General features: G+C 50.8%; 1 protein-coding gene and 1 long non-coding RNA gene across 8 annotated transcripts; one reads left to right on the top strand and one right to left on the bottom strand.

Annotated features, from left to right (window-relative positions):
* Positions 1 to 13827: 13827 nt before the first annotated feature.
* Tmcc2 (transmembrane and coiled-coil domain family 2) lies at positions 13828 to 52595 on the bottom strand. Of its 3 annotated transcripts, none has more exons than XM_052736899.1 (5): positions 51927 to 52595; positions 41771 to 42295; positions 18086 to 19026; positions 16239 to 16374; positions 13828 to 15328 (listed from the first exon to the last, which is right to left on the bottom strand). In XM_052736899.1, exons 1-5 carry the CDS (start codon positions 52134 to 52136, stop codon positions 15017 to 15019), a joined length of 2124 nt encoding a protein of 707 aa, XP_052592859.1. In that variant the 5' UTR covers positions 52137 to 52595; the 3' UTR covers positions 13828 to 15016. The 3 variants fall into 3 exon arrangements, with proteins under 3 accessions (XP_052592859.1, XP_052592860.1, XP_052592861.1); XM_052736900.1 differs by lacking the exon at positions 51927 to 52595 and adding an exon at positions 50871 to 51277; XM_052736901.1 differs by lacking the exons at positions 41771 to 42295; positions 51927 to 52595 and adding an exon at positions 27475 to 29053.
* On the top strand, positions 51478 to 59838 carry LOC128109678 (uncharacterized). 5 transcript variants are annotated; one of them, XR_008217887.1, is made up of 7 exons: positions 52030 to 52139; positions 53139 to 53244; positions 55572 to 55685; positions 57292 to 57422; positions 58103 to 58211; positions 59079 to 59167; positions 59613 to 59838. It is a non-coding gene; the product is annotated as an uncharacterized LOC128109678 (long non-coding RNA). The 5 variants fall into 5 exon arrangements; XR_008217889.1 differs by lacking the exon at positions 55572 to 55685; XR_008217888.1 differs by lacking the exon at positions 53139 to 53244 and having other exon boundaries at positions 52034 to 52139.
* The last annotated feature ends 1110 nt before the right edge of the window (positions 59839 to 60948 follow it).

Consider the following 60948-nt stretch of genomic DNA (forward strand, 5'->3'; position numbering starts at 1 on the left):
TCTTAACATAGTATGTGGGGCTTGAAATGACCTAGAAAGAGAGATGGCCTCAGGAGCATCCCAAAGAACCGCCAGAGGAGGGGTTCATGTGGGTCTCCTTGGGTCACCATAGCGAGCTCTGGGGCACTCAGTCTGCTAAGAGAGACAGGCGTGCCCTAGAAGTCAGGCTGCCAGGGAGGTTGTCAAGCATGCCTTGTTTTCTTCCTCATTTAGTGCATATTGGGTGTGGCGCTGAGCCCTGGGAACTAAACAGAATATGGTCACTGCTCTGCAGAGCCCGGAAGTCCAGGGGAGGAGAGATGCGTAAAGCCCCTAGGAACTCGTAACTTATTTCTTTTTAAAGATTTCTTTCTTTATTTTATATGTCTGAGTGCTCTATCTACATGTACACCTTTATGTCAGAAGTGGGCATCAGATCCCATTATAGATGGTTGTGAGCCACCGTGTGGGTGCTGGGAATTGAACTCAGGATCTCTAGAAGAGCAGCCAGTGCTCTTAACCCCTGAGTCATCTCTCCAGCCTTGTGAATTCATAACTTACAAGAGAGAAGACTTGTTGATGTTTCTCTTCTTTTTCTTTCTTGCTTTTTTTTTTTTTTTTTTTTTAGATAGTCTTACACCTGGGGTCAGCCTTTACCTATTCTGCAGCTGATAATGACCTTAAACTCCTGATCCTTCTGGCTTCCCCTCCCAAGAGCTAGGTGTGGATTGTAGGCATTCACCAATCATGCCAGGTTTATACAGTGCTGGGAACCAAATCTAGGGCTTTGTCCCACTAGTTAAGCATTCTAACAGCTGAGGAACAGCCGCAGTCCAGGCTGGACTTGAACTTGCCACCATCCTCTCACCTCTGCCTCCAGAGTGCTGTGCCACCAACCTAGCCCAGCCTGCTCACTGAGTCAAGAAGGATGGTCACCACCTGCCCCAAAGCACCTACCTCTCTGGCTCACAGCCCTGTCCCCACCCGGACAGCTTGCTTGCCGTTTGGAGTAAAGTAAAATAAGTTGGCTTGGGGAATGACTTAAAAAACGATAATTTTCGTATCTTTGCTGTTTTTTGAGACAGGGTTTCTGGCTGTGCTGGAACTCACTCTGTAGACCAGGCTGGCCTTGAATTCAGTGACTGACCTGCCTCTGCCTCCCGAGTGCTGGGATTAAAGGCCTGTGCCACCACCCAGCTAGTTTTCCTTTCTTATCTCTTCACTTACCTACCACAACCTGGGAAAGATGCTGGGAGCTGGCCAGGCTGGCCTGGAACTCTGGATTCTTCTGATCTGTCATTACAGGTGTTCCCTACCACCCCAGGCTCCTTGGGTGATTCCTAGGAGCCAGCTTTGACCTGAACCCACTGGGACAGAAGTAGGGGGAGGCACTAGGAGTGAAATGGATCCCTGATAGGCAGACAGATGACAGAAAGAAGGGCCAAAGTGAAAGATGATAAAGATGGTCAACTTTGGCTTCCTCCTCTTCCTCCTGACCAGAGACAAAGGCCTTAAGCTCTGCAGAGGGTCTTTGTGGACCTAGCTCTCCCGCCCTCCCTCCCTCCCTCTCTCTCTCTCTCTCTCTCTCTCTCTCTCTCTCTCTCTCTCTCTCTCTCTCTCTGTCCCTTCACCCCCAATAAAAGCCTCTCTTTACCGGTTGGCTCTGCTGTATCTGAGGTCTCCCTGACCTGTAACTCTCAAGATTTCCCCTGCCTAGTAATTCTTTAACCGGCAGAGAAAATGAACCCACTCGATACCCCTAGATGGTAATAGGAGCGTTGGACTCCCTCAGGCCACAAAGGTTCGAGATGGTGGGATGTCGAGAAGCCACAGAACAGGTGGAGACAAAGGACAGCTCCTGGCTTCTGGTGTGTGGCCCTCTCACCAAGGAAGACCCGGGTAGTAGTGAGCTGAGCTCAGGGCTCCAGCCTGCAGCTTGCACAGTCATGTGAGTCCACTGAGGCACAGATAACTCCCAGCAGGGTCTAAACATGAAACTTGGGGGAGGGAGGCTGTAGGGATGACATCTGGACTCTCTCTAAGAAAAGCTTTACCAAGGAAGGGAGTCAGTGAGTGACCCAAAGCCAGTGGAGAGGATTTTAGGGAGCAGGCATTCCTTGGAAACTTGATAACTGTCAAGTTTGAGCTTGTGTGTAATGCTCACACCCACAGATGGGCTCCACACCCTGCTCTCTCCACCCCAGGCCACATGTTGTCCTCGGGGTATGTGCTCCTGCCAAGTATGGAGTCTGCATCCTGTGGACAGGCCACAGCCAGAAGCCTATCTCTTTTCTCTGAGATTCTGGACTGCAGTCTCCACACTCAGGCCTTTTGGAGGCCCTCAAGAGGTAAGAAAATCTATGTGGCTGCTCAGACTGGCTGTGTGACCCGGGGCACACAGCCTTCTCTGGGCCTTGGTCTAGTGCATGCTGGCAATCCCTGCTTCAGAATCTGTCCCAGGTAATATGAACCCGGACAGCAGGATTGAACCCTGCTCTGGTGTCAGGACCCATGCAGGCAGGAAGGTGGTCTAGATCTTCTCCTAACAGCTTTCAGATGGCCTAGCCTGTGACCCCCGGATCATCATCAGGGAAGCTGGTGCCACACAGAATGATGGAAGAGATGCATGTTTCAGAGGAGAGTGTGGATACAGATTTCACAGGCCCTCAAGGGACTTGGGGACTGAACACTGGGTTTCAGGCCCCTGCCAAGGGAGGCCTGTACCCTGCAGGCTGGTGACCTCTTCAAGAGGGACTGCTTTCTCCTGTGTTCAGGTGGCAAACCGCCAAGCCTTCGAGGTAAGCTTTCAATGTCCCCTTCCTGCTGACCTGGCTTCCACAGGAGCAATGGACTCCCTTCTCCACACCATGTGTCAGAACAGAGAGACAGGAGTGTTTCTAGAAGACAGTGGCCTAGATGTTAAAAGGCTATTGGTTTTTAGTGTATGAGCTCCTGGGGACCAGCCCAATGTCCTGCCCTAGCACGATTCTGAACTACGCCCCAGCCTGTCAAAAGTCTTGCTGGGTGAAGAGAACCTAGAATTAGTGGGCCCTGGGAATGGACATTGAGTCCTTGAAGTGCCGCTTCACGGATTCTACAGGAAGACAGATAACTGAGCAAAAGGACCTAAGCCCTGGCCCATCTGGAGGAGAATGGGATTCATCACTGCTTTGCATATTCAGTCTTTGTAGGAGTGAATAACTGCAGGCAGGATTTGAACCCTCTAAGAAGGGGATGAAGAAATGATAGTGCCATTCCCCATGGGACTGGAAGAGAGCAGGTGAAGCCTCCTGAGGCAGGAGAGTGACTCTGGTCCCCTGCGGGCTGTCTGCCTTCGGGAAGGGTGTTGCTCTCTCCTCCAGCTCCACTCCTTAAAGATAGGGTTGTGATCTATCCTGGAGCAGGCAAACCAGAGCAGGGCTTGGGGAAGGAAGCCGAGACCCCTCCCTCCCACGCATGAAAGATGGTCATTAGCCTGTAGTGAAGGAGCTGGACTGGGCTGGGCCAGGCCTGGGAGTGGGATGGGAGGATGGCTCCTGGGTGAGTCATCAGGCCACTGTCTCCCCTTCTTCCTCAGGGGAGGGAAGCTGGGGAGACAGGCTCTGGCCAGCAGCAGGGCTTGGAAATGCGGTTTATTCACTTGACCCTCCAGGTCTGGGGTCCACTGGGGTTCGGCTCCTTGCCCTCCCTGCCCACCACACAGGGCTGGCGAGTTACCTTATCAGGGAACAGGGGGAAGGGTCCATTCAAAGCCAAGCTGCCTACTCACGCCTGGCTAAAGGCTAAGGCAGCTGAGCAGCGGCCTGTGGAAAGGCTGCCCTGCCCTGACGGGTACCAACCACTGCGGAAGCTGCAAGCATGCTTCCTGTGTGATCACAGCTGAGCCTCAGAGGCCCACCCTCCCTCACCCTTCCTGAGCCTCCTTCCAAATCAGCTCTCATCCAGCAGGCCTGTCCACACCACACCCTCTCCCGCCCCGGGCTCCCAGGGAAGCCTGGGGAGACAGTAGGAGTAGCTCTGGGTTGAGGCCCAACCTACCCTCCATCTTGCCCCAGTCAACCTGATCCGGTGCCCGGTATGTCTCCTGAAGTAGGGATCACAGAAGCACAAAGTTATTAGACATCCGGGGAAACCGAGTCCTTATAGGACGCCTGTGACAGGAGTGCCCCGTATCCCGTCAGCAAGTGGAAAGGGACAGCTAGCAGGGTGTGCTGACACACCGTGACAGGCTTTCTCTTTGGGGACAGTTTAGGAACACCTTACAGTTCTCCTGGGGTGGCCTCTCTTGCTTCTCTTTGTTGGGGGTGGATAGAGATGTAGAGGGTGGGGACAGCCAAGGCAGATGAGCGTTAGAAACCCAGTCCCTGAAGCTCCTGCCAGCAGGAGCTGGAGATGTGCCTAGGCCTCTCTGAGCCTCAGTTTCCCCATCTGTAAAATGACAGTAATAACCATCTCCTAAAGCAAGGCATATTATCTCACTTAATCGAGGGGGAGCAGAACCAGCCAGCCTCCAATATGCACTTCGGCAGAGGATTGTGTGGTACAAAAGGCACTTGAAGGCCTGTGGATACGGAAGGACCTCTGAGGTCACCTTTTCTCCTTATATGGGAGAGAAGAAACCTTCTTGCTACAAGAAACAGGCTTGAGGCTGGGAAATATCTCTACAAACTGACCTTGTTGAGATAACTCCCTTCATCGGACTGTGGTGAGCATGCCTGTACTTCCAATACTTTGGAGAAAGAGGCAGGCATATTTGAGGCCAGTCTGGGCTCTAAAGTGACTTTTAGGTCAGACTGGGTTCTTTAAGACCCTTTATGTATATTAAAAAGAAAAAAAAAAGGCCCCTCCCTAGGCCTCTGGGCACATTTTAATTATCAATACACTTCACTACTAAGTGAAGATTTGGAGTGGGTGACTTTGGGTTCTTAGTGTCTTGGGGGTTTTCTGTGTACATGTAGAATGAAATCTGTACATTTCTCCTCTAGTCCAATGCTAGCTGACTTCTCAAGTCCTGCTGAAATCTCTATTAAGGAAGGGGCAGGTGTTGCCTCCTTACCACTCCCAGGAACCTACAATGCCATTCTTTTTTTTTTTTTTTTTTTTTTTTTTGGTTTTTCGAGACAGGGTTTCTCTGTGTAGCTTTGCGCCTTTCCTGGAACTCACTTGGTAGCCCAGGCTGGCCTCGAACTCACAGAGATCCGCCTGGCTCTGCCTCCCGAGTGCTGGGATTAAAGGCGCGCGCCACCACCGCCCGGCCTACAATGCCATTCTTAATGGGAAAATAGGTGAAGTTGTTTTTTTTTTTCCCCTCCCAAGACAGGGTTTCTCTGTGTAGCCCTGGCTGTCCTGGAACTGGCTCTGTAGACCAGGCTAGCCTCAAATTCAGAGATCTACCTGGCTCTGGCTCACGTGCACTAGGATTAAAGGTGTGCGACACCATGGTAGGCCAGAGGTGAAATTGTAAACATGCTGTCACTACGACTGATCCCAGGAACAGGTCTTGGAGATTCTGGACTGCTGCTGTCAGGGGTCAGCCGTGAGAACGCAGAGGTGAGCCGAAAGGTCATAGTGCCTGTTGTGGTTTGGATAGGTCATAGTGCCTGTTGCGGTTTGGATAGGTCATAGTGCCTGTTGCGGTTTGGATGGGTCATAGTGCCTGTTGTGGTTTGGATACAGTGTCCCCTGAAAAGCTCACATGCTGAAGGTGGGGCCGGTGAGGGGAAATCAGTCACTGAGGTGTATCTTTGGAGGCTGTGCTTGGTTAGGATGACCCCCTCTCTGTGCTCCCTGATGCCTCCCCTGCCACAGGCTCAAGACTCCACAATACTGCTCTGCCTCGCCGTCACCTCAGGCTAGCCAGCTGGTGGTTAGACCACCACTGACCAAAACCCCTGAAACCGTGAGCTGAAAAGGCCTTCCCTCCTACCGACGACCAGTGCCTGTCACAATAACAAAGCTAATGTAGTGCCCTTCCCTGGGTCCTGATGCCCCGCACTGGAGGGAGCACAGCTGGGTGGTGCCAGGGCAGGGGACCGTCTGGAGCAGTAAGGGTCCAAAGGAGAGGTGACTGAAGGCCGACACCAAGGGGCCAGCCTAAGGACTCGCCTCAGTGTTTGCTGGGACATTGGGTGAGGGAGATGGGAGGGGCCAGAAGTTTTGAACAACAAGTGTGACATTTAGAAGTAAAAGATTCTGCGGTTAAGAGTCTGAACACGGAAGTGGGAGGCGCCGACCGCCGAGGATTTAGACATGGGATGAATATGTGGCAATCGGCGGCCATGCTTCCTCTGGCGGGCAGCGTTGAGGCCACTTCATCTACACTCAAGCTGGTGATGTTTACATTTTTACCAATGTGTAGGCAGGCGGTGGTGGCGCACACCTTTAGTCCCAGTACTTGGGAGGCAGAGGCAGGCGGATCTCTGTGAGTTCAAGACCAGTCAGGGCTACATAGGGAGACCCTGTCTCAAAGACAAAACTAAATACATTTTTACCAATTTGCCTCTCTCAAACTTTTATCTTCTCTCTCTCTCTCTCTCTCTCTCTCTCTCTCTCTCTCTCTCTCTCTCTCTCCCTCTCTCTCTCTCCCTCTCTCTCTCCCTCTCTCTCTCCCTCTCTCTCTCTTGAGACAGGGTCTCACTACATAGCTTTGGCTGCCTTGAACTTATGGCAGTCCTACTTTCTCAGCTTTCTGTGAAGTATCATCACAGATTTTGGATGCCATGGCAAGACTCCATTTTCTTTTAAGGAAAGACTGAAACCCAGGACCTGCGTCAATGCCAGTGGTGTTCAGCGCCACCTGAGACTTGAGTTTCCTAGCTCAACTTTCTACAACAAAGTATTTGAGAAAACCAAGGAAAAAAATTTATACATATATACACATATACCTAAAATATACATATGCACATATCTGTATACATACACATATAAACAACACATCGTTACATTCAATATATAAATAAGTAATAACAAATATAATTTTATTTTAAAAATTATCTAAAATATATAAATAATTAATAAACTGTATATACATATATAATTATATGTATATATTTTATTATATATATATTTTTTTGAGACAGGGTTTCTCTGTGTAACAGCCTTGGCTGTCCTGGAACTCGCTCTGTAGACCAGGCTGGCCTCGAACTCACAGAGATCTGCCTGGCTCTGCCTCCCGAGTGCTGGGATTAAAGGCATGCACCACTACCACCTGGCTCATTATTTATATTTTTAAAAATAATTTTTAAAATAAAAAATAATTTTAAAAATTATTATTATTACGTATTATGAGTATGGCTGTTTTGCTTACATGTATATCTGTGCCCCAAACGCAGGCCTAGTGCCTGAGAATTCCAGAAGAGGGTGTTGAATCCTCTGGAACTGGCATTAGAACAGTTGTGAGCCACTGTGTGGGTCTGGGAAGCAAACCTTAGGAGCTCTAGAAGAGCAGCCTGCTCTTAACCACCGAGCCATCCCTCCAGTCCTCAAGAATTGTTTTGAAGTGAGATTAGCCGTGTAAGGGGTCTGTCTGAATGAGCTCTTCTGCCATGATGGAATGCCATTAGCCAGGGCGGTAGGTACCTGCCATGCCCTAGGGCACACTTAATCTATTCAGTTTTGACCAATTTCAATTCAGATAGCCCTGCCTTGAGAAGGACCAAGAGATGGAGGTAAGGAAGCCGGGTTGGAGGCCGAGCTTCCCTCAGACACTACCTGCTGTTCTGCCCTCCCCGCCCTGCCCCTACCCTCCCTTCTCTGAGCGTATGCAGACAGTAGGTTCCTGGTTAGATGTGTGTGTCACGGTGGGGATGCTGCCGGGTGAGGGTCCAGGCGAGTAGACCTTCTTGTGGCACACTTGGTGAGTCAGTTCCTTTTCTGGGTCAGTCACTTCATCTGTACAATGTAGGCATGGGCCAGAAGCTCTGTGGAGTCTCCACGGTCCTTCACCTACTGGGCGAAGTCACAGGTGGGGTCCTTGGGTGCAGTCAGGCGTATTTAGGCACCTGGATGGAGGAGACAAGTGAGGTGACCGAAAGGACTTTCCAGGTGGAAGGTTTGGGCTGGGTGTGCAGGGAAGTATTCACAGAGCGGGAAGCGCTTCAGCTGACTATCTGCACTCTTGCCCTGCCACCCTCCGGCAGCCCGGTTTTGGCAGCTGGTAAGGCACGTGCATCTTTGGTCTCTTCCCACCTCTGTCTTCAGGGCGGGTTTGGGGTTCTCAGTCTGGCTCGGTCACCTTGTGTCTGTCATCCCTCACTCGGATGCTTGCACGGCTTTGATGAACACAGGGACAATTACTTCCTTTGGAGACTTAGCTTTGACCTCTGGCAGAGCAGACAGGCTTGGTGGCTAAAGGACCCCGCCTTGGGAGGAAATAGTAAGTCAGTGAAATGTGTAGATGGCTGTCTTCACTTTCTGCGTCTTCAAATATGGATGTTTTGTTTGTTTGGTTTTTTGTTTTTTTTTTCTTTTTTTCTTTTTTAGAGCTGGAGATGGCTTATGTGTTGAGAGCACTTGCTGCTCTTACATAGGACTCAGGTTCAGTTCCCAGCACCCACACAGTGGCTCACAACTACCTGTAATTCCAGTTCTGGGGGCTCCAATGCCCTCTTCTGGCCTCCTCAGGAACTGCACACAGGTGGTACATGTACAACCTTGTACAGGCAAACACTCATAAACATAAAATAAAACTGAATCTTTTTAAAAAGTGTTTTAAAATTATTATTTTTAGGAAACTATCAGCAGAGCAAACAGGCAGCCCACAGAAAGGGAGACACTTTATCAACTACATCGCAGGCAGGGCTAACATTTAGAATGGACAAGAGCTGCAGAAATTAAATACGAAGAAATGAAATTGCCGGTCAACACACAGGCTAACGAATGAACAGAGTTTTCAGATGAAGAGACACAAAAGGCCAGTAACTGTTTTTAAAAGCGCTCCAACATCTCACATGTCAAGGAGATGTTAATTAAAATGACTTTGAGCTAGCCCCTCATCCCAGTCAGAAGGGCTGTTGTTCTGACAGCAAACGATGGAGAAGATGTAAGGGACAAGGAACCAGCGAAGTCAGATCCAGCCTCTGAACTCCTCCCAGCCTGGGTACTCCAGCAGTAAGAACCTGTCTGGTGGTCCCAGGCTTCCCCCAGCATCCCAGATGAACAGGCTTCTGATCACAGGCTTCCCTCCTCTCACCTTCCCTGTCTTGTCTGAGCCTCCAGGGCCTGGTGACTCATTAGCTCAATAAGTCTCTCCCTCTCGAGTTCTCCAATCAAGATGGGAATTTAGAATCCCAGAGAAGTGATGTGTGTGTCCCCACTGAAAGAGACCCTGGGATGTGTGTTTGAATGAGAGCGATCTTGTACACATGCATGTGATTTTGGGGGTGTTTACATGTATGCATTTGTGTGAAGGCTAGAAGCATGCATCAGATCCCCTGGAACTGGAGTTACAGACAACTGTGAGCTGCCACATGGGTGCTGGGAATCGAACCTGTGTTCCCTGAAAGAGAAGCCACTGTTCTTAACCGCTGAGCTGACTATCCAGCCCTTCAGCCGGCTTTCTTATCCAACCCAGGACCACCCAGGGGTAACACTGTCCACATCAATCATCCATCAGGAAAATGTCCCACAGACATGCCACAGGCCAATCTGATGGAGGCAATTACCTCCTTAGTTAAAATCTCCTCAGGTAACTCTAGCTGTGTCAAAACTAATCAGTACACTGTGTGCATGTGAGCGTGCTGGTGTTCTTGTGTGTGTGTGTGTGTGTGTACGCGCCAATATGCCTGTGTATGTGCAATTGCATTCATATGTATACCTGTACAAGCATGTGTTCATGCACATAATTGTGTTCATATTGTGTATGCATTTGTGGATGTGAGTATGTGAGTGCATGTTTCTGTGTCTGCACATGTGTGTGCTTGCATGCATCTCTGTGTGTTTTGCATGTATTCACATGTTTGTGTGTTCATGTTTTCATAGGTGTACACGTGTGCCCATCTGTATGTTTGTGTGTATATCTTCTCATGTCTGTGAGTGCACACGTATATATATTCCCATGTGTGTGATTGTGTCTGGGTGTTCATGCATGCACACCGGTACTCAACATCATATTTCTGGGATTGAAGTGAACCTAAGGCTAGGCCAGGTCATTTGCTTTGGTTGAGGGGAACCCCAAGAGCCACAGAGGGAGAAGTGGAAAAAGCTTGGAACCCCTCTTAGCCCTTCCTCAGCTGTGTCCCTCAAGACTGAGACGGTGAGGAGAGATGGGTCAAAGTCGGCTGGTTGCAGCCGGTCTGTGCTGGTGACTTGTTTCTGGGATGAATTCAATTAGTGACCCATTTCAAGGGAAACTTTTTCTGCCTCCACCTAGAGTTGGGTGCTGGGACTAAATTGTCAGAAGAACACCTCCAATTACAGCTCAAGACCTTTCCAGACCGAGCTAGTGGCTTCTCAGCTCAAGTGGTGACAGGACAACCTGGCCCTCCTGTAGCCCAGCCAGAGTCTCTGTCTCGCCACGATGTTTCCTGACTCTTGGCTTCTATCCAGTGAGCCGAAATTCCTGCAAGGATGAGGAAAGAGGCAACCAAGACGTTCCAGATGAGGAGCCTAGCAAGGTGCAGAGCCTGGACCCCCAAAGGCAGCCCGGGGAATGGCCTTGGGGTATTTTTGGAGGCAGAGTCAACTGGATGAGTCCTTCCTGTAGGCAGGGGCTCAGCCGAGGTGGCCTGTTCAGCAATGGTGGGTCCAGGGTGCTTCATCTGGCCTGTCACCCAGGGCACTGTGTCAGGGCTGGGCTGCCAGCGTGGGAGCACTCTCCTGGAGGCTCTGTGTAGAGGAGGCAGAGTTGCTGCCACCACCCAGACTGCCCTTCGGGCTAACCGGGTGACTCAGGACTTACCAACACGTCTGGATATGCTGTGGCAAGCCCCGTCCTCCTCTCCTTCCTTGTCACCACCTCAGCAGGCCCTGGTGGGGCCCACTGCCTCCTCCTCCCGTGTTTATCCGCAGGTTGGTTATAAGCCTTCAGGACACTTGGCTCTGGCCACTTCTTAAGCTCTGCCCAGCCCTGATGGCAGATCTGAGTCTCCGGTGGAGTCCCAGATGCCTGCGAAGTCTCCTGAAAATAGCTCCCTAGGGGTCCTTTGGGGGTACTGGGAGACACTTGACATCTTTGTGTCTTGCCAAATCCTACTAGGTGGGCAGTGCGGGCATCGCTTCCACACTTAAAGTGGGGACACGTGAGGGAAGGGCTTGACAGTCCTAGTCCATACGCAGCAGTCATGTTGACATCACTTCCCACCCCCTTCCCTAGATGCCGCACCTGTTCGAAGAGGGAGGGCCCCACAGTGATACATTTGTAAGGCCCTGAAGGTGACTCAGGACAGGTGGGCCTCATCTCATCCTCTGCTGAGCTGAGCCGAGCCCTGGGGACTGGGCCTGCTTTGCTGATGAGACCGAGGGAGAAATGGAGGCAAATGAACAGGTTCTTAGTCCGGAGGAAAAGGATCAGGGCCTCTCCTGGGGCTTCAGGTCAGAGGCTTTGCGTCTGTCGCCCCGCGTGTTTCTACAGAGCCCACCTCAACTTCTCCAAGCAGCTCTGGACCTTGCCACCCAGTGTCAGTGTTCAGGTGAAGTGGTCACTCTCTGGATTATTTCCCTAAGTTCCAGGTACTGTGCCATTAAGTTTAGGCATGTGATGTCATCTACTGCCAGACTGTGCATCAGAGACTCCATTCTTTTTGTTTTGATTTGGTGTTTTGAGACAGTTTCTCTGTATAACAGCTCTGGTTGTCCTGGAACTCGCTCCGTACAACAGGCTGGCCTCGAACTCAGAGATCCTCCTGCCTCTGCTCCCCCATCCCCACCCCCACCCCCTGTGCTGGGATTAAAGGTGTCGCCCAGCTGGAGACTCCATTCTTACTGATGGGGAGCTGGTATGAGAGCAGCTGGAACAGGTCTAAGGCAAGTGGCTGTGTCTGGGTTTAAGCCCAGATCTGGGATTCACTCCAGGGCCTGCCAGTGCAGGGGGAGGCTAGCCTGCTCCAAAGATCGGGCTGCAGCTCTCTTTCTGCTCTCAGCTATGGCCTCAGGGGCTCCTCCCTTCCCTCACCGCACAGACAAATCAGCAGCACCCTACACCGTTCTGTGCTGCCTTTTGGGTTTGCCAAGCTTACACTTGATCCACAAGGATGCCGAGTGGGCCGGCTCTGCAGGATCCAAAGCATACCTGCTCTGAGCCAGCTGCCTGCCAAGGAGCCAGGAGGCACCGAGTCTTCTCTCTCATCTGCCCCCACCTGAAGGGACCCAGGCAGTGTGAGTCTACAGTCTGACTGAGTCCTGGAGCACCCTGGGGGTGGGACCAATGCTGGTGGGACGGGTGCTCAGGGAAGGCCCTGCCTCTAGGTCTTGTTGTCTGAAGGAGGCCGACTGCAAGTGGTAACCCTGACTCAATGTCTCGCTCTCTGGACCTCAGGGGAGAGCAGGAGGTGGTGGCCACTCACCCTCCTTTTCTACAGAGGCAGCATGGACAGACACAAACATGGATGCCTCAAGCTCCCGGATGGCGGGACAAAGGTGCTAGATGCACCTTTGTCTTTATGAGGAGGAAAACCAGCCTATGCTGGCTTCTACAAAGAAGATGTAGCTGGGGGCCCGCCACCTCCCTCGGGCTGTTTGCTTTGCAGCCTCAGAACTGGCCAAGAACGGCCTTGCCTTCCTTCCTCCTCCCTTTCAGTGTGGGCTGCAGCTGGCAGTGACATTTAAAGCCAATTCGGAGAAGGCATCTGACCTTGGGAGGAATGTAGGAATGTCTGTAGCCAGGAGCAGCCACCCCCTACCTGTGGCCCAGGAATGTGGGCTCTGAGCCACCTGTGGCCCCCAAGAGAGGTACACACACATATGTGGTTGGAAGAGGAAGGGGGTGCAAGGTCCAGGAATGGAATAGTTGGAAGGCTGTCTGGCGAAACTCCTACATAACACAGAGGGCAAAGTCAGATCATCAATGCCACCTTCCTTGTGGTGCCAAGACGGTGTCTTCCCCGGGCTTTGGCTCTCCTGGAGCCTGAGGCCACAGACACAGCTGCAATTTTGGTGTGTGGGATTCACAGAACCACATCATACCAGGGCTCCTTGACATGAACAGTGGCCACATCCATCCTACTTTACCGATGTGGAAACCGAGGCCCAGGGAAGGTGGGAGTTGGTTGCAGTGCACTAGTTATGGGCCGAGACCCAAGGCTCTTGGCTGGTTTTTAATCACAGTCCTCCCCCCCCCACCCCCCCCCCCCACCCCCCCACCCCCCGCCCCGACTTGTGGCCTCCTCCTTCAAAGGGCCTATTGTAAGTACCCACCAAGTTCCTGCCGGGAAGCGCTTTGGGGCTGCGAGGGCTGGGTGCTCCAACCATGGGGCAGATACTAAGTCCTGGGCCTTCTTGTAAAAGATCACACCACAGCTCCTGGAAAGCAGGTACTCCCTGCCCCAGCCGGACCACAGTGACAAAGCTAAGCTAATCCCAATGGATGGCGGTTTGGACCTGCATCTTGAGAGAGGTTTTGGAGTACGGACTCTGCTGACCCCTTGTGGCCACAACTGGTCATAACTGCTATGGGAACCTCTCCATGTCCCTCCTGGAAAGTGCTCCAGCAAAACTGGGGCTGGATGGGATGGTAGTCATATCATCTAAGTTGCTCAGGACAAGGCTGGAGGGTGGATATGCCTCACTCCATGCTGTCTCCTGAAGGAAGACAACATCAGCTCGACAGATGAGGCCCAACCTGTGCTACCCAGAATCCCTGAGTGTGGGGAGAGAGCCTGAGATTTTCACAGAGACAGCCAACACCAGACAGGATGGTTGGAAAACGTAGAGGATATTTATTTCTCAGGAAGGTCCACCACAGCTGGCAGGCACTGCTTCATGGGTTCCTCTCTCCTATTCTGAGAAATCCCCACTGTGCTTGGAAGGGCCCATGGGGAGGCTGGGCTGTACAGAATTGTACACAACACTCCAGAGCCTTAAAGGAGTAAGTCAACAAACATCCTCTTCCCCACAAAGACACACGTATAAAATAAATAGATATATAGAAAAGAGGCCATGATCCTCCTGCCCATCTGGTGGGGCTGCTTGGGAGAGCAGGGTGGGTAGCCACATACCCCTTCTTCCAGCCAGAAACACCAGGGGATACATGGTCTGGAGTGTGATGAGCCAAGAATAAGCCTGGGCTTCAGACAGAGGATGGGCAGGGCCTCTCCCTGGAGCCTAGCTGGGCAGAAGCAAGGGAAAGGTAGGAACAAATAAATAAGTCAATAAATAAATAAATAGAACTCAACTTGATCCCAGAGACCTAAGGGTTTGGGCTAGAGGCTCAGGGCCCTTGGGGCCTGTTTTTCAGAAAACAGTACACCCAGTGACAGGCAGAAAGATGAGCAGGGAAAACACAAATCCAAAGCCACGCCTCACCCAGCCTCCAGAAACCAGTCTCACATCAGCTCAGTGAGGAGAGGAGCAGGGGAAGGGTAGACTGAGCTCCCAGTTGGCTGCCCTCTGGCCCCGAGGCTGGGGACCCTCCCCTTCCTGTACTCAGTCAGCACAGCCTCCCACTGGCTATACCCAGGCCATCTCCATGGGAGGAAACTGTGGCTACCCCCAGGATGGGCTCTTCCTTAGGGAAATTGAGACTGGCCTTCTATCATAGTGGCCTTCATGACCTAGGACAGCCTCAGGTCGGCCCAGCAAAGTCTCACGTGACTGTAAATAATCACACACTGCAGCCCTGGCATCCTCCCCTGCTCCGTTTGGTCATGGTGTCTCCACTCCCTCCGGCCTGGACCCCCTCCCCCCTCTCAGCAGCCTTCAGGTCAAAAGAGAGATGGTGTGAGACGAGCAGGGCGGAGAAGAGGCAGCAGCTGCCCAGCGGGCAGTGTGGGCAAGAGGCCACACAGGACACATGACAAAATCCAAGGGACTCGGGGGGTCCCAGGCCCTCCTGGAGATGTGTGGCCAATGGAATCCGGAGAGCACAGGGCGGGAGGGCAGCTGCTCAGCTGGGCAGCAGCACGTGCTCCAGGAGGTAGGTGAGTGAGTCCCAGTGTTTCCAGAGGAGGAAGAGGATGAGGAGCAGGAGGGCGGTGCTGGTGATGCGGAGGCGTGTCTTCATGAGGGGCGTGATGAAGTTGGCAATGGTGGACACAAACACCAGCAGCACGGCCATGAGTGCCAGGATCACGTTGATGAACTTGCCCAGCAGGGCGCGTGCGTTGGCATTCTCCACACCTTCTAACTGCACCACCTGCTGCTGCTGCTGCTGCAGCTCCAGCTTGGTGACACGCGTCAGGCAGGACTCCACGGCCTCCTGCGAGGGGCAGAGCGGGGTGGGTGAGAGCTCAGGGTGGCTGAGGTCCAAGACTCAGCCCCATCTACCTGTTCTCATTCCTATAGGGCCTAAGCGGGATCTCCAAGGGTTGGAAAGCTGGAAGCTTGGTTTCTAGTGTGGCAATGTTAGGGTAGCAGAACCTTTAAAGTGTGTGTGTGTGTGTGTGTGTGTGTAATGTAAAGATTCAGATCCTGTGACAGAAAGTCTGACCCCCAAATCTCTCTGGCTTTCGGCCTCACTATGTGACCCCTCTACCAGTTCCTGCCTTTGGGAGGCTATACCAATGGGGTCCTTACCAGCTCCAAGGAGAGGATGACATCCTCTTGGGTCTCTAGAGGTGAGAGCTGGGTGAATCTTTTCTCTTTACAAATTATCCATCCTCACACATCTTGCTACAGCAGAGACTAGACCAATATGCCACTGTACCAAGAAGGTGGTAACGTACGGCCCTTCTTCAAGGCCAAGAAGGGTACAGGTTGATCGGCTGCAATTGGGGACAGCACACTTGACTGACGGCTGTCTGAGGAGGGTGGGAGGAAATGGGAGTCCTGCTCATTGATTCCTGCTCCATATTGAGGCAGGCGAAGGCCCGGAAATAACAATTATTCATTTGTAGATATGTCACCAAAGATGTGGCAAACGTAAGTGGTCCTTGCTCACTGGCCTGCCTCTGCATAGTGCATACACTTGGCCAAGGACTTACCTTGCTCTTATCTCTACCCTGGCAACACTGCCTCTTCTGCATCCTGTACTGATCTGCCCTATGGATAAACCTCCGCTCCTCTTGCCCTATGTGATATGTCCACCCCAATACTGTCACCCGCACCCTGTGCCTATGGCTCTATCAACAGATCAGGACCCCCTCCAGCGCGGCGGTCTGGGGCCGTACCTGGATGTCTCGGGCCCTCTCGTAGGACTGGTAGGCCACCTTTTCCTCCATGCTGGCTAGCTCCTGCTTCAGGTTGCTCATCTCATTCTGGTGGAGCTCAGTCAGGTCGTTCAGCTGCTCCTCCAGCCTCTCATACCTGGGAGGAAAAGAGGTGGCGACATCACTTCTTACAAACCACTCTCTCGGTAGTGACTCACGGCCTACCCATGTGTCCAGGCCTGCTCTCCTCTGTGCCAGCCCTGTGCTAAGCACGGACTGGCAGCGCCTCATAGGACCCTCGCCCAGCCTCACCAGACGGTACTGGGTCATCTGTATCGATGGGTGGGGAGGATGAGAACCTGTCTGGGATCTCACAGCTCATGACCGGGGCGTTAAGGATTGAGGGACTTGAACCTGACTCTCAACCCAGGCTAAGATGCTCCCTAAGTAGCAGGGACCCTGGGGTACAGAGGATGTGATCCCTCCTCTGAATAGCACCAAGTATCAAAAGGTGACTATAAAGTGAGGGTGGTTAGTTTTTAGGTGGGGTTCCCCTCAGTTTTACAAGCCATCATCTAGAAAGAAGAAAAGGTCCCCTGAATCCCAGAGAGGGAGGCAGGGAGGCAGGGGAAGGACCAAACTCCAGCCCATTCTTGACCTCAGGAGCCGCCTAGCTCCAACTGTCCATGCTATACATCTAGCTCCACTTTGCATTTCAATCTTTTTTTTTTTTTTTTAAACGGTATTACAATGTAGCTCTGGCTGGCCTAGAACTCACTCTGTAGACCAGGCTGGCCTCAGCTCCCAGAGATCTGACTGCCTCTGCCTCCCGAGTGCGGGGATTAGGGACATGCACCATCACACCTAGCCGACTCGTTTGCTCTTTATAACCACTCCATAACGTCAGGCCAGCGTTTTGCTCACTCCACAGACAGGGACACCAGATGTGGAGTGCTAACCGCTCCTTGAAGGTGCCATAAGGAGGAGCTGGGATTTGAACCCAGGTGGCTGCCTCTAAAGTTCTTTCTGAACCGGAGTCTCCAGAAGAGTACACATGGCGCTGGCCCTTGTGTTAGTTCTCTCCTTTGTGAGTTAAGCACATAACACCCTAAAGCAGTGGTTCTCAACCTGGGGGTCAAAGGACCCTTTCACAGGGGTTACATATCAGATATCCTTCATATTCAATGTTTACATTATGATTCATAACAGTAGAAAAATTATAGTTATGAAATAGCCATGAGAATAATGTTATGGGCCAGGCGGTGGTGGCGCACGCCTTTAATCCCAGCACTCGGGAGGCAGAGCCAGGTGGATCTCTGTGAATTCGAGGCCAGCCTAGTCTACAGAGTGAGATCCAGGACAGGCACCAAAACTACACAGAGAAACCCTGTCTTGAAAAAACCACACACACACACACACACACACACACACACACAAAAAAAAAAAAAAAAAAAAAAAAAAAAGAAAGAAAGGAAGAAAGGAAGGAAGGAAGAAAGAAAAAGAAAAGAGAGAGAGAAAGAAAGAAAGAAAGAAAGAAAGAAAGAAAGAAAGAAAGAAAGAAAGAAAGAAAGAAAGAAAGAGAAAGGAAATAATGTCATGGCTGGGGGTCACCACAACATGAGGAGCTATATTAAAGGGTGGCAGTGTTAGGAAGGTTGAGAACCACTGGTCTAAAGCATCCCAAGACCTGCAGAGCCTTCCTTCTAGAGGTCTGGTGTCCCCTCTTCCAGTCTGGAGAAAGCTCCTCAGGGGCTCCTGCTGGCACGGCAGGACCCTTCTAGATGCTTCTCCAGTGGCCTCCAAAGCTCAGGGTAGCTTCCTTACTTCCCACTGGCCCACCCACTGCGGTGAAGCCAAGAGGTACCGACCTGTAGCGCTCTTCTTGCAGGCACTGGGTCATGTAGGTATAGTCCCTCTGCAGCTGGGTCTTCAAGTCCTCCATGGAGTCCTCCAGGTGTGACTGACCCTCCTTTATATCCCGCAGCTCCTCCAGCAGAGTGTCCAGATTCCCAGGGGCACCGTAGAGGGTGTTGGATCTAGGGCTCCCCAGCGCACCTCCCGGACCAGCCCCCGAGTTGCTGCCCGCCCCAGCCGAGCTGGCACTGGCACTGGAGCACTCATCGTCACTGCCATACTTGGGGCTGGACACTAACGTGGCGCTGCCGCTCAGCGCCCGGGCTGCCTCTTCAGGGGGCCCATCTTCCATAGGGTCCTTCAGGTGGGCGATGTTGTCGGCGCTGCCGAACTTGTTGCGGATGAGGCTGGCGAACTCCCGTGGCTTGGACACCACTGCGGTGTGGGTTGCTTGCGAGAGGCCAGAGAGACTGCCCTTGACGCCCTCCACCACGCCACCCCCGAAGCCACTGATGCCCGCACGCATGTTGGCGCCCACGTCCTTCAGCCCTTGCTGCATATCGCGCAGCACATCCTTGGGCTGCCGCGAGGGCCCATTCTGCTCTATCTCCTTCAGGCGCCGGCGGTAGTGCTCCAGCTTCTTGTGCAGCTGGGCGATGGTCTGGGCTGACTTCTGGTTCTTCTTCTCAAATACCTGCTTGATGCGCGACACCTGCTGCTTATCCGCATTGTTGGCCAGCTTCAGGTACTCGGCCACGTTATCGTCCCGCGCCTCCTGCTCGATCTTGATCTGCTCGGTGATCTTCAGGATCTTCTGGTGCAGGTGGTCAATGGCAGCTTTAGTCCGCTGGGGGTCGGGCGCTCCATCTGGCACATCCAAGCTGATGGGGCCATCAGTGTCACCATGGCCAGGGCCCGAGGGGAGGCTCAGGGCCACAAGATCTCCCTTGTCACCCTGGGGAGGGGGCAAACACGAATAAATCATGAGACATGGGAGGGGGCTCAGCAGGGTTGTCCGTGCAGCCCTGGACACCCTTGGGTGTAGCTTCTCCACCTGGACAATAGATGCAGGATGAAGGAGAACTTCAGGGGAAGAGCCGAAGCTTCTACAGCGGGTCCCCACAGCTGCACGCCAGCATGACCCTCATAAAGGGCTTTTTTCTCTGAAATGAAGTCTAGGCAGGTCTACTTTGCCTTTGGAACAGGATGTTATAGCAAGTAACTTGGGGACACACATCCCTGAGACCAGAGATGAGCTCAGCTGTCTCTCCGGATTCAGTCTCTCAATTAGGCTCCTGCCTTGGGCATCCCTGTGAAAGCCTACATGTATGCCTTCCGGCCTCGTACCATGTTTTCACTAACACAGCTGCATGGGTCACTGGCCCTGTTGACACCCCCTCCTAGGCCCTTCTGTTACCTTCCTGCCCTCCGAGGGCACCAGCAATCTCCTCTAATTCATGATGGTGGGAACACTCGAGCTCTCCCACTCTCCCGGAACTGGGGGAAGAGAGTATACCCACCCACCCTCCTGGGCAGGTCCTTGAAGTCTAAAGAGCCAGAGGTAACTCAGAGGCCAAGAGAGGCCGGGAGTCTGGAAGAGCTGAGAAGGGAGAGAACGAGCAGGAAGGAAGGCAAGAGGCTCCCTCCCCATCAGACAGGCAGGCTTCCTGAGTGCATCAGTGTGGCACAAACTCAGAGAAACAGGGGGAGGTCTGAGAAACAGTAAGGCAGGGGTGGGGTAGGGGGTAGGGGGAGCGGAAGGAAGGGGCAGAGAAGATACTGAATACAGGATAGATGTGTTGGCAGGCCGGGAGCCCACTAACCCCAGGCTACTGTCCGCAGCGGAGTCCCTGTACCTTATCTCTACACAACAGAAGCAAGGCTGGAGCAGATCACTGGGGGGCAGGGGTGAGGTGAACCCCATGTCCTAGAAGGGATTAAATAAAAGAAAGCAGCCTAGTCACACATGCTGGAACCAGGAAGAGCCAGAGCTAACTATAGGAGAAAGTCATAGGAAAACATCACCCGTATCAACAGTGCTGGCCAACTCAGGAGGCAGGGAGCGGGCTCCTTCAGGGGCTCTCAAGTCATGGATGCTAAGAGGGCAATCTCCTGAAGTAGGGGCTTTCCTCCTGGCTTTGGGTGTCCCTTTATGACCCCTCACCCTCCTCAGACTCTGGCCTTTCAAATCCAAGCCATGTCCCCCGCCCCCCCCCCCCAAAAAAAGCAATCCATCCCCAGGTCTTTTTTTTTTTTTTTTTTTTTTTTTGGTTTTTCGAGACAGGGTTTCTCTGTGTAGCTTTGCGCCTCTCCTGGAACTCACTTGGTAGCCCAGACTGGCCTCGAACTCACAGAGATCCGCCTGGCTCTGCCTCCCGAGTGCTGGGATTAAAGGCGTGCGCCACCACTGCCCCCCAGGTCTTTCTTATCTTGTTAGACTTCACCCTCCTGTGCCTGTCACTCCCTGCAGTGACCCCACTGGTTTTCCGAGCCTCTGTGCCTCTGCCTGTACAAAGGGTGTAACTATACCTACTCAGTTTCATTTGAGGGTTACATGGATGGTGTCTCATAGGCACAGGAGAAATGCCAGATCTGAATCTAGGCAGATTTTTCTCCAGGGGAGTGATGCCCATAATCAAGCTGGGCTACATTTAAGAGATTATCAAAGCATATTTATTCAATATCGATGGACGGTTCTCTAAATAACACGTGGCCTTTACTCTCAAAGAACTTGGCCTTAATGCAGATGTCCAACCCCCTTAATGTCCTGGGGCAAAGCATATGCAGGCAATGGGCATTGATGGTAATGTGTTGGGCAGTCTGTATGCTGCCATTCACTCTTTGTGAATGGGGCCAGTGGACAGAGCAGATGGGAATGGATGTGGAATGCTGGGAAAGCTGCAATGCCTCCCTTAGGGAGAGACAGTCCGTTGCCTGCCTGCTGGGTTCCTCTCAGGAGATGCAGCTGTTTCCCTCACCACATGACATCTGTCTGGTTTACACAGAAAAGTCAGAGTGGATGCCATGCAGTGCCCAGGGGCTAGACATTTTTAAAAAAAGTTTAGTTTAATTTAGGGTTTTTTTTTTTTTTTTTGGTTTTTCGAGACAGGGTTTCTCTGTGTAGCTTTGCGCCTTTTCCTGGAACTCACTTGGTAGCCCAGGCTGGCCTCGAACTCACAGAGATCCGCCTGGCTCTGCCTCCCGAGTGCTGGGATTAAAGGCGTGCGCCACCACCGCCCGGCTTTAATTTAGTTTTTAAAGACAGGATTTCTCTACATAACCCTGGCTGTCCAGAACTCGCCCTGTAAACCAGGCTGGCTTCGAACTCAGAGATCCACCTGCCTCTGGAGTGCTGAGACTAAAGGCGTGCGTCATCACCATCTGGTGAGGCTAGACATTCTTGAGACCTGAAGGTTGCAGAGCCTTGTGGCTGTCTGTCCGCCCTCCCCTCCCCACTTCTCTGTCCTCTAGCCCAGACCCCAACCTGGGCGTCCTGTCTGGAGAACTCTATGTTGACAGGTGGGTATAAAATGTCTGGCTCATGCCGACACATCTGCAGTCACAGACCAGCATCCTCTGTAGACTCACTCTGTAGCCTGCCGGAGAAGTGGCATCATTCATCCCCTTGGCCCCTAGGGTCTTTGTTCCTCCCCAGTTTTCATTCTGATGTCTTCCACAGCAGAATGAGGCAGCACACCACACTGATCCTTCTGCTGCTGCGTGCCATGTGTGGCTCTCCAGGACTTCTACTTTCACCCATTCAATCCTGGGCATAACCCAAGAGCCGGGCAGCACTACCATTCCCATTCTCCAGAAGAGGAAATCAAGGGCTTGCCCAGGGGTAGACTAGTGAGTGCAAGATGTAAGATTTGAATCCTAGTTGGCACCTGGCCCCAGAGCCTGACCCTTCCCCCTTGGAGAGCTGGGAAGTCCCTGCAGATCCTCAGCTTGAGACATTTTAGCCTCGAGTAGTCTTATGAGGATTTCTGTCACTCTCCCAAGAAGCAGGATTTCTCTTAGTGGTTCCTGTCGACACCTGGCTTCACTCTCAAGCAATTAAGCTGGCATTTCCTATAGTGAGACTGAGGGGTCTTATATCCCACGTAAGCAAGGAAAGGAAGGGAATTATGGAGACAGGTAAAATGGTTTAGTATTGGTGAAAGGCACTTGCTGCCAAGACTGATGACTCAGTCTCCACATGGGAAGGAGAGAACCAACTCCCCTGAGATGTCCTCTGACCTCTGCCCACACTGTGTATGTGTATGTGCACACACATAAAAGAATTCAATATATACACTGAGAAAAGATAGACACACACAAAAGAAAAGTTCTATCCAGTCCTATCTTGGCTGAGGGTTTATAAGAAGATGCAGATCTCAGAGGAGTACAAAGAGTGGCCAGAGCACAGAAAATACCTCCCTCCTCTGTGAACACTCACCACCAGGACATCATCTGCTTTCCTCTCCTCACTAAGCTGACTTCTCATCCTAGGGGTCTCCATAGGGGCTTTCCCTGGCCCCTCTCCAACATAGGTGGGGGTATGCACGTGTAAGGGTATGAGAGAAGGGTGGGTGTGTCTTATGGGTTTGCTCCCAAGACTAAAGGACTAGACTTCAGCCGGAGCTCCAGCTCCCGTATGTCCCCAATGCCTGTCACCTGCCAGTGTGTCTTTGTCTCATAGTCTCCACACCCATTCTCCCCAAGGAGATGTCTGAGGAAGGTAAGTGCTCTTCATGGCCTGCTTTCTCCAAGTCCTTTTGTGTTAGCGGTGTTTTGAGACAGGGTTTCACTCTGGAGCCTAGGTTGGCTTGGAATCACTATGTAGTCTGGCCTCCACAGTGCAGGGATTAGAGGGATCAGCCACCACCAAGACCCCTTTAAGACTGAAGGGAGACAGGGCAAGGGATAGAGAGCCCAGGGGCTGGCGGACAGCCACAGAGACACAAAGAAGGATTATATTTTAACAAGGAAAGGAATGTTAAGGAAAGAAAAGGTGAGAGTTCTTCAAGAGGTGAGAAAGCACATGGGTGAGATTTGCTGAAGAAGAATGGGGACTGGGCGGAGCTCGGTGGCTCAGCGCTTGCCCAGCATATACAAGGCCTTGGGTTCAAACCCTGGCACACAGGGGTGGGGCTAGAAAGATGCCTCAGTGGTTAAGAACACTTGTTGCTCTTGCAAGGGACCTGGTTTGGTTCCCAGCACCTACATGATGGTTCACAGCCATCTGTAACTCCAGTTCTAGGGGATCCAGTGTCCTCTTCTGACCCCTGGGTGTACCAGGTATGCATGTATACATACACACATGTAGGTAAACACTCACATACATAATAAAATAAAATAAATCTATTAAAAATAGTGATAGGATACAGCCTGTGAACGGGCCCCAGTTTGCCGTCTGCTAGCCGTTTGGGGCCCTGGCTTGGTCAGATCTCAGTTGTGTGCCCTCTTATGATCTGAGACTTGCTTTTCTCACCTGGAAAAAGAGAGTGATTCCACTTCCTTCAAGGGGTTCTCAAAGGATAAAATGAAATATTAAGTAAAGAGCCTACGGCAGTTCCTTAAAAATACATACAGATGTCTCAGCAGCATTGGAAACTGCAGACCCAGGAAGTGGACCAGTCCTGAACCGGAATTAGTGCATCTCTGATCCCTCACCAGAGAAGCTTCTTTTGGCAGTAGACAGAGATTAATACGGAGACCCACAACTGGTTAACAAGAGACTGCAGGATGCTCAGCTCCACACAGCTCTAAGTGAGACATCTGTATGTCTCCCCATCCCCAAAGGCTCAGAGACAATCCTGGGAGAGGGGGCAGAAAGTAGGAGCCAGAGGAATGGACATCTGCAGGGAAACATCTGCTGGACACGACAGGACCATTGCACACATGAACTGGTCTACAGAGCAAATCCAGGACTGCACAGAGAAACCTTGTTTCAAAAAAACAAAAAAGAAGGAGGAAGAAGAAGAGGAGGAGGAGGAGGGAAGGAAGGAAGGAAGGGAGGGAGGGAGGGAGGAAGGAAGGAAGGAAGGGAGGAAGGAAGGAAGAAAACACCTCAAAGACATGCCCACAGGCTAATCTGACCTAGGCAATTCCTCAATTGAAATTCCCTCTTCCCAGGGGACTCTGGGCTGTGTCAAATTGACAGCTTAGGCAACTATGACATACCCAAAGGAACTGAAAATGATATTCAAATAGACACTGGTACAAGTTCACAGTGGCACACTTCACAATAGCCGAAGGGGAGGCACAACTCGGAGATGGCCATTTAAACCAATGAATGGGCTAGCAAAATGAGACACTCCATATAATGGAAGACTGTCCGGTCATAACAAGGAATGGAATTCGGATAATGCCCGAACATAGATGAACCTAAAAGCCGGTTTGCTAAGGAGAGGCTACATGCTGAATGGTCCCACTATGTGAGCTTTCCATTGTTCCTAAATCTACAGATTAGCGGTTGCTGGGGACTGGGGGAGGGGAGGAATGGAGAGGGAGAACCTAATGGGTACCGGGACTCCCTGAGGATTATAAAGATGATTCGGAACTAGGGGGAGATAACCGTTATGCAGCATGAACATGGAAGGAAGGTCGGGATCCAACCACATCAGAGCAGCCTGCAGGAGGGTGTCTGGATCTTCCCACTGCCTCATGTTCAGCAGAGAAGCTGCTCTCTCCTGGATGAGGTAGCTAAGAGAGGCACAGCACAGTGATTCAGTGCCTGCCATCAGCAGGTGGGAACTCCAGGGCCCCAGCCTGGAGCAGGGCCTGGCAACAAAGACTGTTCCTCTCTCCAAATGGTGTAGAGCCTCATACTCAGCTCACACCACCAGCTGCCAGTACCACATCTGGAGCAGAAGCCCCCATGGCATGGTTACCTTACTCCCCCGACTGAGAAGCTGGTCACTCTAAAGATACCTGACTTGGGAATGACTCCCCATGAATAGGCTGAGCAGACTTTAAGGGGTGATTTGGCAAGGAGGGGAGGGTCATGCGCATGCTAAGCCACTGGGGAGTCCGTGACATGGTCCTACTCAGAGAGCTTACTAGCCAGGGCTGCAGCTCTAGACTGAAGTTTAACACACAGTGATGAGAATGTTCTAGGTAAAGCAGAGCTGCAGTGTTTTCTGAGTCTCCAGGGCCAGTTTTTCCTGTTTCTGTCTTGGCTTCAGGGAGATCTCCCCACGGTCCATAAATAGCTGGGCACCCTGTCTACTTAGCTCTGGTAGTGTGCCACAGACCTGTCTCCCTACCCACTCCCTTTCAGAACACAAACTGCCACTGAATTAGGCACACTACCAAATCACAGGAGCGGCTGGAGCAGGGCTTCCCCAGCCTTGGCTCCCATGGCCCTCTGTGGTTCTCACCTCCTCCTGGATCCGAGTCCTTGTGTTAACCTGGCCATGGGACACTTGCCCTCCCCATTGCATGACAGTCCAGCAGTTGGAATCCTGGCAGTTGGCAGGCAAACGGTAGACACTATCAGGACAGAAGTGCCAGCTTAAGTGATGCTCTTGAAAAGGAGAGAAAGCTGGGTGGTGGCGGTGCACACCTTTGATCCCAGCACTCGGGAAGCAGAAGCAGGCGGATCTCTGTGAGTTCGAGGCCAGCCTGGTCTACACAGTGAGTTCCAGGAAAGGCGCAAAGATATAGAGAAACCCTAAGGTTGTTGCTACGTGAATCCTTTTTCTTTCTTTAGCAATAACGACCGCTTGTGAGGAGTTCATGCTTCCTGCTCGTGTTCCCAAGTGGACCCATTGACATTTTCCCACCTTGGGGCAGGCAGCCCAGGGTACCCACAGTGGGCTGGCATGTCTAGCTGGAAAGACAACAGTTAGGCTACTCTTAGGAGAGGGAGTGGGGAGGGGGAGAGGAGGAGGGGGAGGAGAACAAGGACAAAAGAAACAGACAGATCTTTGGGTCTCTGATTCCTCTCTTTAGGTCCAGGGTTTACTCTGATCTGCCTATGGGCCTGGCCAAACAAATGTTGCTCCCGAAGGCAGGATCCAGGCTTCCACAGTGTCAGAGCCCAGAAGGTGTGCAGGTTGCGGGTGGGGGGAAGGCTGTCAGGGCTAGTGACTCAGCAGTGACTCAGCAGAGATGCTTGGACCAGCTCCCAGCTGTCCTGGAGAAACTCTGATTCTGTAAACTCTCTTGGGATGGGGAGCACTGATTGCCTTTTAAAAATTAAGTCCCAGAGGGAAAGAGGGCAAATCCAGCCCAGGATGGAGAGGAAAGTCCATGGCCAGCTAAAATCCTCCAGCCTCAAAGAGGTGGTTTGGCCTTCTGACAAAACTGACCTTTCAGCCAGAGCAGTGGGGAAGGCCACCTCACCAGCCCCAGGTCCTGAGGTCGGGGCTGTTCCTCCTTCAGCACAGCAGCTATCACCTTATTTGGCTGGTGGCTCTCTCTTCCCAGTGGGGACATATGGGGCCCATGGAAATGTTTAATCCAGCTTTGGATCGGTCATCCTATTGACCCAAGCATTCCCAGATGGGCAAGGGGGAAGTGTGGGGGAAATACCCAGGAAGCCTAGAGTCCTGTCTCCAGAGGTCAGGAGGTCAGACTCTCAGCTACTCAACAGGGCACAAAAAGAGCATTTGTATATGTGGAGAGAGAGGTAGAAACATCCCCACAGCAAGGCTCTAGCCACACGAGGAGGCAAAGTATGCCTCCCCACTTCCCCGTGTCTCGCTTCTACAAGGGGATGGCTGGTGCAGACCGCACACAGATGAGGGAACACAGCCTTTCTGCATGCAGCACTCATCCATCTCAAGGTGGCAATGTAGCTAGCTGCCTTCCATCACCGTAGCTCCTGTAGCCAACAGGCTCGCCCTGCCCCTCAAGGACCACTCTCCAGGGCTGGTGGAGGGCCTAATCTCAGCTACACCTTGGTTGGTGACCCTTTCTGTTAGGGCTACTCCTTGGCTGTGGTCAGAACTACATCCTCCCTTCGGTCCTGGCCCTCCTGAGAACAAAGCTCTTTTGTCCACATAAATGTCCACTGTTCTCCTTCCATCTCTTTAGAGGCAAGGACTCTTGGTTGAGACTCTGGAGCTGGCCTTTCATTTTCCATCCTCTGATTCTCCAATAGCCAAACATTACGATCCTGAACTCTCTTTGGTCCATGGGGGTCAATGCTCCCAGAACCTCTCCATTTCCTTCTCCCTGCCACTGCTTCTGAATACAGAGCAGCCATGATGAGAAGCACCCCTTGTATTTAATTACATGCCGCCTCCCCTGTATCTGGAGTTCTCCATAACTGGGCAGGAGAGAGGTTATTTCTGGGGGAGCCCAGGAAGGGAGCTTGCTGCCTGACAAGCTCTAGAAACGGCTCTCCTCCATTCTGCAGCCCCACTCTATCTCCCGGGTGGAAGTCTTTCCTTCCCCTGACCCAGCGCCTCACCTGCGTGGATACTGTTTCCCAAAGCCGTGCTGGCGAAGAGGTGCCAGGAGCTTTAAGGCCCCAGCTGTCAGAGGACAGCGCCTGGCCCCCACACTCACAGTCCCTGGGCAGCATCGGGCTGGCTGTTGGGAATCGGGGTCTGAGAGCAGGTATGCCAGAACTCCCAGGCTCCGAAGCCGCCATCTCCAGTCTGAGTGAGGTCCAGTCAGGGATTAGGGGCGGATTGCTCTAGATTTCCTCCTCCCCCAGGGTGCACGGCCACTCTTTCCCATCTGGCAGGATCCTCCAGCGGGAGGATCGGGTGGTGACTAGGGACCTCTCCCCAGCCCAGTGTGTAGGAGAATGCCCTAGTGTGACCGGCTTAGCTGTGTGCAGGGGGGTGAGAAGCCACAGGAAAATATAGGACAAACAACTGTTCACCCACCAGACAGGCACTGACCAGTTCCTCCCATTTCCGTGTCTAAAAATGTACGCGGTGATCAGAAACCCTCTCACAGCGGCTCAGCTGCACCAACTCCCGACTTCAGCTCATAATGGAAGTCAAGTCTCCCAGAAGGGGTCCCTCTCAGAGTTCTCACCCTCTCTCCCTGTTCAGTGGCTGAAAGCATAGTCACTTCCAACCCAGACTCCCCAATAATGGCCTGGAGATGTCAGCCAGCTTCAATAAGGGAATTCCTCTGTTCCGAGACTGTGTCCCAGGAACCCATTCCGCTCTGGACACCACTGTGGCTCCCTCCCAGCTTCAACTGCCTACTCTCCACTTCCTGCCCCCCAGCACTGCCCAGGCAGAAACCACCCAGGAGACAACAAAGACCAAACTCACAGCAGTCCCTTTTTCCTTGGACTTCATCTGTGCGTCCCAGTAGGAAATCCTATTGGTCAGCAGAGGGGGCCAGAGGGCCACGGTCGAGGACAGCAAGTGTTGAGGAAGGAGATGGAGAAGCCAGCTGAGTCCTGGGTCCCCCGTCTCTGTACCAGCAGCTTCCCAAGGCAGAATACCCATGCAGAGACTCGGCACTCATGTGAGCCCCGAGAACACACGGGGCTTAAATACTGAGGGTCAATGTGGATCATGCTGATGGGGCAGTCCCAAGTTCAAGAAGGTTCCAAGAGATAAGAAGGGCCCAGCACTATCTCTAGGAGCCAGTGCCAAGGTCTGCAGCCAAAACCACCGAGACCAGGAATCCCCCACCCAGGGGTCTTGGAAACTATACAAACATGTGTCAGCTGATGACTTAGGGGTGTGTGAGGAGGCTGGCAAGGCACATTACACGGGTCTCCATGACTGGGGCCATCTCTGATCTCTAACCAGTTCCCACTTTCATAAATGACCTCCCTGTTTACACAGTACTTTGACAAGTACTGTCCCTTTTGTGTGACCGTCATTAATATACAGTTTTGCTGTCCCTGTTAAACTATAGGAAGGAAAGGAGTAACCCTTATGGTTATCTGGGCCCCTTCCTGTGGCCAACATGAGGCCGGTCTCCCTTGACACTGACAGAGTAGGAGGGAAGCAGACTGTCTCTCTGGTTGTAATGGAAGTTCTCGGCAGCAGGTCCATCCCGGGTAGCAACAAGGATGGTTGAGATTCTTACCCTCGAGACAGCCCTTCCCTGCCCCCTCCGTTTGGGCTTCACCAAGTTAAGATTTTTAAATAAAAAAAAACAAACAAACACTAAATTGTGTGTGTGTGTGTGTGTGTGTGTGTGTGTGTGTGTGTGTGTGTGTGTGTGTGTGGCGTGTGCATGTGAAAGCAGGTGCCTGAGGCACTGGATTCCCTGAAGGTGGAGTGACAAGTGGTTGAGAGCCGCCTGATGTGGGCGCTTGGGAACCAACTCAGGTCCACTGGAAGAGCAAAGTGCTCTTAACCTCTGAGCCACCCCTCCAACCCCTAAGCTAAGATTTTAAAAAAAATTACTTCTTTTATTTTTTGAGATTATAATATAATTATAAAATGTCACCCTTCCATTTCCTTTCTCCATATCCTCCCATATAACCCTCCTTGCAAAACTGTGACGTACACATATGTCTGTCTTTATTGGCCAAGTCACTCCAAAGCCTCCACTTTAACAGACGACATGCAGTCGGTAACTGCTTGATATTCATCACCGTGCTCTTGCAAAGAGTTGACACTCTCAGGCTTCAGCATCAGGAGGGACCCCTCGTCTGTCCACTGGGAAGGGTCAGAGTATGGAAAATGACCAGCACAGTATATGAGAGACGACAAAAGTCCCAATGTATCTAGACCCACGTGAGTGGAGGGGTACGGGCCTATCCTGGACCACCTGGGGTCTGGTTACCTGAGAGGACTGTAGTGGGCTCAGTATGCACACCAGCACAGCACCCCTTCTTGCCTTAAGGTCTTAAGTGTCCCATGATTGCCTGGGAAAATCCCACATCCTCCAAGGCACTCCCTTGTCCATCTCTTCTAAACTTCCCTTTCCTTGTTCCTTAAGTTCCATTTTATTTACTTATTTTCATGTGCAGGGTATGTATACGTGTGGGTGTACAGGCCACGGCACACGTGGAGGGCAGAGCGTATCTGGCTGGCATTGATTCTCTCCTCCCATAACTCAGGTTATCAAGTTTGGCAACCGGTACCTTTACTTTACTCACTGAACAATCTCACTGGCCCATAACCTTCTTCGTACAAACAACAACCACAACAACAAACAAGGAAGCTGGGCTGTGGCAGTGGCCACAGGAGACCAGAGGCTGAGAGTGGGCTAACACTGGGGTTGTCTCCCCACACCCCCTTTCTTTATTGTGGAATTGTCTCTGAATGGCAGCGCTTTCTTCCCAGACTTCCTGATCCAGAAAGCTAAGAACAGCAACAAGTTTTTTGCAAGGCCACACGGCATTAAGATGACCATAGGGAAACCTGGCCCCTAATGGGACGCTTCAGCTCCGTTCCTGGAGCAACTCATCACCATGACAGACAGGAAGAGGGAGGGCAGGGGTCAAGGGATGAACCAGGAGTCTCTGAGAGAGAAGGAACAAACAGTGATCAGGGCAGTGTCCGCCTGGCAAGCTAGCAGGCAGAGAGCCCTTTGCTCTGTGATGTCCTTGTCCTTATCCATAAGTAGAGACCCTGAAACTGCCAAGATGAGCAGCAGGGAACATTTACGACCTTGTGTTTCAAGCTTGGTTCCCTAGTGGCGCCAGAACTTTGCTTGAAAATATCCACAGGCGCAATGGGAGGAATGGGAACAGGCAAGAGTTGAAGGTGAATGTGTCTGGCAGGAAGGTATGTACAGAATGGGCTCCAGGGACGCTGACTACACTTGCCAGTAGCCTGGCAGTGCTTGGGAGTCAGAATGGCTGGTAGAGATCCTTACCCTGCTCCCCACAGGCTATGTGCCTGGACAGGTACTAGTCACAAAGGAGTCCCACAGAGGAGCTTGCAGGATGAGGCCAAGGAACCAAATGGGGCATGGAGACAGTGTGCGAGCTGAGCCTCTGACGCTACCCAGCTGTGTCTCAGTCTTCCCAGCTGCAAATGGGCCACCGAGCCTGACACACTGTCGGCCTTACTAAAATAGGCTGTTAGCACTGGGGCCCCTCACCACACGGGAATGTGTCCACCCATGCACACATCACAGTGTTCCAGATGCTACCTCAAAGACTGAGCCTGGGACCGAAAAGCAGCTGTCATCTGAAGGGGGGTCGAGAGAGTGGCAGGAAGAGATGGGGAGAGCTGCCACAAGCATTCAAGCGATGCTTCTGGAAGGAGACAGCCACCAAGCAACTCTCCTTTTGCAAAGAAACCGTGCTGCTGGGTGAAGGCCACTGCACGAACTTCCTAGTAAGTCTTGGCCATGGCTCTTGGTTACTTCCGTTATGATCTGGCCGAGGAAGGGGCAACGCCATGGCAGGTGCTCACCACTGGTCTACAGGCCCAGGCGGCTGCGCTACAGCTGGGGGTGTCTGGCCTCACCTTCTCCACACAGAGCTAAGTCTGCGGGCAACAGATAGGCTCACGTTGTCCTAGGGGGAGAAGCCGGAAGGAGCCCGGGTCCTGGACCCACACTCCTCTCCACGCTTGGTGAGGCTCAGCTCTCCTCCATGCTGGCTTCTTCCTCATTTAGCTTCTCCTTACATATCATACTTCCTTGTCACTTAATTTTGACATCAAGCCCTTATTTCTTTAAACTCCATTTTCCTCTGTCTTATTATCATTCTCTCCCTCCTGAAAAAAAAATCACACTATTTACTATTTTTTTCTCTTAAAAAATATAATAAAAATAGGGTTGGGTAGAGCTCAATGGTAGAGTACTTGCTTAGCATGCACAAAGCCCTGGGTTTGATTCCCTAGTACCACAAAACACAAATAAAATTAAAAAACTCAATCAGCAGAGTCCACACATTTTACAGAGTGGGAAGCCTGAGAACAAGGCTGAGAAGCGGCTAAATTTAGTACCTTAGAAGACAACAAGGTAAGGCCTTAAAAAAAAAAAATCCTGGCTGCACATGTTGTGTGGTGAGCTAAGAGAGGGCTCCTTCTTGGGAGGCTGGCAGCTTCCCTGATGTTTACCATGCCTCCCCTGAAAACTGGGGCCAGGGAGGTCATTGCCCCACACTTACTTTCAAACCTAACCGGGTCACCATCAGGAACGGCTTTCCCCTGGGAAGATAAGAGAATGGTTGGTATTGTTCACTGTGAACTGAAGCAATCAAGGTAGGTGTGTACCCAAAGAGTACATGGAGAGATCAGCCTCAGGAACTGGAGAAGCAAAGAGAAGGGCCATCGAGGGGAATGTCACAGCACACCACTGGCATGTGTAGACCATGAGACCTTTCAGCGGCTTTCAGGGAGGGAGGAGGCATCTCCTCTACCTGGGGGCCTTGGACAATCTAATGTCTCAGATACTCTGGGGTGAGGGGTGGGGTGGGGGAAGGGGTTGTCATTCTGGGGCACGGGAACCTGGTCAGCAGAAACAGCCATATATCTGGCTCATGGCTAGGCAAAACAAATTCATTCCTTTATGGTACTCTGCTCCCCGGAGGAGGGCTTACTGGGAACAGGTCCTGAAGAAAGTGACCCAGAGGAAATGGCATCTCCTTTCTGCACAATTTTTAGGACACAAAGTACCCTCTACCCGACCCCATTTGCCACAAATAATTGAGAACAATTTTTTTTTTTCCTAAAGCAGGGGATTGAAACACAATTCCTGTAGGCTCCCGCTGACTCAAGGGCTCTGAGCTTACCGCAGGAGCTGATATGATTAAACAAGAAATTTGCACAAAAGCACTCTGCAAACTACGGCATGCTGTTTGACTGACTGTTGGCACCAGCATGTCCCAGAAGCATGCCTACAGGCCATTGAGTCCCAAGAAGTAAGCAGACAGGAACGGGGCCCAGGCAACATTTGGGTTTGAAGTTGCTTCTCAGGAGGCGAGAAACCTTATATAATGAAGTTAATATTACAGGGCGCTTGTCTTTCCAGGGCAGGGTTCGCCTTTCCAGCTGCCCCAAGGGGGCCTCTTGATCATGGTATCGCTATGGATCTGATTTAGCTTTTGCTGAACGTGCTGAATTATTCACTAGCTATGGATAGCAAGCCAGCTCTGGGCCGAGGGTAGGGTTATCAGGAGAGCTGTAAGGAAGAGGGAAGGGATACATTAGAAACTAGGCTTTGGGGAGGCCAGAGAGGACCTCCAGAGTATTTGAGGAGCAAGGGCCACTAAGATCTGCCTGACGGCCTGCCTGTCTGTGACAGCTGGGTACCTGTCCCTGGAGGAAAAGGAGAGGTGGGAGAAGGCATTACCTTAACCTCCCCATCGTAGCTCAGGAGAGCCCCTGATTCTGAGACTCCTCAAAGGGTTGCAACAGCAGGCATTCTGCACCTCTTTTTTTTTTTTTTTAAAGATTTAGCTATTTATTATAAGCGCCAGAGATGGTTGAGAGCCACCATGTGGTTGCTGGGAGTTGAACTCAGGACCTCTGGAAGAGCAGCCAGTGCTCTTAACCACTGAGCCATCTCTCTTTTTATTCCAGAGCACCTCTGTTTTTATTCCAGAGCCCTCTGCCCTGCGGGGAACAGAGACAGAAAGTGCGGACTGCGGCTAGAACGAGGCAGATGCAGGGATCAGGTTAACGGTACTGTATTTCCATTGCCTCACCTGGCACCGAGGGACCAGGGTCACGTTTCTCACGGATGTGGCAAACGCAGGGAAGAGTGTGCTAGGTAGCTGGGAGATGTGTGCCAACTCCCATGACCCATGCCCACATCCCAGTGCCGGCTCCACCTAGTCTGGAGCCTGATGACAGAGCTCTGCTTACTGCTGACTGTCACCAGCTCGGCTTGGGGCTGACACCCAGACCCTGAGCACACCTTCCTGGGCAGTGCACAGCATGGCTGAAGGAGCCTCGGCTGGGAGAGGTGGAGAGTGGAGCCGTGGCTGTAGTCGCCTACCTGTGTCAGACTGGCATCACCTCAGCCCCACGGGCTGTGGACAAAGAGCTCATCTCCCACAAGGCTCCGGCCTGAGCTTAGCAGCAAGGGTTTAGGTCACAGCCGAGTTGTCTAACCCACACACAGGACCCCAGGCAATTGTATACTCCAGAATCCAGAGCTACTGAGGAGGGCAAGGTATCTCTACCCAGAGAGAACGTCAGCAGGGGTAGGGAAAAGCAAAGGAAGGCTGGATGGAGGCTGGGAGTGTACTGGGGTAAAGTGATCCCAGCTTTGGTTCTGGAAGAAAAGGGGCCGGTGTTGTTTATCACCGCTGGAGTCAAGGGCAGTCTTCCTTCGTTGACCTCTCTCCTGTCTAAACAGAACCCTAACAAGGCGACGGGCTTCGCCAGAACGCGAGGGATAAAATTACACTAAAGTAGATCTTGGCTCTCCAGGCACCACAGGGACTACAGAAGCATCTGGGGGCTCAGGGTTTACCGAGCAGGGGAGCAGTGGTTCAAAGTGAAGCAGAGCTGGCTAGCCTTGGCTTGGGGCGTGCCCGGAAGTCCTACACAGTCTCGGAAGGGTCCTCCAAGCAGTGGGGCAGCTGCCTCTGGATCTTCCTCCGTGCAAGGGGAAGAGATGGGAGAAAGAGGAGAAGGGACGGGGGGTGGGGGGGGGGGGGAAGGAGGCAGTAGCTGTCCTCCTCAGGACCCTGGGTGACCACCTTGGTGGCTGCGCGGCTTGGGAGGTGGCTGTATTTGTGTGAATAAGCTGAACAACTGGTGTGATCCTAGAGGAGTCGCTGCAGTCCCCGTGTAGCCCGGCCTCGGACACCAGGGGCCTCATGGGCCCCCAGTGCCTAGGGGACATGTTTGGAAACCTCTCTCAGCAGGCAGCCCCGCCCACCACTGAGCCAGCAGACTGCTAGACATAAATAAACCAGGGCCCCTGGGTGTCTGCCAAAACTTCAGTCTTCTTGGCAAGAGGTGGGGCTAAGGGTGGGCCCCCTCCCTCACCATCCTGGAAGTAAACAGGGGACTTATTTACATGGGGTAGGGAAATTCTGCTGTTGGATAAATCTGGTGGGAAGGACACAGGATGTCCTCAATCTGCCCTGGCCTGGGAGATGAGCTGCACCCCACCGCTTCCCCCTCCACCGTCTGGCACTAGAGATAACACCTCCAAGTTAGAGCGAACTGTCCAGGCAGGACAGACTCTCGTCCCCTCAGCACCCAGTGACTATGGAGAACCTGCCCCCTCACCCCAACCTACCCCAGGGGCAGCAGGGACGAGTTCACTGGCTATAGGATTCTCTCAAGGCGGCACCGACCCTGTCCTTCATGGCTCCTCCATCACACAGGACAGGAGGGAAGGCAGGACCAGGCCAAGGTCAGAAACAAGCCACCTAGCGGGCTCCTGGGCCGCTCTCCTCTCAGCAGCCTCTGGCATGGTATGTCTTGCACTGGTCCAGGATGGGCAAAGCTGGGTGGGGAGTATGGAGACGGCTGAAGAGAGGAGAGGCCCCGAGGGATGCCCAACCAGACACGCAGAGAAGAAACAAAAGGAGCTGCTTTGGAAAGGAGAAAAAAGGAAATGAAAGAGAGAAAGGGAAGGAGGGAGTAGGGAACGCGACCTAACCCAGCTAGTGGTTCCCTCTCCATGTCCCAGGGTCTGCTCCCCCAAGTTAGGGCCACACACACACACACACACACACACACACACACACACACACACACAGTGTTACGCTCATTGTCTGTTCACTTGCGATGCCCCAGTACACCGACAAAAGATGTTCCCCTGCTTGACATATGTAAGACCAAGTGTGGTGACCTTTCTCAGTGTCACACATAATGGAAAGCAGAGGGGTGGGGCTGAGGGGGAACGCTGTTCGTTTTTAATAGGGGAAATAACTGAAGGCAGAGCTTAGCTAGCTGGATTTGGAGGACCAAGTGATAGTTCAGCTCCCATTATCAGGACTGAATTGCTGTTCTGTGAGCCCCCATCTGTCTCTGTCACTCCCTGCTCCTCCAAGTAGGGGCTCCAGATCCCCTGCTTTCTCTGAGTGGGTACTGTATGAGCCTCTGCAGGGCCCGTCAGGGACATAGCTACGTAGCTGCCTCCGGGATGTTTGGTAACTCAAGCCCTACCAGGGTGCCCTGGTCTAAGAGCCAGCTGGTGAGTTGCAAACAATGGTGAGGGGTGTGGGGAGTGGGGGAGGGCTTATGAATTAAAAATAGATGCTAGTAATCGCCCGGGAGCCTGCAAGAGAGCATGTGGGCTGTGTTTACTAGAGAGAAGAATACTTCCTATTCATACCCAGACCGAGAGTGGAACCACACGCTTCTCAGACCAGCCAATGGCCTCTGGGTCTGGAGAGTCAGATGATGGGGCCTGAAGCTTTAAGGTGGCTAGAAGATCCCTCTTCCGAGGACAGGCAGGCACTTCTCTCCCCTCAAGACCCCCAGGGCCACACCCATCTCTAGAGGGAGAGCTCCAGGTCTGGAAAGTCTATAGCTTAGGAAGAACAGTGCCTTCTTGCCAGGACCTAGCTAGGTGCCCAGAGCAAGCGGTCCCTCCCTTCCTGGAGGACTCAGTCTTCACTTACGAAACGGAAATAATGACGTCTGCTCTGCCAACTGCATTGCTTGTTACGAAGCTGGACCAGGTAAACAGCAACAAAGCTGAAGGTTCCAAATAAGAAGCCAGGCATGGTGGCACACACCTTTAATTCCAGGACTCGGGAGGCAGAGGCAGGTGGGTCTCTAAGAGCTCAAGGCTAACCTGGTCTACACAGCAAGTTCCGGGCCAGCCAAGGCTACATAGTGAGACCCTACCTAAAATCAATTAATTAATTAAGCAAAAGTTAAATCTTAAAAAAAAAAAAGAATAGGGAAGAGGAGTTTGGAGAGATGGCTCAGCAGTTAAGAGCACTGCCTGCTCTTCTAGAGGACCTGGGTTCAATTCCCAGGACCTACATGGCAATTAATAACAACCAACCATTTCCCCAACGAGGTCACCCAAGGCTCTGGGTTTAGCCTTCTAAACACAGGAAAAAGGAACTCCCTCCTCCCGCACATCATCCAGACACGGTGTCAAGTTAAACAGTGGGGTGGAAAAGCCCCCAGAAAGCTGTCCAGCTGGCATACCTGCCCAAAGTACCCCAGTACCCAGGTCCCTGTATTCCCAAGCAGCAATCATCACCGGTTCTGAAGGTGCCCACAGCCCACCTATTCCCTGTCTTCCCAGGCAGCTGGAGAACTCTAGGGGAACCACAATTAACTGGAGGTCTCAAGATCACACCCTCCCCCCGCATCCAAACTCAAGCCCCTCATGTGACAGGATATTTCTAAATAAAAGTTTTAAACATACTCACTGACTCACCCATGAGAGGTGGGCCCGGCTGTTGCTGTACATACAGAGCTTTCTCATTAAGGGCTGAACAACCTGGTTGCAGCTGCTGGGTCCCCCCACCAGCTCCCGGGTTCAAGAGGTCACACCCTTTCAGCCAAGTGCATCCAGTGCCCCCTCCCCTCTCTGCACGCTTCTCCCAGCAGAAGCTAGGCTTGCACACAGAGTCCCATCGTCTTAAATGCTATCTATATGCTGACACCTCCCAAATGTATGCCTCCAGGTTGGATCTCTCCCCAGGACTCCAGACTTGTACATCCTCCTGCTTATTTGGCATTTCTACAGGGGTGTGTAATAGCTGCCTCAGACTTAACACAGCCAAAACCTAGCTCTGCCTGGCCCCCACCAAAGGAATAGCTGTTCAGTTTGCCATCTTGCTGTTCAGCTCACGGAAATCTCTTTCGTCCTGCAGCCAGGCCCCAAACCATGAGCCATCTTTGACTTCTGTCACGCCCCATAGCCAATCCATCAGAAACCCTTGGCCTCAACGTCTGAAGCAAATTGAGAGTTCAACCAACATCCTTTCCACAGCCACCTGCCCTAACTATCAGCTCCTCTGGAGTATGCACCAGTTTTCTACCAGACCCCTGGCTCAACCCGGTCAGTTCTCACAGGGCAGCGCGAGTAATCCTGGACCAAGTTCTCGAGCAACCTTCCCTATCACTTGAAGAAAAAGAAAAAAAGGATAATCAAAAGTCCTCTTCCTGGCATACTGGGCCCAAAGCAGTCTCCAGTGTTCCCTGTCCCTCCCCAGCCCCCCATCCCAGCCTGTCCCTGATTTGATTATGTGTTCTCTACTTTGCTATCTCCATTCCACATCCCCACAATTCACCCATCAGACTGTCAGAGAGGCTTTTCTGACCAACCTGTTATAAGAGCATGCCACATTCTCTGCCTCTGTTTCCCTTCTCAGCACTCACACTACCAAATACATTGCATCGTCATCTGGTGGTATCTCCTCCCACTAGGATGGGTGATGTGTTGCTGCAGGAACTTTTCTTTCACTCATTGAATCATCCTTAACGCCTAGAATAGTAGCCGGCACTTCGTAGATGCTCAATAAACGTTGTCAAATACAGGGGAAAGCAGGAGGTGTAAGTGAAAGTGCCCAAGAAGGGAGAGGGCATCTGCTGACTTATGGCTGCGGGCTGAGGCTCTGCTATGGACAGGTGGTCTAGAACCATTGGCGGAAGGTCCTTTTCCTTGAAGAAATGTAGAACTCGTGTTACATGTAGAACATATAAAATGCTCGCCAGCTCATGGTCAGAAACTGTTGCAAAGCCGCCCCTGGGTGTGATAATTCTGCCAAAGCAAACCCTGGGTCAGACGAGCTGGTGGCTGAGCCCCGTCACTGATTACCAGTGCCAGCTACACATGCAGGGCAGCCTAGCATGGTGGGAAGAGCACCGGGCGTGGGGTTAGGAAACCCAGGATCTTTCACAACTATGCTACAGGTTCTGGGCTCTGTGGTTTTTTTTTTTTTTTTTTTTTTTAAAGATTTATTTATTATGTATACAGTGTTCTGTCTGCACATATCCCTGCAGGCCAGAAGAGGGCACCAGATCTCATTACAGATGGTTGTGAGCCACCATGTGGTTGCTGGGAATTGAACTCAGGACCTCTGGAAGAACAGCCAGTGCTCCTAACCGCTGAGCCATCTCTCCAGCCCCTGGGCTCTGTGGTTTTAACACGTCTTTGGATATATATTTTTTTTTAATCCCAAAACTTGGGCTCTTATAATCTGGTTCACCTGGCTTAGAGGATCATTTTAATGAATTCACGAAAAGATGTCTACATTGGAAGAGTATCAAGCCAAACCTGAGCTACTGCCCACCCAGAGCCAGGTACGGCTGAGTGCATTAATGTCCAAGTATTTCCAAAAGTCAAATGCACAGAAGTCACAGTCGGTGTTAGGAAGCTCTGGATCTTGTATAGGGAGTTGAGTCTGCTGGTGACAATCTATAGTAGAAACAACTTTATAGCAGAATGTCCTTGGAACCTTGATGCTAGAGAGCCCAGTAGCCTTCTTACTCCCAAACAGGACTCCACAGTCATCCGCCATTTCTCCCACTCTCCCTTTTTTCCACCGTGCCCATCTTCGGTCATCCATCCTCCAGAGGCAGGTACTTGTCCATCTCAGGCTGTCCCCGCAGCTCCTCTTCCCAGGGCAGCCCTTTCCCAGATAGCTCCTGTGCTCTAGAAGGAGGACCACCCACTTCCTCAAGCTCTCATAGGCAGGCCTGCCCTCAGCTTTGAGGTCCCTGCTGGAACGGTTTTCCTCCCTCTGCCCTCCATACATCAGGCTGCCTTTATCTCTCTCTGACCCTCCTTCATCATCCCCAAGCAAAGCCCCTGGGCCTAGCTTCCCCTCTATCAAGTGGACTGCCGTCTCCTCCTCTTCCTCCTGGTTTTTCTTTTTTCTTTCTTTCTTTTTTTTTTTTTTTTTTTTGTTTTTTTCGAGACGGGGTTTCTCTGTGTAGCTTTGCGCCTTTTTCCTGGAACTCACTTGGTAGCCCAGGCTGGCCTCGAACTCACAGAGATCCACCTGGCTCTGCCTCCCGAGTGCTGGGATTAAAGGCGTGCGCCACCACCGCCCGGCCTGGTTTTTCAAGATAGGGTTTCTCTATGTAGCCCTGGCTGTCCTAGAACTTGCTCTGTAGACCAGGCTGGCCTCAAATTCACAAAGATCTGCCTGTCTCTGCCTCCCAAGTGCAGGAATTAAAGGTGTGTGCCACCACTGCCTTTTTTCTTTTTCTAAGGCTCAAACCTCGGGCCTTGGACATGGTAACACACCCAATCACTGAACTATATCCCTAGTCTTTGTTTTATTGAGAGTCTCACCATGTAATGCAGGTTGATCTTGAACTCATGGTCCTCCTGCCTTAGCTCCATAGTGCTAGGATTACAGGTATGTACACGCACATCCAACCAAGTTCCCAGTCCTTAAACCCCAATGGCACCTCTGTCTCCACCTCCTCTTTATGCTCTCTCAATGCCCTCACTCTTTAACTCCCCTCTCTCCTTTCCTCCACCTCATCAGCTTTCCTCACCTCCTTTTCTGCGAGCCAAGACATCATGCCAGCCCTCTAATTCCAAACCCTCTGCCATCTTTGACCTTTCAACATGCCTCCCATCAATCCTTCAGCTCTGACTTTTCTTCGGTTGATGGAGACCACCGGAGAGAAAATGAATCACAGTCCCAGAGCCTTGGAAGGGCACGCAGGTGTGTGGGGGAACAAATCTGTGGGGAGACACTGTTGAGGCACGGAAAAGGAGGCAAGGGGGGGGGGGGGAGAAGCCAGTGTGGCAGGGGCAGCAGGTCAGAGCTGGCTGCCTGTCCTTCTATGTCAGTGGGATCGATCGGCGGCAGCCCTCTCCTCACTCGAAATGCCTCTGAGGATTTCTCACCTGCATCAGTGACTTCAACCGCAATGCTGTTTTCACTTGCCTGCCAGCCGGCGGCGGAGTGGGCCCTCTCTACTTGGGCAGCTAAGTCGGAAGCCAGAGGTTCCTCTTCTCCTCCTTCACTTTCCCAGCCTCCTCCTCGTCTGGTGCCACTGCTTCGGACTCCCCAGTATTTTCTGAACTCTTCTCCTTCACATCCTCATGGCAGCAGCTGCTGCAGGAACCTCAAAGACGGTTTCCTTGGCTCCTTTTCTGCCCCCTTCCTAGTCTACTGCCTCTGTTCTAACGCGCTCTGTACTCATGACCCTCTGGCCTCTGTCCCTGAGTTTCCAAAAGCAGAAGCAGCTGCCACCAGCCCTCTTGCCTTGCTGCATACCAACCTTCCCTCCCTCCTTCAAGATTTAGTTCGACAGTTACTTCCAGAAAGTCTTGGCCGATTCCTCTCCACCCTCACTGCCTACTCTGTTTCCACACACCCCCAAGCGGTCATCAGCGCCTTTCCACTCATTCACTGGTGTTTCTAGACACCGGGCAGCATGAGGACAGCAACACCATTCGTTCACTCCTGTAACATCCAATCAGCACTCACTAAGTATTTGTTAAACCAATAAACAAATGAGTTGGATACTTTCAAGAAGTGCCAGATAACACTTCATGGGTTCCTCCCCTTCTTTTCTGGTTGTTAATACTCACAGTAAACATACTGTGCCAGGTTCCAGTCCAGGGCCTTACCTATGCTAGCTCATCAGTCTCATCCCATTTTTCAACTGGTGATACAGAAGAGCAAAGAGATTAAGGCCAGTTAATGCTGCTAATAAGAGGGATAACCAGTTCCCCCTCTTTAAAGCACGTTTAAGGAAAACAAACCAAAATTACTATCAAACAATCTGAGCAAACAACCATTTTTAAAAAAAACAATCTCCACAAACAAAAATGAGCCCCTTGTGTTTGGCTTGGTCATAGCCTGACTTCTCAGCCAGGACAGATAATGGGGTAGCAGGGGTCAGCAGTGCCAAGCAGGGCATCAGTGTGGCCTCAGAGGTTCTCTCAAAGCCCTCCTTCCGCCGCCGCCGGGGGCTTACCTTGTCCCCGATGCCCTCGGCCTCCTCGGCCAGGAGGTACGCATTGCTGCCATCGGCCAGGAGCAAGGCTGTGTCGGTGGTGGAGGAGGAGCGGGGTCGGCCCTGGTGCTGGTGCAGGATGGCGGCCAGGCTGCTGTCCTGGGGGGCCTTCCGAAGCAGGTGAGGACTGCCGCGCTGTGGCTCCAGGGAGCTGCTCTTGGCGCGGCGGCTACTGCTCCCCCCACTGCTGTGGAGGCTGGCGCCCCGCTTGATGGAGGGCCTGGAGCGGATCTGCTGTAACACCCGGTTGAAAGCAGTGGGCCGGGCAGGCAGGTCGTGCAGGGACACAGCATAGGAGACGCGGTGCATCTCCGGGGAGCGTTCCTTCTCATCTGGGGAGTCCTGATCAGATAGGCCCTGCTGTTGCTGCTGTTGCTGGGCCTCCTGAGACGCCTGGTGCTCCCTCTCTCGTGACCTGCGGCGGCTGTGAAACAGGTGCTTCAGGCCGTGGCCAAACATGGAGCCCTCCGAGAGCTGCTGGATTTTCTTAAGGGGGAGGAGATAAAAAAGCCCTGGTCAATGGAAAGCTCCCGGATGCCTTGTCAGTTAGGGGACCAGAGCAGCTAGTACAGACATGTAAATACTGGGATCCCTCGGGGTGGCCTGCCATGTCTACAAGGTCATCTACCCTTCGGTTCCTAAAGTAAGTTCAGATTTCTTAACAGGATGTTCTCAGACTGGAGCCTGGGGCTTAGTAGCACACGAGCAGTACGTACACAAGGCACTCCTGGGGCTGTACCCTTCTCAGCTGGTCTCCTCCCCAGGCCCATCACCTCCCTTCTCCCATGACAGAATGTCCTTCAAGCTGCATGGGGGCATTGAGATCACCAAACATCCATCCCCAAAGAGATCTCATTGTGACATTCCTTGGAAAAAGCAGGCCCCTATAATCAGGTTATACCATCGGAGCAGGCTCGGCTAATTGCGTGTCCAGCACCTTCCCCCTTTCTCGCCAATCAAGCCGCGAGGTGTTAATGTACTTTGCTAGAACTTCCTGCTTCGGCACATTTGCTTGTAGCTATGGTTTCTGAAACACCTTTGCTTTCTTGATAAAGGCACTAGTCCTTTCTAGTTCTCCCATCTGGAACATGAAAATAGTATCTGGGGATGCAGTGGCCACACTGTAACCATGAGGTGACAGTTGATGGGGGACTGACACAACCAAGAGAAGAGTCTAGAAAACCTACCTCTGTCTACATGACTCTACTACGATCTTCTGCTATTTGCAGCCCCCTACGTTCTGACGTAGCTGACAGTGAAATAAGCGTTACTTTTTCTGAGCCTGGAGTAGCTACATCAGAAACAGCTGTCCAGGTAAGGAGATTCATTCCCCCTTAGACTAGAACCAAGCTGAAGCCCTGGAGCCTGGTGCTGCCCTGAGAGACTTCAGCTGCTCCCCCCCAGCACTACCCAGGACAAATGGCTGGTGGATGGGCTGCCAGGGCAACTGTCACGTAATGGCAGGCAGCTTCCGTATGAGGAGATGGCTTATCTGTGCAGGCCATGTCCTCTGTAGAGCTCCAGAGCTGTGGGAGGATGGGTGGGACTCTGAAGACCAGGGAAACACTATACTTTGTCCTCTAAGAGGGAAACAGAGCCAAGTCACCTGGGGCTCAGGAGCCACAGCAGAGTTTTCTCTGTGTAACATCCTATAACCTCACACAGCAACCTCCATCATTAGAAAACAATTTAAACAGTCCAGAAAAAAATTACATATACTAGTTTTCTTCCTTATTTTCTTCTAGAAACAAACAGAGTAAAGGCTAGCCCATGGAGAAGCAGGAAAGCAGGAGTCTCCAGCTTTTGAGTGGCCTGCCCACTCAGAGCTGCTCACCATTACTGTCTAAGCTGGCTGCGCCCACACTCCGTGCGACTATAAGACCTGCACTTGCACAAAAGGGAAGGACCCTCATTCGAGTCCTATAGTCGACTCCTGATGCTTGCTATTTCACAGGCCGCTTTTGTCTATCCTCACACCTCAGGATGAGCCGAGTTTGGAGCTCTGGAGGTATGTTCTCTCCTGCACAATCTCAGTGTTTCCCCAGACATCCACAAAAGCAGCAACCACAGACCTGTACCCACAGATAGGGAAATTACTCCTTCTCAAAAACTGAGGTTTGGAGCAGCCCTAGAAACAAGTCTTCTATGTCAGGTGCTCCCAGAGTTGCCCTCTCTTCAGGAATGAGCGAGGCCGTACCCCAAGCCCACTGAATCTATACTGGGTCAGAACCAAGATGTCCAAGGCAGAGTGGATAGCAATATAGGTACCATAAACTCAGAGTCAGCCAGATCCTGGGCCCCCTGACTACAGCTGAGTTACCCACCCTCTTCCTCACATGGTCAGGCCCAAAGCTGACACAAGGCTTCCCATGAGGCTGCCTGGCCCTGGTCTTTGCCCAACTGTTTTTGTTAAATACACTACATCCTCTGAACTTAACGTTCTGTTCTAGGCCCTTCCTCTACACCCCATTCCTAACTTGCTTCTCCTACACAGAAGCCCCTCTTTCGTACTCACTCAGGGAGACAGTGTTTCCCCTAAAAGACTTTAGTTGAGGTCCTGGGTACACAGTCTTGGGAACTGGTGGATTACGGGGAGCAGTGGGTAGATTGGAGAATCTTGACCCCCCTGACAATCCTTGTCTAATTTACTTTTAAAACCATACAAAGTGCTTTTCAACTTATGCTGCCAGTCTAACCTGACGCTAGTCTTATTCCAGGAGCTAAAGACCGATAGATCAAAGTAATCACATTCCATTCTGCAGATGAAAAACCTGAGGCACATAATACTTAGGTAGCTCATCCAAACCAAAAAGATGAGCCTCCAACTTCTGTTCCGATTTCCGGGCCCACACTTGACATAGGCTTCAGCGGCTGTGGTGGCGTATGTCTCCTGGGACAACACCTAAGTCACATACCTCAGGGGCAGGGGGAGGACCACTGAACTGTATGGAGGTCTGCTCAGGGCTCACCCCAGGACTTGGGCAAGCCTCTCACCACAGATCTTCAGGTCTTCATTTCTCCCCTCCCCAGGTGCTCTGCAGGTAAAGGATCTTTCCGCCAGCGGCACCCGGGACTCTCTTAAAGTCCACAGAAGATATGAAGGGGAAGAACAAAATGAAGTCAAGAAGCAATGTGGGGTGGAGGGAGTAAAAAGCAAGAATAGCAGGCAGGGTGACACACAGGCCAGCTCTTCTACCTGTGGGTGTCAGGAAGATGCTTAAGGGTTTTGACATTAACATGATGAGGGAAAAAAAAGAAAAAACCCTCCGTGCATATACATACCCAGCCCCAAGTTTCAGAAGTGAGGAAAACCATGGTGACTAGCTTGAGGGAACTTAGCCACCAACGCAGCAGAAAGCACCACCTGCTCTGAATAACAGGTTCCAGCTTCTAAATGTCACTAGCTCTTCCACATGGACTTTTGCTGTCCTCCAGCTGCCAAAAGCCACTGTGATGGCCAGACAAAACCACGTGTCAGGGAGAGAGCCGTGAGGCCCAAGGGCCAGGGATGGGACACAAACTCTCGATATCCACGGGCAGCTTCCAGGAGGAGGCACTACACCTGGGGAGGGCAGTGAGGGCCTTGTACCGGCCCTTCCCGGGAACTGTCTTCAAGAGTGGGGAGGACCCGAGCTCCCTGGGCGGCACTGTGCTCTCAGGAAGAATGGTGCTCTTTCCCGAGAACCCCGTGGTTTCTGAACAGCAGGCTTCAGCTGTTCTCCTCCCTGGGTGTGGGCCCAACAAAGGGAAGTTTGCTTGAGATTCTGCAAAGACAGCTTCAAGAAGTCAAAAGGAAAAGGCTTCAGGGTGCAGTGTTGGCACCATTTGGCTAAAAAAAAAACATGACCTAAAGCAGTTTCTAATACCCACAGGTCCCTGTGTCCTCATCAATCCCAGAAATGCTGAAAGGGTCTTTGGGAAGGCACAATTAACCCAGAACTAACGTTCCCCAGGTAGCTACTGTTTAACCTTCCTCCACCTGCTCTGAAATTCCCTCTTCCCCATCACAGATACTGCTGTGAGGACTCAGGGGCGCCTGGGTCACCCCGAGCCTTTACAAGCCTAGGTCGCCAACGTTTCCTCTATTTATAGGGTCTCTATGGAAACAGGACCAGCACTAGAGAACATGTCACTGGGAAAACCCACAGAAACTGCGGATTTTCCGGAGGGGATTGTGAGCTCCATGCCCCCGAGAAGCAGCAGAGCTGGGCAGCAGAGGGGGTGTAGAGGAGGTCTATCACCCCAGGCTTCCTGCCGCTGACCACAGAGTGATGGAGAGGCAGCAGCTGCTGGTTCTCAAGCCTGCTCGGGGTTTCTATTGGAAACGCAGTGATGGAAGGTCTCTGGATTCATTCTTCTTCCCCAGGATCAGTTCACATTCAAAACAATAAAACAAAGCAGAGCTTACTTCACCCAGGAGCAGCTGAGTCTGAGTTCAACCCCCATTTGAATTCTTGTGCCTTTTTTTTTTTTTTTTTTTTTTTAACTCAGAACAGTCTGGCTGGAGCTAAGGAAGGTCAGCTGAGAAAGGTCACCTCATCCACTAGGGTCTCTGGACAGAGCTAACTCATGTACCCCAACACAGGAGATTTTTTTTTTTATTAAAGTCGCATCGTGCCGTGCCCTCTCTCTGCCTCTCCCCATCGTAACCATCCCTCTCCATCTATCCACTCCAGTGTACACGGCCTCCTCTACTCTGAACCCATGAGGGCTCATTATCTGTATCACTCATTCTGCAATTAATCATGTGCTGTCTTGCGACTTGGCCTCCAGTGCTCTTGCTCCAAGGGCTCTTCAACTCTTCACCCACCAGTTCGCAGAATCCTTGACAAGATGAGTGACTGGCGAGCAGCAGTCATCTCACCTGGCAGAGACCGCAGTGCAAGCATGGCTATTACAATTTATTTATTTGTCCCGAGTCTACAAAACCACCCTAAGAAGTTATGTAATCTCTAGAGAACTACCTTTTCCAAAGGCTTCATCTTTTCCAAAACTTTAAAATGCTCAGTTGAGCAGTTTTTACTTGTGTCTAGCCCAGATCCCTCCTGCTATGGCTTATACCCCTGGCTCCATTTATCATCTTAGTAATTTGCCAAGAATGTGTTGGCTTGGCAGGAGAATGAACTTACTGTCCCCACAAGTGTCTCGGGGAGGGTTTGCTGGGGATTCATGCCCTTGCAGCCAGCTTCATTTTCTGAAGTTGTCACTCAGCTACCTTGGTTGGAATGAGGAAACCTTTGGCAGTTCGGTTTGAAAAGTCAAACCCAAAACCTGCCTCCTCTGCCTCCAGCAGCTTTGTTTCAACTTCTTAATTCAGGTGAGAGTCTCCTGTGTTTGGTGGAGAAGTGGACCCTTCTTTAGCCAGGGCGTAGTCGGTCCAAAGATGCACCATCCTTGTTGATGGGGATTTCCAAGGGAGAGGCCAAGGATCATGGAAGAGGTAAACGCAGGTGATTCTGGGTTGGCAGTAAGACCACCCAGCCACACCCTGAGAACCTCTCCCTATCCACAGTATCATTTAACCTCACCTCCATATTCATAACTTATTGAATGTTTCAACTCCTTACAGAGGAAGGCAGTTTTAATATGATTGGCAGCAAAGCCGCAATTGGATACACACAAAAAAGAAGCACATTCTGTAAATTCTGAATTGCAACTAGGGCAGCTGGGAGTGAATCTAAGCCCAATATGTGGCGGAACAGAGAGCTTCATGTGCCACATGCTGTCCCGCCGGCCTTAGTTCCTCCTGAGCCTACACATAGGGTGGGCTGCTCTGAATACTGCTTCAGGCTAAAGGGGTGGGGGACAGTCCTGGGCCTCGGGATCCTCTGTCCTCAAAGGGTATAGATGGGTCAAAACTAGCAACTTCAGCATTCCTCAGAGCTCTCTGGTCCCTGGCACTGACAGGGAACAGGGTCAAGACTATACTGAGGTCTTGGTTCTTATCATCTTATTATCCTAGCTGGAAATCCTCCTCTTGTCTGGTAATTAACACTCTGCCCTTTCTTTAAGATCCCGATCTAAAGCCATCTTCCCCTTCAAGCACCCTTCTTGCTTAACCCATGTTCCAGATGCCACTGCATGGTGTTCCAAGCACACTGAGGCCTGGGGTGTCCTGGGAATTTTCTTGCAAGTGTTTCATCCCGGGGGACCTGGAGGCTCACTGAAAGTGAAGGCTTTGCCTTGCTGAAGAACTAAGTTTCCATCTCTCGGGTTAGGTCTCCCTCAAGCCTACCTCCCCGATGAACTCTGCCTCGGGGGCTCATGTCCCATAGATTGCAAGAATCTTCAAGTCTGAGTACACCATTTCTAAAGGACAGTAGGAGTCCAGGACGCAGCAAGGTCCCAGAAAGCCATTCTCTACAGTCACTGAATCATCCAAAGTCCCAGGATGCACACATGCCTTCATACCCCACCCCCCAAAACAGCTAATCTTCTCCTTCATTTAAAGACTGATACCACAAAATTTAACCAACCCCTATGTCTTAAAAATCAAAAACAAACAAACAAACAAACAAAAAACCCCATAAGAACAAGGACACAGAGGTTTGGGAATTCTGATGTTCTTTTCTTGGTTTGGGCAGTGAATGGATGACCTGTCTATTTTTGTTGTTATTAAACTTTATACATGTTTCTCTGTGTATACTTTTATATGCATGTCCCACTTCACTGTTTACAATAACATCTTTCCCACTGAAAATGTCCTGTATTTTGACTGCCCAAACACACCCTCTTGTCAAGGGACTGATGACCAAGAAAGGCTCCTGAGCCATTCACAGGGCACTGAAGCCCCTTTGAGCACCCATACAGGTGAACCACCCAGGACTTGGCTGTGAATTTCCCTTGGTGGTCTGTGGTCTTCTCTGCTCCTCACTCAGAGTGTGGTATGAACAGAAGAACAGGATCTGAACCATCCCAAAGGAGTCTTGAGTCAAAAGAGTACTTACAACCAGATGGAAACAGTGGATGGTGGAACTCTCTCCCCTTTCTTCAGGGAACAACCATGATACTGCTCAGAAATCCCAGGGGGAAATCCGGCTTTTATAAGGAGACAGAACACCTCTGGGAACTTTCGCTGGCCAGCATCCCCAGGCTTTTCCTCTCGGGAAAGGCCCTGTTCCTCAACTGAACAGTTTGGTGGGAACGGTGGGAGGTGGGCAATGCCTTCCCCCAACCTCAGGCTTATCCAGTGTGCAGGACAGAACCACACACTCAGCTCAGCGGTTCACCCAGGCCCCAACTGAACAGGATCTCTGTCTGCAGAGTTCTCCTGAGCTCCTCCCCACACCCCTTCTGTCTGCAGCCCGTGTCCTCGCTGGAGACTTTTGTTACACTTTCGTCAGACTGCAGCCTCTGTGTCAAGCCACCCCGGCATCTCTCCTCAACGAGCAGGGACTCAGATAGCAGCAAAGGATGGGATCGTGAGAACAAATGAACGGAGACATAAGCTTGGGTGGTTAGACAGGAATCCACGCTAGACTGTCACGCTCCCCTTGCATACTGTCTGCTGAGATCGCCCCTGGAGGATACATGCTTATGTGAAGTTGTGGCAAGACTCAGAAGTGTTTACACAAGCCTCCTGTGGGGCCAGGCCCATTTGCAGGTTGCTTTTCTGTTATAGTTACTGGTTAAAAATTCCTACTACGTAGATATTTCCCCACCCCCACCCCCCCACCCTTGCCCTCAGCCCTACCCGCTCTATAATCACAGATCCCAGGCTAGCATGCTCAAGACTCTAGCCATGATCTCAGGACGTCCACCTCTCCCCCACACAAAATAAACTAGGAAATGTACAACACATAATATGATGCTTCTTAAAGGACCAGAGACAACTGAGCCCCCAACACTGCTGCCCATCACCAGTGAAGCATTATTCAGATGCTTCTAGCAATGACTGATTTTTTTCCACTTCCTCTCCTACTGTGGAGGTGCTTTAGACAGCGCCTTACACTCTCCTTGCTCAAGATGATTCCCCCCATGGCACACTATCGGTCACAACGCCTGGAGCTGTCACAAGAAAATAGAAGTGGGACTAAGGGACAGAAAGCTCCTAGCTCCAAGTCCAACATGAAAAGCAAAGGCAAGCCAGGACTGCTGAACAGCAACCACTAACCACAGGTGCGGGACAAACAGTATCGCAAATTAAAAAGAAAACACGTCCCTTTTGGCACCGCCGTCAAATTCAGAACAAGTCAACTTCTACCCACTTCTAGAGACAACGAGGGAATTTTTCCATTAAGCCATCAGCCATGGAAAACTTGTCCAGCCCTGGAAAACAAGTTTGGCCACAGTCCAAGATCCCTCGTCCCTTTCCTCAGAAAAGTTAAGTGGCATGCCAGACTGTGGTGGCCCCTAGGTCACATCTGGCAGAGAAGTCTCTGTTGCGGTAAACATGTTGTGATGAAGCACGCCAAGATAAGCAGGCAGACGCTCTGTGTGCCGCCCTGTGCTTCCATGAGCTGCAGTGGCTGTGTTCTCCTTGTTTGGGTCCACACTGCCGGGTTGTGTGGAGGTGTGGGTCCTCAATTCACAAGTCTCCTTCGGGACAGTTTAGCAGTTACTATGTTGCAGTCAAGGGCTTGCTGCTCCAACCAAAATGAGTGTCATCAAAAGAGACGATACAGGATACAGGAGGGGACAGACAACCACCTCTGGGCAGCGTTAGATATACAGAGATACTGCAGCCGCCGGCCCCCTCCCCCCAGCCCCATACCACAGCCAGCGGAGCAAGACCAAAGGATCCCCTCCCTGTTCCACAAGCCTGCACATCTCACTTAACACAGAAAACATGTCACTTGGGGGAGGGGCTTCTTGGGGTCTGATGAAATCACAAGCTTTGTCAAGAGAGCCTAGGTGGCCAACAGAGCCCATCATTAGGCATAAGGTTGGTGAACAAGAGGTCAGATTTGCAAAACTTCTACAAAATTGTAAAAGTACACACAAGGAGTGAGGGAGCTCCCTTCCCCCAAGGGACACACACACACACACACACACACACACACACACACACACACACACACACACACATGAATGCACCACACAAAAGAGCACATGCACTCACCTGGCTTCCTGACTCTGAGCTGTTCAGGCCAAAGAAGGAATGTCATTGGCTTACTCTGGTGAGCTCCTCAGTGCCCACGGCCAGAGGGACACAGGCTTTAACCTAACGGGAGTCCTTTCTGCTCCGCTATCCCAGACCCTGCACCCTCTCCAGAGAAAATTCCCAAGGCATTAATCCCGGAGGCATCTAAGTTCCTTCCCGGGGCTGACATCTCTCTCAGCCCAGTTGTAAACCGGCCTGAGGAGCCTGAGCTGGCAGTCTTGGTGGTAACTCCAGCAGAGGCGCATTATTTATCCCGGCTGCTGCCGTAATCGACACAAGAGATATATATTCAACCCAGCTCGCCAATTGTCTAGAGGACCTCGGGCTGGAAAATAAACAGCTCCATGTGAACGGCCCTTTCCAATTCTGGTTCTAGCTGCCGGCTCAGCATGTGTGCAACTTGAACCGAGGCCCCAACCAGCCCAAGCTCTGCCCTGCCACCTGTCAGTTCTCCACCCTGGGGGTTGGTTTAGCAGGCAGACAGGGATCTCCAAGCACTAGCTTAACCTCTGGCTCCACCTAACGGCAAGACATCTACACCCCCCTTTCATAGATGGACAAACTGAGCTTCGTTCAGGAAGGTGCTCAAAAATCCCACCCGGAGGAGGCTAATTGGCATAGGAAGGTAACGGTAACCTATTTAGCCTCCCATGCCGCAGTCTTCTTTCCCAGCCTTCCCACAGAAGGAAGAGTACTGTGAACTTTTTAAGTTAGCATCTTAGATCTCTCCAGCCCTTTGTCTGCAAATAGCATTTCACACACGTTCTTCAAACAATCTCGGATGGGTGAGTCATTAAACCGTTTGCTGAATAATGAAGAACACGGAGGCCTGAAATGGAACTGATAGACAGGCACAAATGGTACCTAACTTCCCCCTGGGGTCCTAGCGGGACAGCGTTCATCCTCTCTGACCTCTGCAAGCTTCCCCATCACTTTTATTAAAGACACTTCTGCGTGGGGTGGGGAAAGCTATACGTGGCGGGCTGGGCTTGCCTGGGGACGGTCTGCGCTCACCTTTAAATCAGGAGGCTTGCTTCGGGGACCCGGGTTGGGCGCCACCGCAGCGGCGCCAGCATCTGAAGTTGGCCCGCCAGCGGAGTTAGCACCCGAGGCCTCCCCAGGCCGGAGGTCCGCGCCCGGCAGAAGGCAAGCCGCATCTTCCATCCCAGCCCCATCCTCCTCGCCCTGCTGTTGCTGCAGCTCGTCCGATTTGCACCTCTTCATGGTGTAAGTGGGTCGGCAAGGGGACTCTGTCCTTCTAGCGTGCTGTCTTGGAGAAGACCGCACCCCCTCTTGCACTCAAAAGACCTGGGGTTTAAATTATGGACGAGGGGAGTAGGCAGATCACGAGTTCTTGATTTTAAGAAAATATCTTTTTTAAAGGAGGACGAGGGAGGGGCGAAGAGAGGGAGCCTTGGGATAGTTCATTCCGACCTGGGGAGCGGAGGCAGGTGGCGGGCGAAGCCGGGCTGCAGGAGTCCCTGGGCAGTCACTGGCGGGGAGGAGGGCCGCTCCCGACCCCCAAACTTTCTGCCTCAGGGCCCCGCAGGGCGCGGGGAAGCTGGACCACACGGCGCATCCCTGCCCGCAGGCCGGGCTGCTGGGCCAGGCAGGGCGCGCGGGAGCCGGCCGGGCGGGTCCGGTAGGGCCGCCCTGGGCACCGGGCCCCGCCGCCCGCCGCCGCCGCCGCCGCCGCCCCGCATGGGCCTGCCTCCTCCCGCCGCGCGCCCCGCTCCCCGCCGGCAGCAGCGCCAGGCTGCGGCCACAGCCCGCCGCGAGCGCGGCCTACCCCGCCCCGGCCTCCGCCCGCCGGCGCCAGGGCGAGGCGAGCGCGGATGGCGCCGCCCGCCAATGGGAAGGCCGGAGGGCTGCGCGGCGGCGCGCGGACAGCGCTGTAGGCTTGGTTGCACCGCGCGTCCCCCGGGAGGGTCTGGAGGGCGACAGGAGGCTGCGGTGGAGCTCTGCGGAGGGCCGGCTCTGGAGCGACCTCTCCCAGGCTAGGCCTTTACAATCATCCCCGCCTCCTCGCTATGTTGGGGCACAGTAAGGTGTTTATCATCACTCCCCTAACTTTGCACCTTATATCTGGTCCCTTCAGTTAGGGACAGGCTGGTCCCGTCTAGGGTACGTGGTCTGAGTCACAAACCTATGCCTGCATTCATAGCTACAAATGCAAAGAAGAGGGTGTGTTCTGCCACATTGCCCCTTTCTCTGTTTTAAATACAGGTCTCATAAGAACTTAGGCTCTACGTTCAGAAACTAGGTGCACAGAAACATGGGAGAGTCCCCTGCTCCCTGAAAGCAGCTTTTAAACAAGAATGGGTTATTGTTGGTAGGTATTAATGATACATACTGCAGAACAGAAGAGGAATGCTATTTTTGCTCCATACTAGCACTGAGCTATGTGGAAGATGAGAGCAGATGTTGGGGTTACCAAGAAATGGAGAGTAGTAGTATTAAAAAAATAATGACTATTTTTCCTGCAAACGGTATGCCTACTGTGGCAGTGATGGATTGCCCTTATCCAGCAGCCAGAAATTCTCCAGGCCTAAACAGAGAACCTGCAACATCAGTGTCACTCGGGAACCAGACAGAAATACAAGTTCCTGGACACTATTAAATCAAAAGTTATGGACCCAGAGATCTACACTTCACAAGCCCTTTGGATAATTCTGATACATGCTGATGATGTCTGAGAGCCACTGGCCTGGGCTTCTGTGAAAGGCTGATCCTGTGTGAGTCACAGAGCTTCCTCTGAAGGATTTTTACAGTTTACCAATCTCGTTCACACTCCCCAGGCCGTTGTAGCCTCGCTTCAGTCCCACTAGTCTGTGAGTTTCCTGACTCTGTTAAGTCTTTTTTTTTCCCCATTCCAACCCCTTATTTTGATGTGTATCCTAAAAGAGACCAAGTTGTTAAGAATTTACTACCGACAGGGAGCTACTTTCTAAACTAAGCTGCTCCATTTTTAGAAAATTGGAATCTAGAATGGACTGGGAATGCAAAAACACCCCCCATATCCACTACACAGTATCAGGCACAATTTGGGAATGCAAAGCTATAAGCCTTTCGAATTTTCAATGGTGAGGAATGGCAGGGCGCCAGAGCAGATCGTGGGTAGGACTAGATGACAGCAGGTGGGGGCAGATTCCCTTGGTACAAGGTATAAAGGAGAGGAACATACTGCTCTCTGCCTGAGCTGGGAGAACTGCAGAAGCCCCATCAACCCTGGGCAAGCCTTGGGTGGCAAGGAGTGTGGCGCCCCACCCTGACCCATGTTCATGAACTGACTCCAAGCTGAAGAAAGGCAGAAGGGAGTTCCTCAGGAATCCTTCAAGAATGGGGCTGGAGAGATGGCTCCGCAGTTAAGAGCACTGGCTGCTCCTCCAGAGAACCCGGGTTCCATTCTCTGCACTCAAACAGCAGCTAACAACGGTCTGTGACTCCAGCCCCAGGGGATCCAACACTTTCTCTGGGCACCCTCTTCTAGCCTGCCTGGGCACCAGGCACACACACACAGGGTGCACAGCCATCTGTGCAGGGAAGACACTCATACACATAAAAAATAAATATATACATAACAAAAACCTTAAAAGACCCATCAGGAAACAGAAACATCATAATATTTTATTTATACCTCATTTCACTACTACATCGATGTTCACCTTGATTTTGATTTTGATTTTGTTTGTTTGAGGAAGCGCCTCACTATATACAGCTCAGGCTAGCCTCTAACTTGGGATCCCCCTGGCTTAGCTTCCCAAGGGTTGGGATTCCAAGCATCTAGCTTGTTTGATTTTTATATCATCATATACTTATACATGATGTCCAAGGCGTGAAACACATCAATGGGAAGTCTTTAGTGTTTTTCATAAAATCCACTTTGTTTCCCTTCTTTTGGGGGGGTGCTGTTGGGAACTGAACCCAGAGACTCACACATGCCAAGTTTATACTCTACCACTAAACTACACCTCCATCCCTAAACCATGTTCAGGTTTCCTAGTTATTTGGAAATTGGGGTAATGACTGTCTACCTTTTAGAACGTTGGGTAATATATAGAAGGCATGTAGACACTGCTTGGCACAGGGTTAAAGGTATGACTTCTATAACAGATGTCATCCAGTTTCCAGATGGTACCATAAAACTCAGATCTGTTCTAGCCATTTCTAAATTTCACAAAGGGACATACTACATAATAAATACGCTACTTCGAAGGAAGTTTGGGAGTGATGTCATTGGAGAGATCTGGATGACCCACAACTGTGGCTTGTAGTCAGTGACAGATTTTCATTGGCCATAATAAACAAATAAGTACCTGAGATATATATACAACTCAGAAGCACTTTGGCTGATTGAAATTCTGCTTAGAGTGTTGAATCCATCATCCTACTGTTCTCTGTTGCTTTGAGAAAATACAAGCACTAACTATATGTTTAAAATTTAAGATAGGACAAACATCTGCTGACTCACATAACAAAAGGCTATGTTTGGCATATAGGAGTAGAATTTTCTATTCTGTTTTGATATATCTAATTATTATAAATAAATATGGTGTAGTGGAAAGAATGCTAGTCTTATGTCAAAAATTTTATGTGAGAATTCTGGTTCTGTTTTGGGCAACCAAATCGAGGAACCTCTTTAACCCATGTTCTTCTCAGCTGTGAAGGGGCTGTGATGTGTATGCTCACATTGCTTTTGTGAAGAACCAAGTGGACAGTGCCTATGAAACGCCCATGCTGAACACAAGGCTGACGTCAGTAAACCCAAATGAAGTAAGCGATGGCTCCACACCCCTAGGTTGTAGGAGGATGGCAGAATTGACCTACTAAGCATGCTCTTTGAATAGAAATCTCAAATAGAATAATAAACAAGTCAGCTCTCACTAGTTTTACATTTGCTAACCTGGTGAATGAATATATGTATGTATATATATATATATATATATATATATATATATATATATATATACACACACACACACACACACACACATACACACACATACACACACACACACACACACACACACACACACACACACACACACACACACACAGATATATATATAAGTGTTCTAGAATCCTTGTCAACACCCAGGTCAGTTTGGTGAACTGATGCATTTTTCTATAGAGGGTAAAGCGCGAAGATGGGCAGGTAAGTCTAGAGTGGGTGAACTTTTCTTCTTTCTATATAAACAGTTAGGTCTGAGAAGTTAGAGCTTTCTCTTTTTCTTAACAGTGAGAGATTTGTAGGGCATCTCAGAAAATTGGTAAGTGTTATTCTTTTACTCTGTTGAGAGTTAGAAATCTGTTTTAAACCTTTGGGGTTTTGTTGTTGTTATTTGTTTGTCTTGGCAGAATCTCAGGTAGTTGAGGCTGGCCTCTAACTCACTATTGTAGCCAAGGATACTTTGAACTTCTGATCCTCCTGTCTCCACCTCCCTAGGAATCCATTTTAAAACATTTAAACATCAAATGGATAAGGAGTTGTCAAGTCACTGGAGAGCTATTTTGAGGTTTAGCATACCAAGTAGAGTAAAACACTTAGGAAAAGCACTTTCAGGACTAGTTACAATTTTGGTCACTGTATTTTGATACCAATGTCAATTACAAATATTTCTTTGTTACTGTAGTTTTCTTCTTTCTTTTCTGTCGGAGATGAACACTTCCACTCAGTGTTGTCATGAAAAGAAATCAACTTCTTTTGGACTAGGAGGAGTAAACTATGCAAATAATCATCACAGAGATTGGCTGGAGAGTTGATGACGTCACAATCCCACCACCTAAGCCTGTGGTTCTCATTGGCTCTTGTAAGAGGCAGAGAGCACTGGGAAGGGTCTACATCACTCCACAATTGCTGAAAGCTCTGAGCTTAAACTAAATTTTGCCATTTTTTTTTTCTGGTTTTCTTAAAATGTGCCCAGAGCCTTTTACATGTTATTGCATTTCTTACATTATTCCAGGTTATTACTTAGTCGTATTCTCTAGGTCTCTGTAACCATTTAGAGCAATTCTATTACAATCTATCAAATAAATCTCTCATGGTTTAGTCACTAGCCAGTGTATTCTTATACACCGAGAATTGTCTGTTTCTTGCTTTTGGCTGAAATTCCTTTAGGTATAGAGAAACTATATATATATATATATATATATATATATATATATATATATATATATATATATATATATATATAGTTTATGTATTTTATATCACTTCCTCCATGGCACAGTCCCTCTTACAGTTAACTGACTATATTCCAAAGGACTAGGCAAACCCATTGCTCTCACAATAGCTCCGAGAGCCCATTGTCTGCCTCACTCAGGCTGGAGCGTTTCCTAACTACAACACAAAGCTGAAAGTTTGTGTGTCTTGTCTCAGGTGGGATTCATCGTCTTTATTTGGAAAGCTGGATGTTCCTCAGTAACGGGAGAAGACTCATGATCATCACATGACCAGAGAAGGTCTGTGAAGCATAAACCTCGTTGAACTGCTCCGTGAAAGCTGGGATGGTAACATGACTTTCTCTTCTCTATAGAGAATCCACACACATTTCTGGACAACCAGTTTCCTAAAGGTTAAAATTCTAGACCTCAGAATAAAAGAAAAAAAAGGGGCTAAGGAGACAGCTCATGCACTTGTCACACAAGCCTGAGGGCACCCACGTTAAAAGCCTGATGTGATGATGATAGCACATGCCGAAGAGGCAGAGACAGGAGGCTCCCCGCAGCTTGCTAGCCACACAGCCTCGCCAAATCAGTGAGCTCCAGGTTCAGTAAGAGACCCTGTTTCAAAAAGCAGGGTGAAGAGTCCAGTAAACAGTACCTGTGAAATGCCTGTGCTGGTCCCTTGGCTTATACCAGAAAACTGAGTGAAGTGAGCTGAATGGGCAAGATGGCTCAGTGGGTAAGGACACTTGCTGCCCAGCCTGATGACCTGAGTTCAGTTCCCAGAATTCACATGGTGGAAGGAGAGAACCAATTCCTGTAAATCGCCCTCTGACCATTACACATGTGCCATGCATGCATGCTTGAGTGCACACACACACACACACACACACACACACACACACACACACACACACACGCAGAAAGATCAAACACCAGTTTTGTTTAGAAATCACCAGTTAGTGACTTTACATCAGAAAGCGGATGTTGAAAACAGCTCCGTATACTCTGTGTGGTCCTTTCAGGTGTACTAGCAAGAGCTGGAATCTCACTTGAACGCAACCACAGTGCTGGACATTTTGCTGGAAATGCTGTGAACATTTTCTTATTTAATCCTCCCAGCAGCCCTGAGAGGTAAGAGTTCTCCCTGCTGTCTAGGAGGAAGCAGCTTGTGGGGCTCCAGCACTTACCTTTTCCAAAGCCTAGGCCTCAACTAGTCATGACTGAATCTGAGACACTTTCATAGCAAAAGATTTGACAATGACTATTGGTCAACAGTTCAATGTGTATATCTATGTTTATTCTGATTTTTTAATTTAATTTTATTTTCTGTGCATTTATGTGAGGGTGTCAGATCCCCTGGAACTGGAGTTACAGACAGTTGTGAGGTACCATGTGGGTGCTGGGAATTGAACCTGGATCCTCTGGAAGAGCAGCCAGTGCTCTTAACCACTGAGCCATCTCTCCAGTCCCCATAGATCTGTATTTATAAAAGTATGTATTTGAAATACTTACCACTGCAAAGGATTTCCATGTTGCTTGTGGAGGATAAAACAATAAAAGATACTTAAAGCCCAGTTGTGGGAAATGGGGTGCACATCCAATGTGCAATAACACAGGATTACAGATGCAATGTCTGTCAGCCTGCTGAATGGGAACAATGTACCGAAGTCTAGAAAAGGGACAGATTGCTATGGCAGATCAAGGACACAGTCATCTATCACAAGGGCTGAAAGATAAGATGTTGTCTAGGACAACCCTAATTCCATTAGGTAGGAACTACCTACAGTGTCTTGAAAATAAAATCACTTGCTGTTTGGGCTTCTTGCATACTATCAAGTTTTTGTATCCTCTTGGTGATAGAAATCTTTCTTCTTTGTTTTAATTCTCTGAGATTATAAGACAGTGTTTCTCAAAGCATGGCCTATGAACTAGTAGCATAAACACTTTAGAATTTAGTTATAGATGTAGATTCCCAGGCTTCATCCTTTTATTCTACAGAATTGGAATTTCTGGAGATGGAACTGAAAATCTGCTTTTTGGAGAAGTGACCCAGATGATTTTCATCCTGAAGTTTGAGAAGCATAAGGGTAGGGTTGGTTGGTCATTTATTGACTCATTTTTGAATTAAATGACCACTCACTGGATGCCTGGCACATGCTTTCATTTCGTCTGTAAAGCGAAGTTCGTAGGGAAGCAGTGTAACTTTCATTTCCTAGAAGGTGAGGCGGGATCAAATCTTGTCCAAGGCCGCCTGTGCGGCTGGGGAGAAGGCCAAACCAGGTCTGCTTACCTTCAGTGTCCAGGCTTTCCCCAATGCCTACTGCACTGTCAGCTGGACTATGTAATGCTTGCCATGTGTGGCAATAATAATGCCTGTCACGTGAGCTGCACTGTGTGCTGTATGATTCAGATCTAAACCTTTCCATAACTTTAAATAGGTCCTTTGCCATGTATGATATTAATATGCAATCTCCAAATAACTTGCCACATGATTGAAAAGAGCCTTCCCCCATTTTTATCCTTTCCTAACAGATCCTGAAAGTCTAGCTCTGCCAGGACTTCCTTTCCTTGGTATAGTTTATCTCAACCCCTTGGGACCCAGTTTGGAATGGCAAACCATGCGCTGAAGTCTAGCCTTTATTTCTAACAGATGGCACACTTTGTTTCTGATATACAAGTGGAGAGATACTATCTGATTCAAGAAGAAAATGTAGGTTTCTTGAAAAGAAAAAAAATAAACAAAAAACTAAATGAGTAACTTTTGTTGACCTTATGATTTCCAAAAGAGGAACTTAATCCAGGAATCCTCTTGTGGGAGCTGGGATCACACCATCCCACATGAGATCTTATTCAGGAATATACATACTTGTGTCACACATCATCTTCAGGGAGTATTATAAAGCCCCGGGGCATACCCATGCAGCAGCGGGACTCCACCCTGGCTTGCCCTACAACCCTCCCGAGGGGCTGGTGAGAAAAGATAGTACTCGTTTTCAAGATGTGATGCCACAGTGCGGTCTGTTCAGAGGACGGGTTGATAATACGTAGCTAGAGCCACATGGATCCTGTAACTTTTCACCTAGTGAAACCTCCAGGGAATTTATCTCCGGGAAATAATGTGAAAGAAGAAAATAAGGTTCGGGAGCAACCACAATTTATAGTGCCATTATTTATTGTAATAAAAAAAACCCTGAAATAACCTAACGGTCCAAGAACAGAAAGATGAGCGGCAACGGTGTGGCAGAATGGTTTGCTGCTGTGAAGGAGAAAATATCGAGTGTGTGGCAGGGTGGGGCAGGATCTGCCTGTAGGGACTGGCAAAATGGTTCAGTGGCTAAGAGCGCTTGCTCCTCTTGCAGAAGATCCAGATTCAGCTTTCAGCATCCACACGGCAGCTCACATCACCTGTAACTTCAGTCCCAGGGAATCTACGCTCTTCTGGCCTTCACAGGCACCAGGAACACATTCGGTGACATACCAACAGGAAGGCTTATGCAAAACGTAGTGGTGCACGCCTTTAATCCCAGCACTCAGGAGGCAGAAGCAGAGGCAGGCGGATGTCTGTGTGTTCGAGGCCAGCCTGGTCCACAAAGTGAGTTCCAGGACATCCAGAGCTACATAGTGAGATGCTGTCTTGAAAACAAAACAAAACACACACTAAAACAAACAAACAAACAACCCCAAATAGGCAGGCATAAAAAATTAAATTAAAATTTAAAAATCGAGGGTGGGATGGGGCAAAAAAATTTAAAAAGCACTGTTTAAGTAATATAAGTGACAGCATTAAAATGCAACACTGTGTTGAGCTGAGATTAGGGCTTTGGAACCAGACGAACCTGTATTTTTATCTATGTGGGTTTAGGCCAAT

This window comes from Peromyscus californicus, unplaced genomic scaffold (assembly GCF_007827085.1).
Source record: "Peromyscus californicus insignis strain IS unplaced genomic scaffold, ASM782708v3 Scaffold_14__1_contigs__length_90479793_seg_2, whole genome shotgun sequence".
NCBI classification, from domain to species: Eukaryota; Metazoa; Chordata; class Mammalia; order Rodentia; family Cricetidae; genus Peromyscus; species Peromyscus californicus.

What these genes read in the sequence shown, in the direction of transcription:
- Tmcc2 (XM_052736899.1), bottom strand. Translation starts at nt 52,136, where the DNA reads ATGAAGAGGTGCAAATCGGACGAGCTGCAGCAACAGCAGGGCGAGGAG. An exon ending in CCGAGGGCATCGGGGACAAG is followed by an intron (nt 19,027 to 41,770) that starts GTAAGCCCCCGG and finishes CCCCCTCCCCAG; the next exon opens with GGTGACAAGGGAGATCTTGT. An exon ending in CTGCAAGAAGAGCGCTACAG is followed by an intron (nt 16,375 to 18,085) that starts GTCGGTACCTCT and finishes TTTTCCTCCCAG; the next exon opens with GTATGAGAGGCTGGAGGAGC.